At 42.9% G+C, this 72,089-nt stretch overlaps 2 protein-coding genes across 2 annotated transcripts; both read right to left on the reverse strand.

The window, feature by feature from the left end:
- Window positions 1-5,883: 5,883 nt before the first annotated feature.
- Window positions 5,884-25,621, reverse strand: LOC126990019 (DE-cadherin-like). The gene is made up of 15 exons (XM_050848596.1): window positions 25,565-25,621; window positions 24,215-24,314; window positions 23,513-23,641; window positions 23,382-23,471; window positions 18,475-18,489; window positions 17,760-17,854; window positions 17,418-17,561; window positions 15,369-15,563; window positions 12,784-12,980; window positions 11,538-11,627; window positions 11,031-11,154; window positions 10,377-10,547; window positions 8,245-8,395; window positions 6,561-6,722; window positions 5,884-6,149 (listed from the first exon to the last, which is right to left on the reverse strand). The coding sequence occupies exons 1-15, from the start codon at window positions 25,619-25,621 to the stop codon at window positions 5,953-5,955; spliced, it is 1,917 nt and encodes a 638-aa protein (XP_050704553.1). The 3' UTR covers window positions 5,884-5,952.
- A 536-nt stretch (window positions 25,622-26,157) lies between these two features.
- On the reverse strand, window positions 26,158-55,369 carry LOC126990018 (polyamine deacetylase HDAC10-like). Its single transcript, XM_050848595.1, has 7 exons — window positions 55,320-55,369; window positions 32,968-33,079; window positions 30,892-30,989; window positions 30,095-30,260; window positions 26,837-26,908; window positions 26,450-26,608; window positions 26,158-26,229 (listed from the first exon to the last, which is right to left on the reverse strand). The coding sequence occupies exons 2-4, from the start codon at window positions 33,076-33,078 to the stop codon at window positions 30,101-30,103; spliced, it is 369 nt and encodes a 122-aa protein (XP_050704552.1). The 5' UTR covers window position 33,079; window positions 55,320-55,369; the 3' UTR covers window positions 26,158-26,229; window positions 26,450-26,608; window positions 26,837-26,908; window positions 30,095-30,100.
- Between the last annotated feature and the right edge of the window lie 16,720 nt (window positions 55,370-72,089).

Below are 72,089 nucleotides of genomic sequence, written 5' to 3' on the forward strand. Positions count from 1 at the left end.
CTCTCTTTCACTCCCCTTTTCTTCCACTCCCCTTTTCTTCCATTTCCCTTTTCTTCCATTTCCCTTTTCTTCCATTCCTTCTTCCATTCCCTTCTCTTCCACTTTCCCTCTCTTCCACTTTCCCTCTCTTCCACTCCCCCTCTCCTTCTCCCCGTCATCCTCTCCCCGTTTCCCCCTTTCCCTCTCCCCGTTTCCCCCTTTCCCTCTCCCTGTCTCCCTCTTTCCCTCTCTCACCCTCCCTATCCCTCTCCCCTTTTCCTTTTCCCTCCCTCTCTCCCTCTCCGGCTCCCGGAACAATAACGCCTCATGTGGAGAGTTGGCCGGAGCGACTGTCAATAGTGAAGTTCCGCTGTTCGTCAGGGACAAGTAGTAGAGATGTTCTGGTGGACGGAGGGCGGCAGGTCGGGATCCAGCGCCGACACCTGCTGGGGTACAAAGGTCATGGTGGTGGTGGTGGATTTTGTAGTTAGGTGGTGGTGGTGGAGGTGGTGGTAGTGGTGGTGAGTTAGTGGTCAGGTGGTGGTGGTGGTGGTGAGGGTGGTGGTGGTGGGTTTGTGGTCAGGTGGTGGTGATGGTGCGATGATGAGGAAAAAAAATGAGAAGAGGGAAGAAGAGGACAGAACAAAGGAGTTGGAGAACTACACAGGTGAGGATCTAAATGGATTAATATGGGAGCTCGAGCCGCGCGCGCCCACCCACACACACACACACACACACACACACACACACACACACACGACAAATAATACCTAGCATCCTGACCCTGACGAGGATTAAAAATCAAGGAAAACTACAGGAAATTTATCAGGTAAAATAAAAAGTTTGACAATTCTCTCATGGAAGGATTTGCCAGGAAAAAAGTAGTTATAAAACAAATTAAAAGTTATCCTGTCGTATTTATTCTTCTGTTTCGTAATGTTTCCGCACCCAGACTTGAACCCATTCCGGCGCACTGGCTAATCCTACCCTGTTTATTGGTACTCCTCTAAGCCTCTGACCCGTGTTTCTGGTGGTCTTATTGCGACGCGCCTCCCCGAACGACAAAACTAAAGAAAATACAGTGACGCTGAGCCTCAGGTAAGACTAAGCCACAGAAAGATGGATTTGGGTAACTCTCCAAATTATGGCTTTGTAACCCTGGAGCAGAAACAAGGGAGAAGAGGGGAGGAGGAAGGAAGGGAGGAGGAGAAAGAGCGAGAGGACTAGAGAAACCAGGATAAAAGGAAATGGGGAAGGAAAGAAGGGAGGATGGAGGAAAGCGATGGATTGTAGATAGGGAGAGTATGTGAGGAAGTGGCAGGTCAAGGAAGGGAAGGGCACCGAGAGCAAGAGACGGATAGAAAACTGAGAGGGAAAGGGCAAGAAGGAGGGTGGGAGAGCATAAATGAAAGTGGGCAAAGAGGAGTAAAGACGTGAAGGGAATGGAATGAGGGTCAATAGAGGTGAGGAAGCGGCGGAAAGGAGGGAAGGAAGGGAAAAGGCGGTATGAATGGCAGAGGAGAGGGAAGGTAAGAAGGTGAGGGGTCGACGTCGAGCGAGATAAGCAGTGAGGGATTACGAGAAAAGTCGACCAAGAATTAGATGACAGTTTTGCTGCAGGAAGAATATGGAGTAAAGAGGAAGCACGTAACGCGAAGGAAAAATGTAATAAACACACACACATACTACTTTGTTCATTTGTCTCAGTCATTTCATTTCATCTTCCATTGATGTACATTTTCAGCTCTAGGGCTGCCTGGTACTTCATGCAATAAGCCGCTTATTATTATTATTATTATTTTAGAGAGAGAGAGAGAGAGAGAGAGAAAAAATGCTGGAGACGTGTGTGGAAAAGAAAAGGAGAAAAGTTCGCTGGAGGAAAGAATTAAAATAGACAGTGGGCTGAAGATCGTAAGTTTAATTAGAACTTGGTGTAAAAATAAACTTTTAAATATTATCTCCACCATCCACCTCGCGCCGACTAAAACAATAAGGCTTCAAAAAACGATATATAAAATCCCGCGGAAGAAAGAACAAGTCCACGCAATAATAATAAAACTTCCTCTGCTCATTAAGAGAAACCTGGCACACACCTGGCTAGCAAAAGAAGCCTAAAAATACACCAGGTCATCTAATGGAACGGAGACACATACCTGGCAACCAAAGGGATACCGAACACATGCCTGGCTATCAAAGGGAACCCGGACACATGCCTGGCTATCAAAGGGAACCCGAACACATGCCTGGCTATCAAAGGGAACCTGGACATACACCTGGCAATCATTGGGAACCTGGACACATACCTGACTATCAAAGGGGCGGGACACGCATCTGGCTATCAGAGGTAACAGACACACACCTGGCCAAGTGGGTGCGAGCAGTCAGTGTTCTCTGTGACCACGAAGGAGGTGCCTCGCTGGAACACGGGCTGAAGGTCGTTCACGTTCATCACCGCCACTACCACGTCCGTCAGGGCCAGGGCGTTGACGCCGTCATCCACCCGCACCCGCAGCGTAAACTGAGGAACAGTCACTTGCACGTTACTACCTTCTGTATGCAATGTACACATTATAATAAAATACTAAGTGAGAAGAGATCTATCCAGGCTTGTATCGACCCAGAATAACATCACAGAGCAGCAGCAATGATATATTAATCCATAACACAGCAACACACACAAACCTCACCCGAGACGCGGTCGTACAATTTTATGTGACGGTACAATGCCACGGGTGCGTCTGGGACCAGAACATGCTGACCACACAGAACACAAGCTGCTGCAGGTTTCACTGGTGTGGTTCAGGAACTTTCATCCATTCAAGATGACCATCTTGACAGGAATTTTTAATTAAAATGCTACTGTACTCTGCACACACAAAAAATCTTCAGTATGTATGCTTCTTTATGGGATTACTAGTGCCCTTTAGTAATTTGATTATGTTTGCCACCTTGATTTGATTGTCAACACTGATAATGTGGTGCTGGGTGCTCGGTGCACCAGCTGCCATCTCGCAGTGAGCGATGTGGTGTCGTGAGCAAGGATGTCGGAGATGGAAGCAAACCATGCCTGACAAGTGTTTGTGCAGAGTCGGTCTTTATGCAGCACAGACATTAACCACCAGCACCTCAGTACTTACACCGCACCACTCTAGATCGCGGCACCTCAAACGCGTTACATATAATCACAAAACCATGTACAGTACTGTGCCACCAACACTTCAATATTATGATAAGTGTTATCCCCATGGCAGTAATGGGCACACACATAGCAGTTACGGCACAAGTGCACAGTCGACAAGGCTACACACTGACTAACTGGAGCACTGGGGTCAGTGGTTCAGTGGTTCAGTTTGAGCTCGACAGAGCAGGCGAGACCACTGAAACAATTACCTAAGAGTTGTTCGCTTGTTCCTCCACTCACAAAGCTCTTGGAAGATGCGTGGTGATTTGATTATTTCATTTAGGTATCAGCTGTGTTGGTAGGCTCGATGAGTTTGGCTTGATAGGAATATTTATGCATGAAGTGTGTGCCTATATACACATACTCCGCTTGATTGCTTTCACTTTTTCTCTGTGGAAGCAGCGCTTATAAGCTTTTTTGTAAGCCCTGGAGCTGATTCCTTTACTGGAAAAAAGGTCCTCCAAAGGTTTAAGATAGACCCCGGGGGTCGATGGGGACCATCCAAGGGATCGATAAATGGCTGGGGAACAAAAGGGGAGAGAGTTCATGAAAGGTCAATCTTTCGGGGTCGAAAGCTAAGATGTATAGTACTTTCATTTATCTATAACGTCCCGACCAGCTCCTGTATACCTGTAGCCCGCCCCTTTTCCTTGTCTCACCTATCTCCGCTATCCTGGGAGAGATACACCCAAGTGTACTATTACCCTTATTATAATAATAATAATAATAATAATAATAATAATAATAATAATAATAATAATAATAATAATAAAGATAATTTATAATTATTATTATAATTATCATCATCATCATCATCATCATCATTATTATTATTATTATTATTATTATTATTATTATTATTGTCATTGCTATTATCATTATTATCATTTCTAGTATCATTATTATCAGAAGCAGTAGTAGAATCATTACTATTAAAATAGTTCGTTGTACTTTTAATCAAGTATATTAGTGTTTACTAAATTATTTTCACATAATAAAAGCATGAGGTTCGAAAAAAATATTTGGCCGTCATGGCTGCCTTCCTTCCCTCCCCGATTTATCTTTCATCCTTCTACAGTTGGTGGTGTTCCTGCATTATTGAGGCTACAAGAGCAGTAGAGTATCTCACACAATATTAATATATAATTATACGGATTTTCGCGCTCGGTGGCATTTGTTTTACTGCTCGGCTGGTACCCGACATGATGAATTGTTTATTCATTCCGATACCTTTTGTTTCTCTTGGCTGTATACTATGTTTCACAAGGACAGTACTAATGGGACTGACACAGATCAGCCACCATACACCCATAGTGCAAAGTCAGAGAATTAGAGAGCAAAACATACAGTCAAGTGCCGTAATCTAGGTGTGGATCCGTGTAGAATCACCAGGCATCTATAAAAAGCCTTCACACAATGGCACACAACAGATGTGCCCTTCTGGACACAACTTGTGGTGATCTTTATACATATTTGATTAATTGCGCGCGCTAGTGAGAGAGAGAGAGAGAGATGGGCGTCGGAGGGCCGAAAAAGGACAGATGAGAGAGAGAGATAGTGTGTGTGTGTGTGTGTGTGTGTGTGTGTGTGTGTGTGTGTGTGTGTGTTATTCACTTCTTGGTCTGCTGGGTCTCTCTCGAGACAGCCAGCCGTTCCCCTGGAAGGAACTCAGAGCTCAGTGACCGATCACACAACACACCGCGACAACAGGTCACAACTCCTCGCCTTACGTCTCGTACCTACTCACTGCTAGGTGAACAGGGCTACACGTGAAAGAAGATAAACCTAACTTATCTTCACCCGGCCGGGAATCGAACCCCAGTCCTTTCAGTGTGTGTGTGTGTGTGTGTGTGTGTGTGTGTGTGTGTGTGTGTGTGTGTGCAGTAGAATAGCAGTGTATTGGTGGGAGGGGACTCACAGACAGACAAACTCACCCACACTTACCCATTTTTTTTCTTTACAATGATACTCTATCACACACACACACACACACACACACACACACACACACACACACACACACTCAATCAATCAACTACTACGAGGATGGTGCTGAGGTAGTGACGGAGGGTGTAGTGGCGCGCCTTTACCTCGGTTCAGTCCACACCCAAAAAACGTACAACAACCATCTTCACTGTTAGCAGAAGTGTGTGGCATTTATTTCCTCTCTTTCTCGTGCATAAATATATACGCAGACTGCTTACAACACTCCAAAATCCTTCTGTTCGTTGTTAAGTGCTTTAGCAGCCAAATTAGCTTTAAGATGTAAACCTCTGCACGGGAACTGAGCGTAGATGACGTCCAAGCGCATTTTTATGTTTGTTTGTTTGTTTGGTGCGTGGTAACGTCACTGGAAAATTATCTGTATGTATCCAAATCAGAGTTTACCACGTCTTTTTTAAACTATATTCCCTCCTTATATACTCGGAATACTCATAAATGCCATGCTAACACCCGATTGAAAACGATTGGGAGAAGGGACTAATTGTGGAAATGTAGCTTTGTTTTTTTACAGACAAACCCAGCACGTAAATCGTGGCTCAGCTCCAAAAGGTCCCAAACACCCATGAATACCATAATAACATCATGAAAATAACTACCCCGTGTTTGGTATTGCTCGCGCCCTAGCTACAAAATATAAAAATCCCGAACTCTCATAAATACTTTACTGACGTCATAAAACATCAAATCCACGATCAGGGTTTGATATTTTACCCATCAGGCACCATTCAGCCAGCAGTGCAAAGACTAAAGTTACTTCACTGGTGGGACTACGGTAAACAAGGAAGTCCTCACGCCCTAGCCGCCAAGGGTACTGGGAGACTGCCTAATATAAGCTCGGCACCCCTCAAGCTAGTTATCCCTACAAGGGGACTCACGTTTCGGTCCATCACGGGGTAGTCGTAGTCCAGCGGCTTGTTCACCAGCGGGTCGATCCGGAATTTTCTCTCTTCATTTCCCTCGACGATTTTGAACGTGAAGTGATTGACTGGAAGGAAAGAAAGAAAGATATTAATAACGTCGAAAGGAAATCGTTAAATGTCCTGAATGAGCCTTTGATATTGTGCACAAGCAAGTACATATGTATGAATTATAGAGTAGACAGTTATTGTTGATTTTTTTCATACATTTTTTGCGAGAAACTCGGACCTCCATTTACCAACATATGCCATGAACTATTTCCACTCCAACACAAATCTTCTGAACCGTCTGGCCCTTAACACGCATTAGCAGACACATAACCCACACCAGGCAACAGACACGCACTACCATCTTTTTCATTATTTCACCCATACTCTCCCATTTCTTTTTAGTTTGTAGATGTCTCACTCTTCGTATCACCCTGCCCTTACAACTGCCCCTGAACTTCACACTTCCTAACCGTTAGTTGGTGCCTCACCTATGTCCTGGTCATCTACGGCCAGGCGTATCCCCGTGGGCTTGCCGGCTTCCCTGTTCTCGGGCAGCTGTACCTCGTACACCCCCTGCGAGAGGTCGAACTGGGGCGCCACGTCGTTGAGGTCCTGCACCGTGATCCAGTAGGTGGTCATGCGCTCGTGATCTGGAGGGGACGGAGCCAGACGGACGTTTATTGTATATGGTGTGAGGAGACATACAACTACGCAGTTTTATATGTATAGGATAAAGATATTTCCCGCTGCTTCCATAGATAAAGGAAACGGGGGCTGTAACTTAGTTTCAAAGGTGGTGATATAGTTCTATTGCTGCTTGTGGAGGTGGCCATGATTGTGATCCTTGTGTGTATTTGGGGGTGGGGTACTTTTTTTTGTGTGTGTGTGTAATTCACCACGGCCTGATCACGAGTTGGACTCGCTTTCGCCAGCAGGTACCCTCCCGACACGAGCAAGTGAATGCTCATTTCGTCGATCTCCGGGTACTGCCAGGACCTCACACATTACACACCCCATCCCCCTTGTTCAAGGGGGGACAGTAACCACTCCTAGTCAACGGAAAGAATCCAGCCTGCGTGTGTGTGTGTGTGTGTGTGTGTGTGTGTGTGTGTGTGTGTGTTGGTGATGGTGTTGTTGGTGACGGTGGATATTTTTATGCTACCGATGGAGAAAACTGTTTCACCACCCAGACACGATTCCAGGAAATAAGAAAAAATCAAACAATAATAACGGCTGCATGCATCCTGTATGAGCGTAGGTGTGCTGTGAAGCCTGTAGCCGCACTTACTGGTGAATGACGCACGGTGACGCGTATACTAAAGATTACTGAGTCGTACAGGTCATATCTGCCTCTCTATCAGCTTGCTCGCTGCATGATGCTGATCCACTATGGAATATTTGGGAACAAAAGTCTACGCTGTTTTTATGTAAGATTTCCCAATGAGTTGCAATCACAATTAAGTTTTTTTTTTTTTTTAAGGTGGAAGCTCATACTATTATTTTTTTTCTCAGAATTCTAAAACGTTCACAAATATGTATAAAAACCGGGATAATTTAGAGCCATGAAATTTATTATCGCTATTACCTGAAGGAGAAAAACATGTCGATCAATGCAAATCGGTAGAGAGTATCGATCCGAACGGTTACGTTATGTTACTACAGCGAGCGTCTGTCGGGCACTAGCGCGTTCAAAGGGTTTAAAAACACTTACAGATATTTATGACGCATACAGAATGCTTCGGTGCTACAGAGCATCACGCAAGGAGGCACATGTGTTTGCGGTCCAAGGAAAACAAGGACCAATTTTAAATAGAGAAAAAAAAGAAAAAAAGATCGGCATTATAATCAAACGTGTCGCGGATATAGACCTAGTTATAACTTACTGGGTAGATTAGGAAGTTCGATGCTACAGGACCACACACATAATAATAAGGAAAGCAAATTGAGACATTAAAAAAAAAGGCAAAATATATATGAATAAAAGTGTCCCTGAATCTTGGCGCCGAGGATGAGCACGGAAACTTATCTAATTAATTTTCGTTGGAAGAAACTTTCGCCTGATATTTATTATTAAAAAGTTTAGGAAAGACGCCTAAGAAGGGCTGATCCTTGAGTGTCTAGTGTGTATCTCCTACTTTTGGAATGGAAGCCTCTTACTGATCACTGACTCACCTGGCACGCCGTCGGTCACCTGGATGGGCACGCGGTACTGGCTCACCTCCTCCCGGTCCAGCGGTCCCGTCGTCCACAGCTCCCCGTTGGTCTTGAGGGTGAACTTGGTGATCACGTCGTGGGAGGCCGTGGCGTCGAACGAGTACGTGAGCTGCCGACGACAACAGAAAGAAAGAAAGAAAAAGAAAAGTGAAGTAATGGAATTCACAAAATCACGTGCCGACTTTTTTTTTATTTATTTTGTAACGAAGCAGGATTATAAGAAAAAAATACGAATATCTTAACACTCAACGCTTCTTATTTTCTTTGTTGACTTTTGTACATGAGAATTATTACAATGAAATGTGATACTGACAGTGTAAAGTCACAGGGAGGAAAAGACGGCACGAGGCAGACTTTTTTTATATTCTTTTGTAAGTGTATTACAACTTTTGCAATTTCATCATTACAAATCACCACATAAAGTTTAAACTTGTAAACCAGAGAAAAAGGAAATCACATTCAGGCGCTGACTTTTGAGAACTTTGAGATTGGGGCTTTTTATTGTCTTTTCTAAGTATTTCCATTGAGAGGCAAAGATACACTCGTCATTAGAACAGTTAGATTGAAGAGCTAGATGATGTGCGTCAGTGATAAACCACACAAAAAGTACGCAGCCAGTGAAAAACGAGTAAAACTTCAAAACGGTTTAAAATCAGGGCACACTCACGCTTCAACTGAGCAAAACACCGAGAAAAATCTAAAACAGCCACCGGTCAGGCTTTTAGATTTCTTTTTCTGCTATTTTTCTTGTCTTTTTTTGTTTTTTGCCCTTGAGTTGTTTCCTCTACGGTAAAAGAATAACGAAAAAAAACCCTGCTACGTCAAGGCTGGAAGGATGAAACATTTCCACCACGCACTGACAAATCGTTCCCATCATCAGGGTGGAGGAAGGTGGTCAGTGAATGGCCCATTATACAAGCCATCGACTAGTGGGAGACCGCAGCTGTGTCATTAGTTTCGCCACGACGAACCCCACCCCATGGACACGTATACCTCCCCTTACCTTACCTTTCCTACCTTTGACTTCCCTTCCCTGTCCTTCCCACCTTACATCCTTCCTCTCATAGATACCCAGATTTGGCAAATGAGTTTAATCCTGCCATCCATCGCGGCAGACCCAGCAATTCATCAAGACGACATGCACATACCCACACCCTTCCCTCACTCCTGCCATGGAAATGACACTAAATATGAAAGATTTAAGGTGGAGGGAAGGAAGGGGTAGGAGATGGTAAGGTGGAAGGGGAAGGAGTAGTGGCAAATAGGGTAGAAGGGCGGAGGACGGTAGAAGGTGAGGTGGAGAGGGGACGGGCATCAGCAGGTAAGGTAAGGTGAAGAAGGAAGACGTAGTAGCAGGGAAGGTGAAAAGGAAATAGCAGGTAAGGTGGATGTGGAAGTAGTGGTAGCAGGTATGGTGTGGGGAAGGAGCAGTAGTAGGTATGGCGAGGTGGAGAAGGAAGAAGTAACAGCAGGTAGGTGAGAAGTATCGGGTAAAGTAGACACGGAAAGAGGATTATGGTATAAGGAGGAAGGAGCTGGTTAGGTGGAAGGGGAAGGAGTAGTAGGAAGAAAGGTGAGGTGAAGGGAGAAAAGTAGTGGCAGGTAAGGCGAGGTGAAGGTAAAAGACGCAGCAGCAGAGCCATGGCTAGACGGCAGGGGGAATTGATCATCCTGTCTGAGCCAGGATGGGAGGAGGTGATGGACATATCAATATTAGAAAGATGATAGAGACACGAAGGGAAGGACCTGGGGTTAAGCAGAACCTGGAGGGAGGAGGAGGAAGAGGACGAGGGAGGGGTGAAGAAGGGGCGTCGAGGGAATGAGGGGTAGAAGTAGGGGTTTAAGGAGAGAAGAGGAGGAAAGCAGAGGGATTCGGAGCCGGAAGAAGGGAGACAGGCCATTTGGGAGTCTAAGTTAGTCTGTACTTCAGGAGGTGTTCACGGCGATGAGGGGAAGAGGGAGGAAGGGGGTGGAGACTGGAGGAGGCAGGGGTGGAGAGACTGGACGAGGCAGGGTGGAGAGACAGGAGGAAGCAGGGGTGGAGGGGGTGGAAGGGTTGGAGGAGGCAGAGTGTGGAGGGATTCACACACCTTCCTGTACTCTGGGGAGGCGTCCTTGTCCACGGCCTGGATGGTGGTGATGAGCGTGCTGTCCGTGTTCTCCAGCACCGCGCCGTCGAAGGGCTGCAGCAGCGGCGCGTTGTCGTTCACGTCCACAATGGTGACCAAGACCTGCTGCTCCAGGCGGGCGTTGCGCTCGTTCTGCGGCAACGCAGGGGTTAGGAGTTCTGTGATTATGGGCGAATATGATACAACGAAAAAACTCGGAAGTCACACACACAAAAAAAATATCGTTAAAGAGTGATTTAGTGATTATACGTGATTCATGGAGTTGCTTTTCTTTTAGTTTGATTGCCAATGTGTTGTGTCCCTGTAACGTACACGCATACATCCATAAATATTATACATACATGAATCTAGATAGACATACAAAGACAGGAGGAAAAGTAACCTCATCGACTAGTCTTGTCATATTGCTACCAACGACAACTACGCCGCGTCTCCGCCGTCCACTCATCACTAGCCACAGCTTGAGCTTGGACAGCTAGAGTTACTACACTACATCGGTGCCATTCACTACCTGCAGGTAAAGTCTGTAGGTCTGGACAAACTCGCAGTGGTGGGAGTATACTTGTTACTTCATATTAAGGCAACTGCTACGCCAACTCTCGGCCGGCCACTCACCACAATCTGCAGGTTGAGTTTGTAAAGCTGGACGAACTCGTAGTCGAGGGTTCGCGTGGCCACGAAGACGGTGACGCCGGCGCTGTCCCCGCAGACAGAGCTTTGCTGGTCAGGCAGCCGTCTTCTGAGGAGGAGAAGAGCGGTGACGTGGAGGGACAGATAAAAACGGAGCACGGGTAGAAAAAAACATAAAACGATTGAAATATAGGAAATTTAACTGAAAAGTATTTTGATATAGAGTATGAGGGAAAATACAAAAGAGATAAAATGGGGCACATTCATTAAATGAATAAACTTTAATATTTGAAGCACAAAAGGTAGGGTTAGTAAATTATACTCTGATAATAGGAGAGATCACATGCAACGTAGTTGGGATACCACAAAAATATTAAAATAATTATATCGTAGGGTGAATAGGTAAATAAAAATAAGCCAACTTAAAAAAAAAAATCCATTACAGAAACTGCAATAACACAGTGAAAACCCATTACGCTGGCGAGTACTCACCTGATGGCAAACGTGCCCTCGGAGTTGGTGTCCGGCGTGTCGCCGTTCACGAGAGTGAAGTAAACACTGGGAGAGTCCGCGAGGTTCGATCTAGAACAGAAAAAAAATAATAGAAAGAACAGAGGCGGGGATAAGTGCTGTGTAAGGATGAAGAGAGAGAGAGAGAGAGAGAGGGATGTGTGTGTGTGTGTGTGTGTGTGTGTGTGTGTGTGTTGTTGTTGTTGTTGTTGTTGTTGTTGTTGTTGTTGTTGTTGTTGTGTGTGTGTGTGTGTGTGTGTGTGTAAGATTACACACCAATAATAATGTTTCCAGCATCCATCACAGCATCTATTCCAGTGTTCCTTTGTCAGACAAACGTCAGACGTCACCACCAGCCCGTCATTCCCCTCTGCCTTCCCGGCGCCAGCTCTTCCTCTTTTCTTTTTAAACGCCACGAGCAGCGAGGCCAGGAAATGGTTCTGGGGATGGCGGGAAAATAACCACCCTGCCAGCCTCCGCCGCCACCATCCCCACGTGACAGGAACCAATCTGCCACGACCCGCCAGCTGATGACACATTCACTCTCTTAATGGGAATCATAACGCCCCGGCCCCCAATGGTACGGGTTGACACTCGCCTCTACACTCCCACTATCCTCGCCATATCAGTTTTGGAGTTACAGCATCTGTCAAAACGCCTGAGAGTTTTGTTTCTTCACTGTGAGTCTGTGAGATTTCAACCTATTGGCGTTCCTTCACGTCTGCGATCTTAAGAGGCACTGTAGTAGTAGGTGATGTTTGTTTTGGTTCTTGTTTTGCTTTTGTAATCACAACGGAGTCCCTTTATTGTAGCTCCGGCATTGTCCCATTGAGGGTTTTTTTCTTCTCACTTTGCCCTCACTTCAGCTACCACTTTGACCCCCTATTCGTCTGCAGTGCATGTCCCTTACTACATTCAAAGACATAATTTATTTTGAGGGCTCTGTTACTGCACCCCTCACTCACAAACACACCACCACCACCTATGTGTTCCCCCCTCCCCTTTCCTCCCCTCTCCTTCCCTTTCTCTCCCCTCCCCTACCTCTCATCTCGCACGCAACGCCACCACCCATATTTTCAGTCCTTCCCTCCCTTTTCCTTTTTTCCCCTCTCCTCCCGTACCCTACGTACCTCTTCCCTTCCATTCCCCTCACCTCTCACACAGTACCACCACCCGCATTTTCTCCCCTCCCTTACTCTCCCTTCCCCTCCCCTCCCCTGCCCCTCACCTCGCACACAGCACCACCACCTCCGTGTTCTCTGTGGTGTTCTCCGGGATGGCGGGCTGCCGGGGGTGTTGGCCGACCACAGTAGGCGGCAGCTCCCCCGAGGACACCACCTTGATCGTGACTGGCGCCGTGGACCACAGGGACGGCGTGCCTCCATCCACCGCTCGCACCCGCACGTGGAAGATCTGGGTGTTGGCCTAAGGGGGAGAGGGGGGGGGGAGTGATGAAGGAAGAAAGGGAAACTGGAAGGATGGAATGAAGAAAAATGGGAAGGATGGAAAGAAGAAAAATGGGAAGGATAGAATGAAGGAAAATGGGAAGGATGGAGAGAAGAAAAATGGGAAGGATGGAATGAAGGAAAATGGGAAGGATGGAATGAAGAAAAATGGGAAGGATGGAATGAAGGAAAATGGGAAGGATGGAATTTAGAATCATGGGAAGGATGGAATGAATGAAAATGGGAAGGATGGAATGAAGGAAAATGGGAAGGATGGAATGAAGGAAAATGGGAAGGATGGAATGAAGGAAAATGGGAAGGATGGAATGAAGGAAAATGGGAAGGATGGAATGAAGGAAAATGGGAAGGATGGAATGAAGGAAAATGGGAAGGATGGAGAGAAGGAAAATGGGAAGGATGGAATGAAGGAAAATGGGAAGGATGGAATGAAGAAAAATGGGAAGGATGGAATGAAGGAAAATGGGAAGGATGGAATGAAGAAAAATGGGAAGGATGGAAAGAAGAAAAATGGGAAGGATGGAATGAAGAAAAATGGGAAGGATGGAATGAAGGAAAATGGGAAGGATGGAATGAAGGAAAATGGGAAGGATGGAATGAAGAAAAATAGGAAGGATGGAATGAAGAGGAAAATGGGAAGGATGGAATGAAGGAAAAATGGGAAGGATGGAAAGAAGAAAAATGGGAAGGATGGAAGAAGAAAAATGGGAAGGATGGAAGAAGAAAAAATGGGAAGGATGGAATGAAGGAAAATGGGAAGGATGGAGAAAGAAACAAACGAGGAAGGGAAAAAAATGGGAAGGATGATGAAAGAAGAAAATGGGAAGGATGGGATGGATGGAAAGAATAAAACATAGAAAGGATGGAATGAAGGAAATGTGAAAGAAGACACAAAGGAAAGAAAAGCTGAAGGATGAATGGAAGATGGAAGGATGGAAGAGAGGAAAATGTGAAGGAAGGAGAGAAGAAGAGAGGAAATAAGACAGAAAAAGAAAGACGAAAAACAAACAAATAAAGAGAAGCAAGAAGTAAGAAAAAAAAAAGAAGAAAAAAGTTAGGAAGCAAGGAAGGATCAGGAAAAAAGAAGAAATAAAGAGGCAGAGAAGAAAGGAAGGAAAAGAAAGAAAAAACAGGAAACAAGGAAGTAGACGAAGAGAAGAAAACAAAATAGAAAAGCTAGGAATCAAGGAAAGAGACGAGGAGGATGAAAAGGAAGGACGAGAAGAAAAAGGAAGCAATCAAGGAAGACGAAGAGGAAGAAATCAAGGAGCCGAGAAGAAAGAAAACAGGAAAAGAGAAGCAAGCAATCAAGGAAGCAGACGAAGAGGAAGAAATCAAGGATGGAAAGAAAACAGGAAAAGAGAAGCAAGCAATCAAGGAAAGACGAAGAGGAAGAAATCAAGGAGCCGAGAAGAAAGAAAACAGGAAAAGAGAAGCAAGCAATCAAGGAAACAGGCGAAGAGGAAGAAATCAAGGAGCCGAGAAGAAAGAAAACAGGAAAAGAGAAGCAAGCAATCAAGGAAGCAGACGAAGAGGAAGAAATCAAGGAGCCGAGAAGAAAGAAAACAGGAAAAGAGAAGCAAGCAATCAAGGAACCAGACGAAGAGGAAGAAATCAAGGAGCCGAGAAGAGAGAAAACAAGAATCAAGGAATCAAGGAACCAGACGAAGAGAATGAACACAAAAATAGAGAAATATTAAAAAAAAAATCAAAATATGCATCAGAAAATTTAATGTGCGTGACCTTTGAGTCGGTCCAGATGCCACTCCGTAACCTTCGAAATTCCAATATGATTATTAGCACACTAAGAGTCGCTCTTTTCACGACCTTTGCCTGAAATTCTCATTGATTCCGTTCATCTCTCTCTCTCTCTCTCTCTCTCTCTCTCTCTCTGTATCTGTCTTTCTCTTTCTTTTTCTATCTATGTATTCGTATCTGTCTATCAATTTATCAATATTTATTGCTTGCCAATCATTACAACGAAACTAAATATCTATCTATCTTTTTCCCTATCATGTTACTTTCATTCTATCAATGTGTCTGCCAACTGCCAATACATTCTCTGCATGTAACTAGTTATGCATTATTCTGTATCTCTACTCGTCACATTATCTATTAAAAACAAGTACCATACCAATGTGACTTGATATAAAACCACAAGCCCTATACACAACACTTCCTTCCATAACACTCCTCTTCTTCCCTCCTTTTCACCCTTTCCTCTGCCCTCTCCCTTCTTCCATCCATCATCCTCTCCTTCTCTCTTCACCTCCGTTCTCAGGCCGCCTCCCATGAACCGTCACCCTTATCTCCCTCCTCCCTCTTCGTCCGCCGCCCTTGCAGTACTCACCATAGTCGGTTGAAGAGGTCGCTTTAGGGTGAGAACGCCTGTCAGAGGCTCTAGGTAGAAGAACTCCAGGTGGTTCGGGTGCCCCTCAAGGTGGTAATTGATTCTTGCATTCTCACCTGTGTCCCGGTCAGAGGCGGAGACCCTGAGCACCGGGGTGGCCGGGTTGTGGTCTGTGGCCAGCGTCTGCTCGTACCGCTGTTGTGGGAAGGAACATGTTGTGAAGGGGGTGACCCAGGCAAGCCGAGCGCTTAAATCACTGCACCACGCGAGAGTTGTGTGTAATTCACCATTATCTGATCACGCGATAAACCCGCGATCGCCAGCCTATACCCTCCACGAATGAGCATGGAGGTCACAAGATCTCTGGGTAGGCTACTGCCAAAATCACACAAACACAAACACACACACACACACACACACACACACACACATATCGCGCGCCGGTATGTGTGTGTGTGTGTGTGTGTGTGTGTGTTTGATCACAGCAAAATTATTTATGCAACCTTTCATCAGCGTTCTTTTTCTCAGTATTCCTCCAGCTGTTCTGTGTTGATGGATATATCTGTATAATGCGGTTTTGTCCACAAAATACACAGAATATCAGCCTCAAGCCATCCACAACTACAGGTGATTCAGTAAACTTTGAGTCGCACAAAACATGAGTAGCAAGAGGACTAAAGAACGTTAAAAAAAATAAAAAATAAATAAAAAAAAACGAATAGTTCTCCCTCACCTCCACAGGTACTTCCTTTGGACGACCTCGCTAGTATTTGAGTCGGATCGAGATGACCTGGTGACCTTCAGACTCAGTAGCAATAAATCACTATCTAAATCAATCAGGCACAATATCCCTCTGGGGCTATACATATATAGTACTTCTTCTTTAAGAGATTGCGACCCTCCTACCACCTTTGACTCCCACTCCATAAAAACAGCATTCGACTAAATTATTCCCGATCCAATACTTCAGCGAGGGTTTAATTTTACAATCCATCGTGTGTGTGTGTGTGTGTGTGTGTGTGTGTGTGTGTGTGTGTGTGTGTGTTTTAGCCCTTTTCGAAATACTTACAAATTCTGAGTCAGTGCATCCATCAAGTCTTAATTAAATCTCACCTCTGTGTTAATCTCCAGAGACAATCAAGATATAACTAAACTATAAGGCACTTCAAACTACGCCCATTCCCCCATTATAAGTTATGCAGCTCGGACAAAAGCAGCACGTGTTCCCGGGGCCAAAAACTTCATCTTAACGACCCCGCAAGAAGGCCCGTCTAACCAACTTTCGCGAAGTCGCACTAAGATATGTGGGCCATCCATCTCCCTCGATCAAATGCGACGTGTCTGGGCGATGCCTTCACGACGGCCCACCTTTCCTCTTGCTCGTAATTTTCCTGGTGGCCAACTTTTCATCCTCTGCTATAAATGAATTGTCTCGTATTTACTAAACCATAAATTAATCCTTCCATGTTTTATGTCTCATCTGTGTTCAAAGACTCATGCAAGTTCCCAATTATTATTACTGTATTTTTGTCCTCTTTGTTTGGTCGTTGCAGTTTTCAAAGATTTATTCTCGCCTTTCTATCTTTTACTCTCAACAAACATAAACTAATCGGCGTCGGCAGTGTCATTCAAGATCCTCCCCTTACTATATTTTTGTCTTCTACGCAGGATCGTTGTAGTTTTCAGTTTTATCCTTTTGTCTTAATTGATAACTTTTACTCTCAACAAACAGAAGCCTACCTATGCACGTGTACTTTAATGTCCTCCCGTTCCTTTATTTTGGTCCTTTTCGTCGGGTTGTTGCAGTTTTCAGTTTTAGTTTTTCGTCTTTGTACCTTTTACTCTTCAACAAAAAGTCGTCTATCCCTGCGAGTGTGCTTTTTAAGGTCCTCCCGTTGCTATATATTTATCCTTTTTGTAAGGTTGTTGTAGATTATAGTTTTACCCTTTCGTCTTCATACCCTTTACTCTCAGCAAACAGAAGCCTACCCCTACAGGCACCGTCCTTCAAGCTCCTCCCGCAGCCGCCCCAGGAAGCCGTCAACTCACCGGCAGGTCAAACACGGGCGGGTTGTCGTTAACGTCCTCCACCACGACCCTGAAGGAACACGACGTCTGGCGGGGCTGCAAGCCACTGTCCTTCGCGATGACCGTCAGGAAGAACTCTTTGTCCTCGCCGTCACGGTCCAGGCGCTGGCGGGCACGAGGTAAAGGAAGATGAAGGTGAGGAGAAGGGAAAATATGAAACTCCAAGAATGATGACATATTGCAAAGGATATTCACCTTCTCTCTCTCTCTCTCTCTCTCTCTCTCTCTCTCTCTCTCTCTCTCTCTATATATATATATATATATATATATATATATATATATATATTTATCGCTCTATTTTACCAGGAGGACGGGGCTGCCAGCCGTCACGTTCTCCGTCACGTGGATGTCGTCGTAGGACTGGCAGCCGGGGAACACGGGGCGGTGGGCGTTGTCGTCTGGGTGGTGGAGAGGGGGGGGGAGGGGGGTATATTATTACCATTTTTTTACCATTATTGTTATCGTTGTTATTTGTAATGCTGCCAGCGGTGTCGAACATGACTCAGAAATGTAGTTGTTAATATTGAAACATTCCAACATCATCCCTCTAAAATGATTTGTTTAAGCTCAAGCCATTTCATGCATAAACTTAGTATCTCGTTAAGCAACTCCAAATTTCTCAACTTTCAGCACTTACTGCGGCTCATAATGTGATCTATAAAGTTTAGTGGCCATCAGTGTCTCGAAAACTAATTTGTCCATTAACTACGCAGACCCGGGCCTCTAAAACTTTATTTCCTCACCTTAAGCGAAAGACAACATTAAAAATCTCTTCACGTAACATTCTTCAACCTCGGCTTTTAAAAATAATTCCGTCAGGAAACTTCAATTAATAACCTTTCTCGCCCGTGGCCTGAACTGTATCAGACAAACCCTTTCCAATTTTAGTGTAAGTTCTTTCAAATATTCTCCTTTACACACACACACACACACACACACAAAAAAAAAAAAATAAAAAATATGCACCGCGTTGCATTTATTAATCCAGCAACGCACGGCATGACTTAATTATTCATACCTGAGACGAGGCGAGCTGCGGCAGCGTGGGAAGGAAGAGCTGAGATTAGTGATGCATGGAAACAGCAGAACGGAAGGGCAAGGCTTCCTGTGTATATTCAGCCAAGAAAGTCAATCATATCCCCCAACCTGAAGTAACATGAGAACTGTCTAAACTGTAGGAAACCGACCTCAAACATTTTATGACATTTACAGTTAGCATCGTATAACAACTCCTCTTTTCTTTCGCTCATTCTCTTGTGTACAGTAGGTGGCCGACAATTTTGGGGGGTAACTGCACGTCTTTCACTTACAAACACAAAACACAGGTACACATCTTTCACTTCAATGTATGTCCATAATATTAAGTAACAAAAAATAAGGTATAAAGGGATGAAATCTAGAATGTTATAATAAGGAATCCATGTTTGTATTAAAAAAGAGAAGATTATGTAAGTTTTTTTTTTTTAATAACAATAAGAGATAAAGCCTGTATGGGTTCGCAAAAAGAAGTGTCTCTTTTCAGAATAATAGTTAAATGATGCTCTCGGCATCTACTCCTTTCCTAACATAAAATGGGATTGATCTCTGTCCCAGTCCACAACATCAGATCCTTTGTCAGAATGCTAATGGTGTACACAGTAGCAACTTTTTTCGGGTCACGTAACAAAAGATTGATAGAACAGTGTGCGTGTCTCCCATTGCAATACACGCACGATGGTTGGTCATATATATATATATATATATATATATATATATATATATATATATATATATATATATATATATATATATATATATATATATATATATATATATATATATATATATATATATATATATATATATATATATATATATATATATATATATATATATATATATATATATATATATATATATATATATATATATATATATATATATATATATATATATATATATATATATATATATATATATATATATATATATATATATATATATATATATATATATATATATATATATATATATATATATATATATATATATATATATATATATATATATGGCACGGTTCCGCTAACCACTAATTAGCGACGCTAACTTTTTCGTTAACTGACTAACGGATTCGCTAACTTTGGAAACAGTCAGCGGACCAATTAGCTTCCGGTGAATGTAGTTCCTCCTCTGATAATTTTAAATCCACTAGAAAATTCAGACAGGTTTTGTTTATTTGTGTACACCTTTATCATCATCTGAATTTGGCATGCTATACACTTCTGGAAAGCTCTATGTCTACGCTACAACATATTGAAAATTTAGATCACAAGGTCTGTTTTTAATGGTTTTAGAGCCAAAATACTAAACCGAAGCTAAATCCATATAAAAAAGTTAGCGGTTAGCGATTAGCATTAGCTTGCACTAATTTCTTTGTCAGTTAAGTGCTTTAGCGTAAGAGAAGCTAACTTTTTAGTTAGTGGATTACCAGTTAGCGAAGCTAACTTTTCGGTTAGCGGTGCCCACCACTGTAAAATATATATATATATATATATATATATATATATATATATATATATAGATATATATATATATATATATATATATATATATATATATATATATATATATATATATATATATATATATATATATATATATATATATATATATATATATATATATATATATATATATATATATATATATATATATATATATATATATATATATATATATATATATATATATATATATATATATATATATATATATATATATATATATATATATATATATATATATATATATATATATATATATATATATATATATATATATATATATATATATATATATATATATATATATATATATATATATATATATATATATATATATATATATATATATATATATATATATATATATATATATACATGTTGGCCCCCCTCCAATACAGTATATCATGGATGGGTGCACACTCCACGTACCTTTTATTTTGAACAAAGACATTCGGTTCAACAGCCGAGTGTTATTACCACAAAACTTGATCCCTCTGAATGTACAGAAAATTGATTTTTTTTTTTTTTTTTATGATTTGCACGGATTTTCATGCTAGGTGGCATTCGTGTTGTTGCACACCTAGTGCTCGCCCTGTTTAAGTTCTGTCACTTTTCTCTTTAATTTTACAGTATTCTGTTTTTTAAATGGACAGTTGTAAAGAAAGTGTATGGAAATATCCGCATACATAAGAACATAAGAACGTAAGGAGTCTGCAAGAGACCGGTTGGCCTAAACAAGGCAGCTCCTGTAATCCTAACCCCACCTTAACTCACTATCCATAACTTTATCTAACCTCTTCTTGAATGTAGCTATGGTATTGGCACCCACAACATGGCTCCCAAGTCTGTTCCATTCATCTACCACTCTACTGGTGAACCAATTCTTGCCTATGTCTTTGCTGAATCTGAATTTGTCTAATTTAAAACCATTGCTACGTGTCCTATCTGGCTCATTTACTGTCAAAATCTTATTGACATCTTCTTTATTGAAGCCCTTCATCCATTTATAAACTTCTATCAAGTCTCCTCACAACCTTCCCCTTTCTAGCGAGTGTAGATTTAAATGCTTGTCTATCTTCATAAGGCAAGTTTCTCACCCCTTGTATCATCTTTGTCATCCTCCTCTGTACAGATTCTAACATTTTGATATCCATTCTATAGTAGGGGGACCAGAACTGAACTGCATAATCGAGATGAGGTCTAACTAGTGCTAAGTAAAGTCTTAGGATGACTTCAGCTCTCCTATTGCTTACGATCCTTGAGATGAAACCCAGTACTCTGTTCGCCCGATTTTTAGCCTGAATGCATTGGGCCCTAGGACGGAGGTCATCGCTCACTAGGACTCCTAAGTCTCTCTCACACCCAGACCTGCTTAGAGGAGTGTCATTTAAGAATTAATTGTGTGAGGGGTTACTCCTACCTACACTCAGAATGCTACATTTCCCGACATTGAATTCCATCTGCCACATCCCTGCCCAATCATATAGTCTGTCAAGCTCATCCTGGAGAACGGTAGTGTCCCTGTCTGATTGGATTACTCTACCGATCTTGGTATCATCTGCAAACTTACTGACATCACTACTAATTCCTGTGTCCAAGTCATTGATGTAAATAATAAAAAGCAGAGGACCCAGCACCGACCCCTGTGGGACTCCACTCGTAACAGTGCCCCATTCAGATTTCCTACCATTGATTTGCACTCTCTGCTTCCTACCACTAAGCCACGCCCTGATCCAGTTCAAAACTTTCCCATCTACACCGTGAGCCTGCAATTTTAGTAATAGCCGGTGATGAGGGACTTTGTCGAATGCTTTACTGAAATCTAGATATAATATGTCATAGTTTTCATCTCGGTCAACCGCCTCGATTACTTTAGTGTAGAAGGACAACAGGTTAGTAAGGCAAGACCTACCCTTTGTGAACCCATGTTGTGAATCATGAATTAAATTATGCTTTTCTAGATGGTCCTGAATGCTCCCGGCTATAATTGACTCTAACATCTTTCCCACAACTGATGTTAAGCTAATTGGGCGATAGTTTGAGGTGGCTGACTTGTCTCCCTTTTTGAAAATCTGCGTCACATTAGCTACTTTCCATTGATTGGGCACATACCCAGAATTTACCGACATCTTAAAGATATCGGCAAGAGGGCCACTAAGGACTTCCTTGCACTCTTTCAGAACCCTTGGGAATACTTCGTCTGGGCCCGGCGATTTGTTTTTCTTCAACCTACCAATCTCATTCTGGACTACTTGCCTAGTGATGATCACATCCCTCAACTTGTCGTTCTCGTCACCCTCATATACCTGAACTCTCTCCGGAATGGTTGTTAGATTTTCCTGCGTGAAAACTGAGAGGAAATAGTCATTCATCATTTGGCTCATATCTTCTCCATTCTCAACGAGCTCGCCCGTGTTTGTTTTCAACGGTCCAATTCTGTCCCTTGTTTTCGTCCTGTACAATTTGAAGAAGCCTTTGGGATCGCTCTTGGCCTCGTTGGCTACCCTAATCTCATAATTTCTTTTTGCTAGGCGGGTGTTCTTCCTCACCGACCTGGCTAGCTCAACATACCTACCCCTGAGGTGGATCTCTCTGTTCTTTATTTTCCTATAAATTCCTCTCCTCAAGCCTATTTTATGCTTGAGTCTGCGGGTCATCCATTTGGGGTCGTTATTTTCCTTCCTACATGCTTGGTAACGGATATGCTGTCTCTGACCCTCTGCAATTTCTCTAACTAAATTATTGTAGGTCATTTCTACTTGGTTCCCCTGTCTTTCCGGTTCCAGCCCTGAGATCTGGCCCTCATCCAGCCCTAAGGTTTCCCAATTTACCTCCTCAAGGTGTCTTCTGAGCCCCTCATAATCAGCTCTTCTAAAGTCGGGCACCAACACAGGGTTGAGTTCATGGGTCACCGCCCAGTCTAATTTAAACCTAATTTCCTTGTGATCACTGCCACCTAATTCTCCCCCAACTGAAGAAATGTTTTGAGAGATCTAACTAATACATGTCCAATATATAGTTCTGGAAATGAGGCAGCTTTCTAAACTATGTACTGACAACACTACCAGGCACAGAACACACCAGCAAGACATGAGGGATAACTTTCACCAGTCCTGCCCCTTAACCCCTTGACTGGATTTCTTACAAGAAGACCTCACCAAGCTACAGCAATGGAACAAAAAATGTCTGCTACAATTCACTGAAGAAAAATGTAAAGTCCTGCACCTTGGGAGGGGATATCCAGCACAGCAATACCACATGGGAAACACTCCACTATCACCACAGAGGCAGAGAAAGACCTGGGAGTGTATGTTACCAGGCTACCAGTGAAGGCCAAATCCATGCCAATTGCAGTGGTCGGATTAAAGACCCCCACACTCACCTTGAAGCAGAGCGCCAGCCAGTAGCGGCTGTGGGTACGGATGACCCCATTGGTGGTCTGCACGGCACTCTTGTTGGGCACCAGCTGGGGCTCAAGGGGGGGCAGCAGATCCCCCAGCAAGGCCTTGGCACACAGCGTCATGCAGTAGCTGATGGTGGTGAGGTTGAAGCCGCCCTCCAGTGCCAGAACTATGCGGCCCTCGGCCAGGCCAGACAGAAGGGCCATCATATGTCCAAAGCAATCGGGACTCACGCGGTAACCTGGGAGTGTGTGTGAGGCTGTTACTTTAGGTATGAGATGCATGAAGGAAGGAATGGGGGTGAGGAAGAGAAAGGGAGTCCTTTAATATGGAAGGCAATGGTTAGGGTGTGTTACTTTAGGTATGAGATGCATGAAGGGAGGAATGGGGGTGAGGAAGAGGAAGGGAGTTCTTCACTATGGAATGCAATGGTCTGAGATGACAATACACCAGGATACAATATAAGGAGACTACAAAATGCTTCATTGCATACACATGGCAGCCCCTGAAGATGAGTTATTAAGGCAGATAAAAATAAATAAATAAAAAAAGCAAAAAGAACAATACAGAAATTTTGGATAAGAAAGAACACTAAAGGAATAAAGAGAGGAAAACAAGAAACCCAAACAGTGAAGGAGTGCACCAGGGAGTGCTGTTATGAAGCCAAAACTCCCGACCATGAACTGAAAATATAATTATGGAGAGAGAACTGAACTGAACTGAACAGATAGTGACAGAAAAAGAGAAAGAGGCAGCAGCAGGTAGTCATACAGATAGTGACACCATCCACCAACCTCCAAGTGGGTCCCCGCACCAACATCAAGGCTGGCAGTGACCAGGACCAGCTGTGGGTTGAACTGGTAGGCCACGGGCAGCACCACCTGAGTGAGAGCCTCTGCGTCACCCATGCCACTCTGAAACAACACAAGAAAAACACTGTGGCTTTAGTAAACACGACTTCTTCCTCCTGAACTGTGGCTGGGAGGAAGGACACTGGACGATGAAATACCAGAGCTGAGGACCATAACTGATTCTTGCATTGGGAGCTTGGATAGCAGGGTGAACCTTCATGTGCTGGACAGGGTTGTGGGAATCATAACAGAAAAAGAAAAAAGTGTCAGGTAATTGTGACTGGATGAAAATGCAATACTTCAGCACCAGTGTAGGGAGAAAAATACTCAGAGGACTTAGTACTCGAGGGTCAATTTTCTGATTTGTAGCTGGGAGGAAAGACACAGGATGGCAAAATAGCTGAATCAAGGGTTTAGCTGTTACATATATATATATATATATATATATATATATATATATATATATATATATATATATATATATATATATATATATATATATCTCTCTCTCTCTCACTCTCTCTCTCTCTCTCTCTCTCTCTCTCTCCTCGCCACTCCTCTTCTCTTCTCTCTTCTCTTCTCTCTTCTCTCTCTCTCTCTCTCTCTCTCTCTCTGTGTGTGTGTGTGTGTGTGTGTGTGTGTGTGTTGCATCACACCTCAGAATGTGGTGCATTGTGCCGCCAGCCGCAGGCTTACTAAAAATCGGCTCAATCTTATCATCAACACCATCAATTGCGTGTAAGAACTCATTGCAGTCTAAGATGGTCTCCTTTATTTTTTCCTTGGTCTCTTCTTCATCCCTCCCTCTTCCTTCTCCTCCTCCTCCTCAGCCATTATTATTGGTCCATTGCAGTACAAAGGCATTTCCTAATGTTCCCAACCTCTCTCACATCGCCTTCACTCCCTTCCTTCCCTTAACTCTCCTTCACTCCCCTACTTCCCTTCCCTTTCTTTGCTTCCTCTCTCTCTCTCCCTCTCCCTTCCTCCCTGCTTCCTTTTCTTTCCCTCTCAAACCCCCCCCCTCTCTCTCTCTCTCTCTCTCTCTCTCTCTCTCTCTCTCTCTCTCTCCCTCTTCCTCTTTCCCTTTCCTTTCCTTCCCTCCCTCCCTTCCATTTTTTCCTTTCTCCTCTTCCTTCCCTCTCCCTCTCCCTCTTTCTCCCCCTCCCTCCTTCCCTTCCTTCTCCTACTCCCTTCGTACCTTCCCTCCTCAGCTGCAGCAGTTTCTCACCAATTCTCTCCCTGAGCTGCTGTGTCTGTGGTGTCAGGAGCTGCATGGTGTCTCTGGTCTGGAGGCGTTAGGGCCGGACACCCACCAGGCCTTGGAAGGAGAGGCTCAGGGTGAAGGTGCTGGGGTCAGCCTCGCCCCGCATCTCCTATTGGCATAAGGACCCTGGTACTGGATGCAGCGCCAGTGTGCCCGCTGGACGTACACCAGGCTCAGCAGTGTCTCCTGAAGGTTGGGGAGGACAGGGAAGGGAGAGGAAGGTCAATGTTGAGAAAAAGAGCAGGTTCACTATAGGAAAAAGACATTGTTTCTGAGATCCAAGAAAGGCCATCAAAGAAAAATAAAACAATGCTACAGGCCTAAACAGCTTCCTCTTAATGAGCAGACATGGATAGGGAAAATAAAATAGACAGCGACAGTAAAGTAAGGAGAATAATAATAAAAAAGAGGGACAAAAACAATATTAAAACAAAACAGTTCAATAAATCCTGCATCAGAGATAAGGCAGACAGAGAGATAGATAAATGGATATAGACAGACTGAGATAGATAGATAGATAAAGACAGATATAAGCAGAGATAGATAGACAGGCATAGAGATGGACAGATTGATACAGAAAGATATAGACAGACAGACAGCTATCAGGCACCTTGGTGATGGCTGCAGGGGGCATCTATCTGTGGCAGTGGTGGCCCAGCAAGGCACTGAGGGTGTGGGCGGCACTCTTGGCCTGCACGGCAGGCAGCTCCCACCCTGCACACACAACAGGGATTGCTTATTACCATTACTATTATTATTATTATTATTATTGTTATTACTACTATTATTATTATCAATATTACTATCATCCTGCTATGTAATAATAATTGTCTGAGCTATTTTTTAGATTTCTGTGCAATATTCTTTTTTCAAGTTTTCAGTGATGTCAATTTTTTTTTCCCAATTGAATTCTATAGGGAGGTAGAATGCATACCAGTGTGTGGATGTGTGGTGCTCAGTTCCTGCCACAATGTTTGGGTGAGGTCAGACTGGTCACCTCCAGCACCAGCGCCACCTTGCCCCGCGCCAGGGCCATCAGCTGGGAGGTGAGGTGTGCGTACAGGCCTGGCCACACCTCCAGCACCAGCACCACCTTGCCCCATGCCAGGGCCATCAGCTGGGAGGTGAGGTGTGTGTACAGGCCTGGCCACACCTCCAGCACCAGCACCACCTTGCCCCATGCCAGGGCCATCAGCTGGGAGGTGAGGTGTGTGTACAGGCCTGGCCACACCTCCAGCACCAGCACCACCTTGCCCCATGCCAGGGCCATCAGCTGGGAGGTGAGGTGTGCGTACAGGCCTGGCCACACCTCCAGCACCACCTTGCCCCACGCCAGGGCCATCAGCTGGGAGGTGAGGTGTGTGTACAGGCCTGGCCACACCTCCATCTCACCCTGAAACACCAGATGGTAAAATAAAGTATAATAAATATACTGTATTATTATTATTATTATTATTATTATTGTGTTTGGCTTCCCTGTTGAGAGTGGTCCATAATGGGAGGTTTGTGATATAGTTGAGTAAAATAAAATATACATATACCATCTATTATTATTATTATTATTATTATTACTATTATTATTATTATCATCATTATTATGAGGTTTGACTTCCCTGCTGGAGTGATTCACACTGGCAAGTGTCTGGATGAGGAGACAGAGCTGAGAACATCCATGAATTTATAAAAGTAAGTACAGTTGTATGAAAGCAGATATGGAGGCAGGTTAACACAAGCTTAGTTAAAATCCTGTATACTATGACTAAGTAAATGCAAACAGAAAACAGACAAACAGACAAGCAGGCAGACACACACACACACACACACAGATCCCCACAGATACATTGTGACCTAAAATGACCTTGGAAATAGAGAAAATTGAGTTCAAGCTAAAAAATATTCATGAATTTAAAGTTAAACTTTATAAACTGAAATTTGGAGACAGAACCAGTGTAAAGCATCCTGTATATTACTAGGTAAATACACACACACACACACACACATACAACCTCCACCCTAACGGACATACACAAGAGCCCACAAGTGTAGCTCAATTCCAATATATCACAACTATAGTCTGCTCACTTAATTCTGACCCAAGCTGACAACATAAACCTAAGCGTGGTCATAAGCACAGTGCAGATTAGCAGAAAGTGCTGCGTGAGATAAACACAAACAGAGGTTAGAGAAAGAAAACTTGGAAGCCATAGCAGTAGCCAGTCAGCGCTCAGCTTGCAAACACACTTAGGTTTATGTTGTCAGCTTGGGTCTGACTTAAGAGAACAGACTTTAGTAAGGCTTTAGGCCAAGAGAGAGAGAGACTGAGAGAGCAGGACTTGCCTTTTCATCCCCCACTGCCGAGTCATACCCAGCAGACACAACACTATAACTAACTCAGGACCAAACTAGAAGAGAAAATAGTCGTGCTTAGGGTTCAAACGGCACACCAGGTTCAGTCTAGCCTCCTCTGATCATATGCTGAGGTTTGTGCATAGGTGTGTGTGTGTGTGTGTGTGTGTGTGCTCTGAGGGACAGTAGAGTGCTTGCAGCTATGAAAGGTTGGCAGGACAAGAAAAGACCATCCAATGCATTTTCTCAGACCACTTCACAACCATTCAACTCTGAGGTCAGTAATATAAGACATTTTCGTTTCTCACATCAACTAGGTATTTCTAAAGGTCAAAGAGGGGACCAGTCGGGTTCTAAGGAGTATTTCTTTAGGTTCAAGTGTCATGCCCCGAGATTTTGATTTTATCTTTCCTACGACTCAATAATCCCACACGTCCTCTGTGTGTATTGAAACACAAGGGAAATTAATCAAGGCAAGGAAAGGGTATTCACTGGGTGCCTGGGATTGAACCCGCGACCAGCGTGACGGCTTACTGAGTCGGCCAAAGAGGTACCTCACTGGCCAAGTGGGTTATGGGAGGCTCCCTCATCAGGCCTAGTCGCCGCACTACACAAGGAACAGAAGGGCCAAACTACCACCAGGGTCATAAAACTACTCCAGGAAATGCCCACAACTCCTACGAAAGCCTTGTCAAATATGTGAGCTTGGGCGGCGAAATGTCTAGTACTACGGCCCTGAGACTCAGGTTATAAACATTATGAGTAAATAGAAAAAGAGTAAATGAATATATTAAAAAATCATCAGACATGCTAAGAGTTGCTCCTGTAAAAGTGTGCAGAGCTGAGTGGCAAGAAGAGAGTGTCACTTTCAGAGAGAGAGTGTCTTGATACTTCCCTCCTGAAAGTGTTCAAGTCATAGGCAGGAGGAAATACACACAAAGGTCTTGAGGCTGTTCCAGAGGAGGAGATGAAAGAATGGAGATGCCAGAAACTCTTGCATAAGAGATTTGGATAGCACGAAGCCATGTGGTGAAGGGACTGAGGAAGCTGCATTGGTTGGACATGGTGTATGGTAGCATCAGACAGCCTGGCAGCAGCATGCAACTCAGCACCTGACCTCAGAGGCTACACATCAACACACACAACTGGCTCTGACCTCAGGACACCCCAGGGCAGCCTTATAGCCAGCCCACACTATCACCAACTCAGGACTGAACTGTGGAGGCAAAGCTTGCTGAGATAATACCTATTACACTAATGACTTCAGGTATTGAAAAAAATATATCACTAACAGATGTATGGTTGAGGACAAAAATGTTATATGATCACCAACTCAGGACTGAACTGTGGAGGGCAAAGTTTCATCATCATCATCATTTTGTTTAGCGTCCATTTTCACAATTCATGAGCGGCTGGACGGTTTATGGCTGGTAAATCAAGACATTTTCAGTTTTTGGTACAAAGTTTGGTGAGAGAATAACACTGATAATATAATACTAATGACTTCAGGTATTGAAAAAAAATATTACACCATCATATGTACAGTTGAGGACAAAAATATTACACAATCACCAACTCAGGACTGAGCTGTAAAGGGCAAAGACCGGCGAGATATCAACATTACTTACACTAATGACTTGACGTATTGAAAGAAATTATGCACCATCACTCTCAGATGTACAAAACTGTCTGAACACTGTTGTGGTGCCCTCAGCTCTCCTGCTCTTCATTTAAGACACCACTGCGTGTGTGGGGGTTCACAAGAAAACAAAACTAAAAACCATAATAAAAAAAATAACCGCGAAACCACTTCGCGGTGTGGAATGGAGTCTAAAGACAATCAAGAAAACGTTAAATTACTCTGACAACCCTACTCTCTCCTCGTGTCTGTGTTAATGGAGAGAAAAAAAAAAAAAGAATTTTGGTAGCGTGTTAAGTATGACACGAAGGAGGAGGAAGTAAGGGTGACTCCTACAAGTGATTAACGTGGAATATGGGGAAGTAATGTCATTATCTCATCATTTTTTGTGTATGTACCAGTGGCCAGTAATGCTTCTCTCTCTGTTTCTTTCTTCTTTCTCTCTCTGCTTCTCCTCTTTCCTTCCATTCCCTTTCCTTCCCTTCCCTTCCTTTCCCTTTCTTTTCCTATCCCTTTCCTTTGTTTTCCATCCCTCCCTTCCCTTCCCTTCTCTCCTTTCCATTCTTTCCTCTTCCCTCCCCCCTCCCCTCCTACCTCATCTCAGGCCTGCTGTGTGGCCTGTCCGTGGTGCACATCCCAGTCCACTACGAGGGTGCGGCTGAGGCGGTGTGTGTTGAGGGCGTGTCGGGCAGCCAGCGCCACGCTGTTGACGAGGCAGTAGCTGCAGAACTCACTCTCCATGGCGTGGTGGCCGGGCGGTCTGCAGGATGGAATTACAGAGGTGTGTGTTACAGTCTTGATGTCAAACAGTAAATGAAGATGATGATAATGTGTCTTCCTCTCCTCTCCTCTCCTTCCCTTCTCTTCTCTTCCTTTCCCTTCCCTTCTCTTCCCTTGTTAGATGCATGGAGGCCAAGTACAAGGCTGAGTGAGAGTGAGGAGACTGAGGTGGTTTGGGCACATGAAGAGGAGGGAGGAGGGTGAGGCATTAAGGAGAGCTGTCTGGGGGGTCTGAGGCACAAAGAGAAAACTTGCTGCCAGCTCTTGTTGGGTGTGAAGGAGCTGAGTACAGGGCTGAAAGTAAGGAGACTGAGGTGGTTTAAACATGTGAAGAGGAGGGAGGAGGGTGAGGCATTGGGGACAGCTGTTGGGGTGGAAATTCCAGGCTGCCACCCACCAGACAGACCAAGGAGAGCATGGAGGCAGTGTGTTGAAAAGGACTTGGCAACACTGGCCACTGAAGAGGCTGAGGCAAGGGACAGAAATAGGTGGAAGTATATCACTGACTGCCGACAAGAGACATGCAAAGTCTACCCACAGTGGTGCTAACATTAATGACAGCAGACTTTTACCCACGTTCCCAGGTGGAGGTGAAGGACTAACACACACACCTGACAATAGCAAAGCTGTTCTGAAGTCTCCCGGCAGCCACAGCGTCCACCAGGTCCAGTGTGCTCCCCGCCGCTAGCAAGGCACTCTCATATGTGGCCTAGGGAGAGAGAGAGAGACTTATTAGCAGAACAGGAGCAGCTGTTGTGTGAGGCCTGACCCTGTTGTTGCATAGTGTATAGGGACTTTGTTATGGTGGATGAGCCCTGTTTCAATATAAGGTGATTAGAGTAACAGGGGTGACCAAATCAGTTAAGGCAGTGTTCTGTTGTAGTAGTTTTAGTAGTGTACAGGAATGATGAATGAAGAAAGGGATGAAGAAAAGAAGGAAAGAGAGAGTAAGATTGAGAGGCAAGGAAGAAAAGAAGGAAAAAGAAAGATTGGGAAGAAGAAAAGTGGGAGAGAAAGAAAAGGAAGGAGGGAAAGGAGAGAAAGAAAGGAAGGGAACAAAGAAAAGAAAGAGAAAGAAAGGAAGGGAAGCAGAAAAGGAGAAAGAAAGACAAAGGGAAGGAAGGAATGCAGGAAAAAAGAAATGACGGAAGAATCAAATAAAAAAAGAAAGGAGTGATGAATGAATGAAGGAACCACAGAACACACACACACACACACACACACACACACAGACCAGGAAACAAGGACTCACTGGATGGAAGAGTATGGAAACAGAGCATGCAGCAAGGTCCTCCAGCTTGTTGGCGTAGTAGTAGTAGTAGTAGTAGTAGTAGTAGTAGTAGTAGTAGTAGTATAATTATTATTTTTATTATTATTGAGATTTATGAGATGGCAACAAGGTAAAATAAAACAATGCTCTAGACCCAAAGTTCCCTTAATGAGCAGACATGGATAGGGAATACAAGAGAGACAGTGACAGCAAAGTGAGGGAGAGAATAAAAAGAAAAGAAAAAGGGGCGACCAAAAACAATACCCAAGGTTCACTTCAGGAGCCCAATCAGGTTGCAAATGATATATAGCTCCTAAGAAACACGTATCATTTACCTTCCCTGGCAAAATGTGAAAGCTGAAAAATTTCCTTCCTTTCTTCCCTCCTCCCTTCCATTCTTTATTTTTTCCCTCTTCCCTTTCTTTCTTTCTTCCTCCCTTCCTTCCATTTCCCTGAAATCTACCTAACCTCCATTCAATCACCAATATGACCAATGGAGAGGAACAAACTCTCTCTCTCTCTCTCTCTCTCTCTCTCTCTCTCTCTCTCTCTTATTCTTCATATTCTCATCATCCCTCTCCCTCAATCTATAATCTCTCTCTCTCTCTCTCTCTCTCTCTCTCTCTCTCTCTCTCTCTCTCTCTCTCTCATTTCTATGTAAAAAATCTCTCTCTCTCTCTCTCTCTCTTGCACACATCAGATATGTAAAATGATTATCCCTTGCCAGTGTGTGTGTATTTACCTAGTTGTAGTTTTACAGGGCCTGGGCTTACGCTCGTGTGGTCCCATCTCTGTATCTGTATTTTTTTTTTTTTTTTTTTGTGTGTGTGTGTGTGTGTGTGTGTGTTGGGGTCCTAATCTGTCAATCAGATTGTATCTTACTGACAAAATGTGTGTCAAATGTAGCAATTTTAATACGGAATGCCACGTAAACTGTACTGCATTGTAGGGATCTTGCTTTTCCTCTCCCTCAAGTCTGTACATCTAATGCCACCTAGTAATGAAGGGGAAAAACTCACACTAAGCTGCACACAACTTTCTACTCTGTCTCATTCCTGTGCTATACAAATCCCTTATGCAGGAGTAAACCACCGTCTGCATTCCTTTATCCCTTTCGCTGGTACACTCTGGAACAAAAAAGCTTCCTTTGTCTGTGTTTCCTCCTGCCTATGACTTGAACTCTTTCATGAGGGGAATATCAAGACACCTCTCCACCTGTAACTGACTCTCTCCAGACCACTCACTTCTATCTACTTTTACAAGAGCAATGCATAATGGGCTTTTTTTTCCCCTTGTGCTGCTTCATTTAATGGAAAAAGGAAAAAGAAAAAAAAAGAGCTTCTCCCTCCCTTGGCCTCTGCCTTTTCCTGACCTACTAACAAAGACCAGAGCTGCCCAGCCTCAACCTCTGCCTCACCTGCTTCCCCAGACTTGCCATCGGTTGCTGCTGCTGCCGCGCCCCCAGCAGGAGGCTGACTTCACGGGGATTCCTGGCTGACGTCTTCCTCTGGGGCTTGTCTTCCGTCATCCTGCAACACAAAAGTTCACCTTCATCAACTGGATAATATATATTTCAGTGGCAATATTTGCCCAAGGTTTTTGATATGGGGTGATTTTCAATAATTTTAAATGTAGAAATTCAAATGTCACAAAACAGAACCTTGTGGACACATTATTGTGGGATAAATGCCTAACAGATAGGTAATGACCAATATCTATAACCATTGCAAAGTGGATCACAGGGATTTATCAAAAATTACCCCGTGTGCTGCCACTCCATGTTTTCTAGGGGGAATACAAACCCATCAGAGCCTGACATGATAACCAATATCTATACCCTTGCAAAGCATATCAAGAATTTATCAAAACTAATGTAATAACCAGCATTGCAACCAAGAAAGGACCTTGCATAAGTACTAGTTTAGTTGTGCAAGTGTAACTATTAATTTTGCACTTGTGCACTGGCATGAGTGCAATATTACACAAGACTGAGCACTGCACAGCTGATACTCACTGAAAAACAACACTGCAAGTCATTGCACAGCGCCCCACCACTAAACTTAACAGATCTATTCAAATTTAACATCACCTGCTGGTGGGGCTTTGTCCCCGTCAACCCTTCCTTAGTGTAATATATCCAAATCTGACACAGCACCTCCTTAGGGGGGCATTACCTTTGTTCCCCCTTCACCCCTGGCGTGTGTCATGCAACACCCACTCAACAGGAACAGCAGGCACCCATTTAACTGTTTCTGCAGGGAATAGTTATGTAAAAAGCTGAGCAGCAGTACAAGGCACCTCAGTAAGGTGCCCAGCAGCCCCGCGGGGCAGCGGGTGTGATACTGGAGGAACACCAAAGGCCGGGGGGCGACTTGGCCATGCCGGTCACACACTCCATCATTACCTTCCCCTCGTGGGATCAGCTTCACCTAGGCTTAGGAATGCCCCGCTAGGCCTTGTTCAGGCTGTCATGGTGGTGAGTGTCTGGCAGGAGGCTGTGGGTGTGTGGCGGTGAGTCTGCCCGCCCGACCCTGCACGGAGATCACACACACACACACACACACATACACACACACACACACACGAACAACCACACTGCCTGTCGTGTGTCCTCGCCAGGCCACACACGGCACACAGTGGACACTAATGGTCCCCGCGTGCCCCAGGTGTGCAATCACGCGGCGGTGCTGGCGTCGTTGACGGTCGTCCCTCCCCGCGGCGCGGCCGCAGAGTCGCTGCTGCTAGTGTTTGTGTTTTTTCAACGGGACGCCAATCTGCGACACCTGCTCATATTCCTTTTCCTCGTTTCTGAGTAGTATGAGGATGAAACTGTTTTGCTCCTATTATTTATTTGTTGTTGATTTGTGTCATCACTTTTTGTGGATAAAGGATTCGCACCAACCACCGGCTCAGGGACCAACGGGACGAAGGTGAGCACCGAGGCAACGCGCAGAACAATTATATACGCCCCAAACTTTACCTTGCCTTCCACACACACACACACACACACACGCCACTCCGGTAGCTCAGTAGTTAAGCTCTGCTCTGCCACGCTCCGGCGTGACAGGCGAAGGTTCTAGCCGCGACAGGTCGGGATTTTCCCGGTGACAAGGAGCGGTTACTGTCCTCCTTGGACACGGGGGATGGGGCGTGTGGTGTGTGAAGGCCCCGACAGTACCCAGAGATTGCTCTAATCGGGAGGGTACTTACTGGTGATGACGAGTCCAGCTCGTGATCAGGCCGTGGTGAACTATACACACACACACACACACACACACACTTTGAATAATGAAAAAAAAAATGAAATATTTATCTTAAACGTGAATTAAGGGTCATCAAAGGAGGAAGGAAATTATATTTATATTCATAACATCATAACAGCTAGGGCTTGAAAACTTAGTAGACTGATTGTGCCCTCCCCTTGACAGGATTTACATAGATTTACATAGAAAATCAGACCACACAGACCCCATGGTCCAGACTAGGTGGTCTGTCCTTAAACCCAAGTGATTTTACATTAATCAGATGGCTCCAAAACGTTGCTTTTCTACTCTAGTTAATATTAAGTTGAAGGAAGTGACGGTCGAGCTTGTTTTTAAAGGAGTCAATCGTGTTACACTGGACCACTGATGGTGGGAGCTTATTCCATTCTCGCACTACAACGTTGGTGAAGAAAAATTTGGTGCAGTCTGAATTTACTTGTCTACATTTGAGTTTTGTGCCATTGTTCCTAGTTCGCAAAGTGTCATCGATCATAAACAATTTTGTTCTGTCTACATTCGTGAAACCATTAAGTATTTTAAAACATTCAATCAGTTTTCCTCGGAGGCGACGTTTCTCAAGAGAGAACATGTTAAGGGTGGAAAGCCTTTCTTCGTAGGATTTGTTGCGCAAGGAAGGGATCATTTTTGTTGCTCGACGCTGAACATCTTCTAGTTTAGCAATGTCCTTTGCATGGTGGGGAGACCAAAACTGTACCGCATATTCCAAGTGGGGTCTGACTAAGCTATTGTAGAGCGGAAGTATTACATCTTTATTCTTGAATAAAAAGTTTCTTTTAATGAAGCCCAACATTCTGTTCGCTTTATTTGCTGCATCGATGCATTGATGTGAGAATTTGAGGTTTGACGCGATTTTAATCCCCAGGTCCTTAACGCATTGAACGCTTGTGAGTTTAACGCCGAGCATAGACTTCACAACTAGTTGACGGGAAATCTCTTCAGTCTTGGCGCGCTGGCTTCGCGTAAGGGGCCGATTGTTATGGCGACTTTCGCTGCGACAACTCAAACACACTCTGCGTTCTTACTCCGAATTTAAGTGGAAACAGGACGAAATCTTCAAGTTTTAGTGCATACAAGCAGGCAGGAGTGTCTCTAGAGTGATTTGGTCGAGGATTCAAGGTAACTTATATAAAATAGCACCATGCGTGCACTTTGAAAACGTTGTGTAAAAAATGGCAAATTTGCGTAACTTTAGGTTGAAATCTTTACGTAAAATGAATGATAACTGTAGGATAGTGAAGTCCACAGTTTTACGTATTAGGAAACAAGAAATGTACGTTTAGTTAGTGCCTACATGGCAACTCAGCTCAGTTCCCGCGTCGCCTAACTCGCCTTAGGCACGCAGTCAGCTGGGCACTTCCCCTCTGTAAAGGATTATCGCTGTCCTGCCTCTGTTTACTCTCCAAGTAAAGGACCTACAGTAATTCATCGTCTCTGTACCCTTCCCCACAACTGCAAGGATCCAGAGGACGATACAAGAAGACACAGCGTGCAGAACTTCATGGTGAGCAACAGGTTGGCCCAGCGCCTGCTTTTGCTGAAGCTCGTCGGGTTCTTCCCCGGGGACGTGCAGGCCGACCTGGACCGGGCCAAGGCAGAGGAGAAGGAGGACGACGAGGTGATCTTGGCCCAGCTTGCCAGGGAGCTGGCCGACGACCAGCCGGACCCGCCGACGGACGAGTTGCTCCTCGCCGCGGTCGGCAACTACGCCGGCTACCTGGCCAGGAAGGTCCAGGCCAACTCCTCTGTGGCCGAGTGCTGCAAGCAGGAGCTTGCCCAGCAGGAGGAGATGAAGATTACCGTGGAGCTCGAGGGGCGACCCGCCCTCTGTGATGTTCGACGCCCTGGTCGAGCTGGTCGACAGGGGAGAGCTGGAGACAGGCCGGGCGGTCCTGAAGCGGCCATCTCTCCCAATGGCCCACATGGCGTCCTTCGGGATGTCGCTGTGGGACTCCCTGATGTGCAGGGAGGACAAGAAGGAGCGCAGGTTGAGGTTCCTCTCCCTTGCCATGCGCCACAGGGACGGTATCAGGCACCTCCTGGAGTTCCTGGCGGCCTCAGACCCGACCTTGCAGGGGTACAGGTGCCAGGAGGGGCACAACCTGGCCAACACCATCTTGCCGCACATCAGCAGGTCCCTCTTCAACTGTTTCGGTGCTAATTTCTCCAAGGACGTGACCTCAGAAGCGAGGAAGAACAAGGCCTTGAAGCAGCCGACCGGCAGGAAGAGGAGCAGTATCGAGGAGGGCAGGAAGGAGACGGCGAGGAACAGGGACGTGTACAAGTCCAGGAAACTGACCGGGGCCCACAAGTCATAGGCCAAAAGGCTAAAGTGATTGTTCAGGGACGAGGGCCAGATAGCCGGCAAGACGTGCTGCGGCAATAGTGACATCGGAATTCAACCAAAATAAGTTGTGATTGTATATAGAAAAATGAATATTTTGCTTTTGTTGAGTAAAATTAAGATGTTTCTGCATGCTTTCCTCAAGTATTAAGTTTCTAATGTGAAAATTAAGTGATTTATTAGATGTTAAAAACTTACGTAAAAATTGCACTAAATAAAAAAAAATAAGTAGCTATTTCGGGCAAAAACTTATAAGATATGCTAAATATTGCTATTGATTCTGAAAATATAAGTGATTATCTCTGCATTTGGTGATGTTTGTGCATCTAGCGTAAAATCTGAGGATTTTATAGCCTTTTTAAGTTTTGTTATACTTATATAAAAAACAATTAATCGGGATTTTATTAGGGAACGACTTTGAATTTTTTGATACCGCTGCTCATGGAGACTCATATATGCCTAAGGGAGGTGCCTGTTTTAGTTTCAGGTCGCTAGCTGCTTTGGTTTTGAAAATATTTAAATTTTAAATTTTTGAAAATCGGCCCCCTGCGAATCGGCCCCGCGCCCCGTTTCCCGTCAAGAGATTGTGAAGTCTATGCGCCGAGTATTTCGTAATCGAACTTCTTATTTTTTGTTCCAACTTGAAGGACCTGGCACTTGTCTACGTTAAAGGGCATCTCCCATTTATCCGACCAAGCTGAAATTTTGTGCAAATCCTCTTGGAGGCTTTGCCTGTCTCCGTCAGTGAGAACCGAGTTACCAATCTTTGTGTCGTCTGCAAATTTACTAATGCGATTATTGAGTCCAACCTCCACGTCGTTGATGTAAATAATGAAGAGCACTGGGCCAAGAACCGAGCCCTGAGGGACGCCACTAGTGACCGGCGCCCACTCTGAGTTAAATCCGTCAATCACAACTCTTTGTTGTCTGTTGCTCAACCAATTCGCGATCCATTGGCTTACTTGACCGTCAATGCCTATTTGCTTTAATTTATAAAGTAATTTATGATGTGGGACTTTATCAAACGCTTTCTGGAAATCAAGATAGACTACGTCCACTGATTTGGTTACGTCATAAATTGAGAAGAGATCGTTATAAAAGGTCAGTAGGTTTGACAGGCAGGATCTTTTGTTACGGAAGCCATGTTGTGAATCTCCAATTAATGAGTGGCTTTCGAGGTAACTCACAATTTTGTCTCTAATTATGCTCTCGAGTAGCTTACCTACAATTGAAGTTAGACTAATGGGTCGGTAGTTACCTGGTATTTTTTTGTCTCCTTTCTTAAAAATCGGTGTCACGTTAGCCTTTTTCCAATCCGAAGGGACGATGCGTTGTCGCAAGGACATATTGAATACATTAGTGAGGGAGGAGAGTATTTCGCTCTTTGTTTCTTTAAGCAGTGTAGGATATACTTTGTCGGGTCCGGGACTTTTATTTGTTTTAAGTGAATGGAGAGCTTTAAGGACTTCATCGGTTGTTATTTCAAAATTAGGCAATGCATGCTCGAGATTTACAATAGTACTGGTGTTGGTGGTAGCGAGAGGAAAACTGTTAGTATTAAACACCTAGGAAAAGTAATTGGTTAAGAGGTTTGCAATGTGTTGGCTGTCAGTCACTAGTGCACCGTCGCTGTTTGTTAAAGGTCCAATACCACTTTTGATCGCCTTTCTGTTGTTTATGTAACTGAAGAAAGATTTCGGATTATTTTTACAGTTGGCTGCAATATTTTCTTCATATCTACGCTTTGCCTGACCTACTAGTCTTTTTACTCGTCGCCTGGCATCATTATAAAGTCTAATGTTTTCGGGCGTGCTTTGTTCTTTCTTTAACCTGTAAAACAATTTTCTTTCATTGACTGATTATTTAATTTCGCTATTAAACCACGGTGGGCTTTTATTAGTGTTAATTCGCTTCTCGCACAAGGGGAAGAATGTGTTCTGCTGAGTGAGTAAGTGATTTTTAAAGCTTAGCCAGGCTTCATCTACGTTGCCGTCATCTGATAGTTGTATTTCTGTTAGTTTTTGTCGGATTTCTAGTTAGTTAGTTAGCTCTTTTGAAATTGGGCACCTTTACTTTATTTTCAGTCACTGATGATTGAGCTCTAATGTCGACGCGCACTAATTTATGATCGCAAGAACCGAGGTGTTCTCCTACCGTGACACTACTGACTAGGTTATCTTGGGTCGTTATAACAAGGTCGAGTATATTATTTTGTCGAGTTGGCTCAGAAACCATTTGGCTTAGATAATTTTCTTCTAGAAACTCGATCATTCTATGTGACTCGCCTTCTGTACCTGACAGTGTCGCCCAGTCGATATGGGGGAGGTTAAAGTCTCCTAATATCAGTGAGTCGTTGTTATTAAGTGACTGCCTTAAGACGCTGTACATTTCAAGGTCGTCATCGAGTGATTGCCCGGGAGGTCTGTAGGTGACAGATATATTAAAATTGACTTTTGCATTGTTTACTCGCACGCACAAATGTTCAACGTTACTGTTTCCCGGTGTTTTGTCAGTGGGTTGCAAATAGCTTTTGACATAAAGGGCGACGCCACCGCCTCTACGGTTTACACGATCTTTGTTGAAGAGTCTGTAGCCATCTATGTTGTATTCGGAACTTAAATCAATATTTGTGGTGTCGATAAATGTTTCGGTTATAGCAATTATGTCAAAATTTTCTGTTAGAGCAAGACATCTCAGTTCATCAAATTTGTTTCTTAGGCTACGCGCATTGAAACTAAGGATTTTTAAGTTATCTAGAGGCTTGGTTATAGAGGTGGTGGTACTTGCGGGATCACGGTTACGGGTTTGTTGCGATGCACGGCGTTTATTTACACGGGCGGGGTGGAGGGACGTGGCTGTGACTCGTTTTTTGCTCGGATGACACGTACTGCGTCGTTGAGAAGCCTTCCGAATCTGGCTGCCCCGATGGGAGAAAGGTGCAATCCGTCCCTGTGGAAGAGCTCACTTTGTCCATAGAAACTGTCCCATGCGCTGAAGAACTCCACGTCAAGCTCCCTACAAAGAGTCTGTAAGCGGTTGTTTAGGCTGAAAGCCTTACTGAAAAAGTCGCTCTCCGCCCAAGTCCGTGGTAGAACTCCTGAAATCAAAATGTTAGGGGATTTAGACTTATACTGCTGGATGAGCCTACGGTACTTCTCCAGGAGTTCCTCAGACCGGGTCTTGGTGACGTCGTTCGTACCTGTGTGAATAACAAACAGTGAATCATTAGTAGCCTGGGGGGAGATCTCCTCAAGAGCAGCAGTTATGTCGTCGATCCCAGCACCAGGATAGCAATAGTTCCGTCTTCGACGAGGAACTCTGCCGCAGAACTCAACGACCTGCTGGCGAATCATGGAGTCACCCACCAGGAAGGTGCTCTCCTGCTCGTCCTCCTCCTCCAGAATGGCAAACCTGTTGAAGCAATGAACAGGATAAATCGCTTGTCTGGCTGGTTTGGTTTGGTGTGTGTGTGTGTGTGTGTGTGTGTGTGTGTGTGTGTGTGTGTGTTGTGCGCTTTTGAAACTGACCAAGGTTATCAGAAAAATGGAGGAAAGGAGAGAGAGAGAGAGAGAGAGAGAGAGAGAGAGAGAGAGAGAGAGAGAGAGAGAGAGATTTACATAGATTTACATAGAAAATCAGACCACACAGACCCCATGGTCCAGACTTGGTGGTCTGTCCTTAAACCTAAGTGATTTTACATTAATCAGAAGACTCCAAAACGTTGCATTTCTACTCTAGTTGATATTAAGTTGAAGGAAGTGACGGTCGAGCTTATTTTTGAAGGAGTCAATCGTGTTACACTGGACCACTGACGGTGGAAGCTTATTCCATTCTCGCACTACAACGTTGGTGAAGAAAAATTTGGTGCAGTCTGAATTTACTTGTCTACATCTGAGTTTTACGCCATTGTTCCTCGTGCGCAAAGTGTCATCGATCATAAACAATGTTGATCTGTCTACATTCGTGAAACCATTAAGTATTTTAAAACATTCGATCAGTTTTCCTCAGGCGACGTTTCTCAAGAGAACATGTTAAGGGTAGAAAGCCTTTCTTCGTAGGATTTGTTGCGCAAGGAAGGGATCATTTTCGTTGCCCGACGCTGAACACCTTCTAATTTAGCAATATCCTTTGCATGGTGGGGAGACCAAAACTGTACCGCATATTCCAAGTGGGGTCTGACTAAACTGTTGTAGAGCGGGGGTATTACATCTTTATTCTTGAATACAAAGTTTCTTTTAATGAAGCCCAACATTCTGTTCGCTTTATTTGCTGCATCGATGCATTGCTGTGAGAATTTGAGGTTTGACGCGATTTTGACCCCAAGTCTTTGACGCATTGAACGCTTTTGAGTTTAACGCCGCGCATTTCGTATTCGAACTTCTTATTCCTCGTTCCAACTTGAAGGACCTGGCACTTGTCTACGTTAAAGGGCATCTCCCATCTATCCGACCAAGCTGAAATTTTGTGCAAATCCTCTTGGAGGCTTTGCCTGTCTTCGTCAGTGAGAACCGAGTTGCCAATCTTTGTGTCGTCTGCAAATTTACTAATGCGGTTATTGAGTCCAACATCCACGTCGTTGATGTAAATAATGAAGAGCACTGGGCCAAGGACCGAGCCCTGAGGGACGCCACTAGTGACAGGCGCCCACTCTGAGTTAAATCCGTCGATCACTACTCTTTGTTGTCTGTTGCTCAACCAATTCGCGATCCATTGGTTTACTTGACCGTCAATACCTATTTGCTTTAATTTGTAAAGTAATTTATGATGCGGGACTTTATCAAACGCTTTCTGGAAATCAAGATAGACTACGTCCAGTGATTTGGTTACGTCATAAACAGTGAAGAGGTCGTTATAAAGGTTAATAGGTTTGATAGGCAGGATCTTTTGTTTCGGAAGCCATGTTGTGAGTCCCCAATCAATGAGTGGCTTTCAAGGTAATTCACAATTTTGTCTCTAATTATGCCCTCAAGTAGCTTACCTACAACCGAAGTTAGACTAATGGGCCTGTAATTACCTGGTACTGTACTCCTTTCTTGAAAATCGGTGTCACGTTAGCCTTTTTCCAATCTGAAGGGACGATGCCTTGTCGCAAGGACATATTGAATACGGTTGTGAGGGAGGAGAGTATTTCGCTCTTTGTTTCTTTCAGCAGAGTTGGATATACTTTGTCAGGTCCAGGACTTTTATTTGTTTTAAGTGAATGGAGAGCTTTAAGGACTTCATCGGTTGTTATTTCAAAATTAGGCAATGCATGCTCGAGATTTACAATAGTACTGGTGTTGGTGGTAGCGAGAGGAAGACTGTTAGTATTAAACACCGAGGAAAAGTAATTGCTTAAGAGGTTTGCAATGTGTTGGCTGTCAGTCACTAGTGCACCGTCGCTGTTTGTTAAAGGTCCAATACCACTTTTGATCGCCTTTCTGTTGTTTATGTAACTGAAGAAAGATTTCGGATTATTTTTACAGTTGGCTGCAATATTTTCTTCGTATCTACGCTTTGCCTGACCTACTAGTCTTTTTACTCGTCGCCTGGCATCATTATAAAGTCTAATGTTTTCGGGCGTGCTTTGTTCTTTCTTTAACCTGTAAAACAATTTTCTCTCATTGACTGATTGTTTAATTTCGCTATTAAACCACGGTGGGCTTTTATTAGTGTTAATTCGCTTCTCGCACAAGGGGACGAATGTGTTCTGCTGAGTGAGTAAGTGATTTTTAAGGCTTAGCCAGGCTTCCTCTACGTTGCCGTCATCTGATAGTTGTATTTCTGTTAGTTTTTGTCGGATTTCTAGTTAGTTAGTTAGCTCTTTTGAAATTGGGCACCTTTACTTTATTTTCAGTCACTGATGATTGAGCTTTAATGTCGACGCGCACTAATTTATGATCGCAAGAACCGAGGTGTTCTCCTACCGTGACACTAGTGACTAGGTTATCTTGGGTTGTTATAACAAGGTCGAGTATATTATTTTGTCGAGTTGGCTCAGAAACCATTTGGCTTAGATAATTTTCTTCTAGAAATTCGATCATTCTATGTGACTCGCCTTCTGTACCTGACAGTGTCGCCCAGTCGATATGGGGGAGGTTAAAGTCTTCTAATATCAGTGAGTCGCTGTTATTAAGTGACTGCCTTAAGACGCTGTACATTTCAAGGTCGTCATCGAGTGATTGCCCGGGAGGTCTGTAGGTGACAGATATATTTAAGTTGACTTTTGCAATGTTTACTCGCACGCACAAATGTTCAACGTTACTGTTTCCCAGTGTTTTGTCAGTGGGTTGCAAATAGCTTTTGACATAAAGGGCGACGCCACCGCCTCTACGGTTTACACGATCTTTGTTGAAGAGTCTGTAGCCATCTATGTTGTATTCGGAACTTAAATCAGTATTTGTGGTGTCGATAAATGTTTCGGTTATAGCAATTATGTCAAAATTTTCTGTTAAAGCAAGACATCTCAGTTCATCAAATTTGTTTCTTAGGCTACGCGCATTGAAACTAAGGATTTTTAAGTTATCTAGAGGCTTGGTAATAGAGGTGGTGGTACTTGCGGGATCACGGTTACGGGTTTGTTGTGATGCACGGCGTCTATTTACACGGGCGGGGTGGAGGGACGTGGCCGTGACTCGTTTTTTGTTCGGATGACACGCACTGCTTCGTTGAGGAGCCTTCCGAGTCTGGCTGCCCCGATGGGAGAGAGAGAGAGAGAGAGAGAGAGAGAGAGAGAGAGAGAGAGAGAGAGAGAGAGAGAGAGAGAGAGAGAGAGAGAGAGAGAGAGAGAGAGAGAATTCCTTAAGAAAAAAAGGAATGAAAGAAAAAGAGGAAGAGAAAGAAGGAAATAAATAGAAGAAGGCAGGAAGGAAGGAAACAAAGAGGAGAGAAAGAAGGAAATAAATAGAAGAAGGCAGGAAGGAAGGAAACAAAGAGGAGAGAAAGAAAAAGATTGAAAAGAAGGAATATAGGTAGAGAGGAAAAAAAAATGGGAAGAAAGGAAAAATGAAGAAAAAAACGAAAGGAAAATATGAAGGAAACAGAAGAAAACTGGCGTTGTTGAGTTTTGTCTTCTTGACAAAACAAAAAAAGAAAATATTATTACGATGAGTTGAACTGTGAAGATGTTATAAAAATATTTATAACATGTTTTAATTATGCTCGCTGTTTTCAACAGTTGTTCATTGACTACATAAATATATTATTACGTTCCGTAGAAAAATCTCTCGTGAACACTATAGTGTGATCAGAATGCAGATAAAGCTCCACATATTGAAAACAGTTATTTATAGCAACATGTCACTCGCCGCAGCCATCACTCGGCGTGTGGAGACAGAGTGAAGTTAGACACTAAACAACTGCTGACTAGAAAGTTATGTTGTATGTATTGATGATGAAGAAACTGATGATGAATGTATGTAACATGCCATTATCTCCTGAGTAAATCATAAGTGATAGAGTAAGATATATGCAGGAGTAGGCTAAGGCTATTAATACATAACATGCTACTTAAAATACTATATACATCCTTATCCTTACTCGTTTTTATTTTGTATTTGACATTACGTATTTTGCTATGATGATGAATCTTATGGTGAAATTGCGACTTTGTTTTTCCTTCTTTGAACATAGATAAGGACACACTAAGTATGGATATATATATATATATATATATATATATATATATATATATATATATATATATATATATATATATATATATATATATATATATATATATATATATATATATTATTTTAAGTAACGTGTTATGTAGCAATAACTTTAGCCTACTCCTGTATATATCTTCCTCTCTTCCTTATGATTTACTCAGGAGATAATGGCATGTTACATACATTCATCGCCAGTTTCTTCATCATCAATACATACAACATAACTTTCTAATCAGCAGTTGTTTAGTGTCTAACTTCACTCTGCCCCCACACGCAGAGTGTCACTCGCGCCGTGATGGTTGCGGCGAGTGACATGTTGCTATAAATAACTCTGTGTTTTCAATATGTGGAGCTTTATCTGCATTCTGATCACACTATAGTGTTCACGAGAGATTTTCCTACATAACATAATAATATATTTATGCAGTCAATGAACAACTGTTGAAAACAGCGAGCATAATTAAAACATGTTATAAATATTTTTTTAACATCTTCACAGTTCAACTCATCGTAATGCCATTTTTTTGTTGTTGTTTTGTCAAGTTTTTACAAAACATTTTGATTCTACAGTCACTTCTGAGTCTGATGGTGTCAACCAAAACTGGCTATCTCGTATATGAGGTGAGCTATGGCATATAATAAAGAAACATGTCTCACTCGAGCATGCAAGATGTGGTCCGACATGAGTCTTAGCGAGAGAGCGGTGCAGCCAATCAGCTGCAACCTTACCAACCTGCCTAGGCGCCATGAATCTAGTTTAAGTGAACAAGGTATAGTGTGTGTGTGTGTGTGTGTGTGTGTGTGTGTGTGTGTGTTAACACAATAAAGAGAGCAGAACGGCGAGTAACGGAATCAGGGCCCCCTCCACCCCCAGATAATTGGTTTACACTAATTTATCTCCATATGCTCAAGTTTACTTCAAGCAGGTAACGGAAAGGAAGCAAAGTGCCTTTGCATTGATGGTAGTGTGTCAGCCACGTGTCCCATGACAAATATATCAAGGCTCATGGCGTTCAGGAGGCAGCGTCCCTCCCTGCAGGCAAGGGTCAGGCGATGAAGGGATATGTAGGTAATAAAAAGACTTCCCCAACTGCTGCCGATAATGTTTTACAGCGATAAGTATTGTTAAGGTTAAATCCATCCATCACAGCAGCAACACTCAAAGAGAAGCACCCAGACTTGTTTGAAGTCTCTCAGTACCATTACAACGACTGGTGACCAAATTATGGCAAAGTATAAGGGCGTTATGGTGGGTTGGGGATACCTGTTGATGTAGACACAATTAAACTGTCTCTTGTTTACTTTTCCTGAGCTCGTTCGCCGCTGGCTCCCTGCTGGCTGTTAGAGGAAGGTGTGCAGGTCTTACGCAAATGTGTATGGCTGTAAAACAGAAATACAAAAGAGGGAGTGTGCTAGCGTTTGAAAAGCACGGCGAAAACAGGGCTAAAAATGGTGTCCAAATCCTAGGTTGTCGGGACTCTCTCTATCAAGGGACTCTACTCCCGCCTAGAGTCCCTTGAAAGAGAGAGTCCCGACCAAAGAGACTCCTTGGTCCCGACATAGGCGGGCTGCTGGGCGCCATTATTGGCCCTTCGAGCACCACGCCGACTTTGAACAGAAGTATTGAAAACATAATTTTACCTATTTTGGAAGCGGATTCGGCTGGTTTTTTTTTAATGTAACAATGCCTTGCTGCCTAGCCATCGGGTGTAGCAACATGCCACAGAGGAGATACAAAGTGTATAAATTAACTGCAAGGCCGCTAAGAAGACAGAGGTGTGCTAACAGTCAGTCGTCTTGGGAGGAAACCATCGGTTATGACAGCAGACACACTTACACACTGCCATTGTGTGTGTCTTGCTGTCATAACCGCCCTCCCTTTGTACTGTCTATGGAAACCATTGTGAGAGAGACACAGCTACAAGGACTGAAACAATCGTTCACCTCAGGTCCAGACATAGAAGCTAATGAGGGAAGCTGTGACCCTTATAGCCAAAATTATTGGGTGTGATCTCTCCCACAGGGCTCTAGCTGTTATAACAGACTCACACTGGATATTTCACAGTCTAATAGACTTGACATGTTACAAGAGTTTAGATGAACAGAAGCTAGCTTTTGCTGAGCCATACCTGTCCTGGTAAAACTCTAGAATCACACCCAGCTCCCTCTAAAAGTTAACACATTATTTGTTTGGATTGTTTTTGCTAATCATCACTCTGGTAACCGTTTCCATTATTATTACTCGTTTATGAGATTTTAAATAAATTAAATAAATTGGGAAATATTATTATTTCAGCGGTGATAGGTTAGGTTGCTATTTGCTCATGTGAAGTGTCTTCAGCTAGAAACTCCTCTAGGTTGGGTTATAAGTCCATCTTTATTTAATAGCCTAATGTATAAGGTTGTACAGTCTTCATTTTCATTGGTGCCAATGTCATTATAATATGTTGAAGACATTTTCCTATAATATTCCTAGCTAAACCTATTTTGACCCTCAAGCAAAATTAAACACGTTTACATGGCCTTAGTATTTTATTGTAGTATTTTTCAATCAAGAATAAGTGTTTCAATTAAATTAAATTAAATTAAATGTTATTGAACTCATTGATAACTTATTTTCACAATACCTTGGAATCGCACAGAAAATTTATTACAGCAACTAGGCTACATCCTAGTGTGTGTGTGTGTGTGTGTGTGTGTGTGTGTGTGTGTTAACACAAGAGCCCCCTCCACCCTCACATAAGTAGTTTACACTAATTTTCTCTCCATATGCTAAAGTTTTCTGCAAGCAGGTAACGGAAAGGAAGCAAAGTGCCTTTGCATTGATGGAGCTTGGGTAGTGTGTCAGCCACGTGGCCCATGACAAGTATATCAAGGAGGCAGCGTCCCTCCCTGCAGGCAAGGGTCAGGCGATGAAGGGATATGTAGGTGTTGCTGATAATGTTTTGCAGCGATAAGTATTGTTAAGGAGGTGTTCTGTTTGACAAAGTGTCACTAATATGTCTGCTACCGGTGCGGTTCCTCCTACAGGTATTAATTATCGTTTTCTCAGCCTTTTCTTTCATCTGTAAGTGCGGTCTTTCTGTGTAGGGATTTATTATTAGTCTCTCTCTCTCTCTCTCTCTCTCTCTCTCTCTCTCTCTCTCTCTCTCTCTCTCTCTCTCTCTCTCTCTCTCTCTCTCTCTCTCTCTCTCTCAATTATATTTTATGGTTAAGGGCCTTTTCCACTTACCAAGTTAACCCATATATGCCTGCTACCTGTGCTGCCCGTCCTACAGGTACTAATGATTTTTTTCTTGGCTCCTGTTCCGGTTCATGAAGTACGGTGTCTCTATGTAGGAATTTAGGTATTAGCTTTCACTCACAGATACTCACAGAAGATTCCCTGGAAGAGGCCTTAAGTGGCCTGTGGCTCCAGTTCAGCAGCCTGAACACTGTGTGGGCTGCGCGTGGTGACTATTTGTGCTCTATATGAAAATTTTTGTTCTTGATTTTTCCAAAATTTATCGAGTTTTGCCTCAAAACTCTCTACTGAGTCAGCGTTCACTACCCACTCTGGCAAACTGTTCCAGGTATTAACCACCCGGTTGGGGAATGAAAACTTCCGAACATTCAGCCTAGCTCTTGGTTTAAAGATTTTCTTAGAGTTTCCCCGTGTGGTGCTATCTTCCCTTAAATCAAAAAGTCCCTCTGTACAATCTATATCATATTTCCTGGTTACAATTTTAAAAGTTTCACCTCCCTATCAATTGTATTTTTTGGTTAAGTTTTCCCTTAGCGCTCCCTCCCACCGTATAGGTATTAATTATTGTTTTCTTAGCCTTTTCTTTTATCTCATAAGTACGGTATCGGTGTAGAAATTTAGTATTAGGTTCCTTCTCTTCGTCAATTATATTAATTTTGGTTAAGGGCCTTTTCCGCTTAAGATATTGCCTCTAATACATCTGCTACCTGTGCTGTCCCTCCTACACTATCATTTATCGTATTCTTATCTCCTGCTGTATCTGAAGTCCGCTCTCTTTGAAGGAATGTAGTATTAACTTCCTTCTTATCAATTGTATGTTTTCGTTAAGGTTCCTCTAATATTTCTACTAATTGTGTGCTTCTTTAACTTCACATGTTCTCATAATGTTTGCCTTGCCTTCTCTTTTACTTGATTTCTTAGCTCCTGCTCTGTATGAAGTCCGCGTTTTTGTGTAGGAATTTGGTATTAGGTTCCCTCTCCCTATCAATTATGTTTCTTTGGTTTAGGAGCTTTTCCGTTTAACAAATTATCCCTAATGCTATACCTGCGCTTTCTCTCACAGATATTACTTACGGTTTTCATTTTGTATGATTTGATTCACTGTGTATTGACAGCAAAGGTTATGTAAATTTGCACCTGAATAACTGATCTCCTGTTGGTTATCTTTTCTTTCTTTTATATTCACCAAGAAGGGAGACTTGCTTTATCTTTTCTATTTATTTTTTATTACAGCAAAGGAAACAGCTCAAGGGCAAAATCAAAGGTAACAGTAATGAAAAAAAGCCCGCTAATCACTGCTCCTATAAAAAAAAATTCAGACGAGTGGTCGAAAGAGAGGTCAATTTCGGAAGGAGAGGTGTCCTGATACTCTCCTCATGAAAGAGTTCAAGTCGTAGGCAGGAGGAAGTACAGAAGAAGTAAGATTGTTCCAGAGTTTACCTGCGTGAGGGATGAAAGAGTGAAGATGCTGGTTAACTCTTGCGTAAGGAATTTGGACAGTAAAGGGATGAGCTTGAGTGATAGTTTGGCAAGGCTTACACACCCACACACACATTTGGTAAGGCTTTCGCAGAGGTTGTGTTAGTACTTCCATTCGTAATATCATGGGCCTTGTGATAGTTTGGCAAGGCTTACACACCCACACACACACTTGGTAAGGCTTTCGCAGAGGTTGTGTTAGTACTTCCATTCGTAATATCATGGGCCTAGTGATAGTTTGGCAAGGCTTCTGCACCATGCACGTGGAAAACACTCATGAGAACCAGCTTATCTCCGTTGTGGCCTTGGGAGATAATTGTTAGAGCCGAAAGCTTCTGGGAATACGAACCTTACAGGCAGGAATGATGATGCTTGACGAGTATTTGCCTTTTGCTTCCATGCATGCAGCTTCGGCTTATCGGGTTCCTTAGTCTTCCTTCCCTTCCCTCGCTCGCTAGCCAATAGTTATTTTTTTTCGACGTTTTATTTTTAATAATATTTTTACGTCTCTTTTCTTTTTTTTTCTTTTTTTATGTAGCTATACTTCTTTTCTTTCTTTCCTTCTTCCTCTGCGACTTTCTTCCTTTCCATATAACTTTCTTTCCTTTTATTCTTTTTTTTTCGTTTTCTTACTTTTTTTTGTGGGGGGGGGGGGGGTATTTCGTTGGGGATATACCCCAATGGAGGAAGGCGGAACATGCCGCGCAACCCCCCAGACGGGGGAGGCCCAACAACGGGGCTGAGGGTGTCGGAAAGAGCCCACCTTTCCACCCCCATGGTAGCTGATAGGTCGCGAACCCATACACACCAGGCACCCTGCCGAAGCGCAAGGCCGAGACGCTACCACGGGACCACGGGAGCCCGCCTTCTTACTTCCTTTTCTGTAGTTTTCTTTTTGTATTTAAAAGGAAGTATATCATTATTATTATTATTATTATTATTATTATTATTATTATTATTATTATTATTATTATTATTATTATTATTATTATTATTATTATTAGAGAGAGAGAGAGAGAGATGGCAGCCAAATACACAGGTCATCCTTTACTCTCGCCATTCATTTCGTTTTCTTTCATGCCTTATTGAAAGGCAGACCACGTTAAAATTATCACCCATCCTTATTAAACATATATATATATTGAAAAATTCATAAGAAAATAACAATATTAACATGACATTTTACAATGAAAAACTCAAGAAAATGAATACTGTTCAATAGATACATACAATAGACCAGACGGTTAGTCTTAATAATAACTACCATGAAATGATGTGATCTTACTTGATGACAAGAGGAACAGAATGAAGAGGGTGCATCTCTGTCACTCAGGCCCTAGCATAGTATAGGCTCTGTGTGAATAGGCAGGGCAGCCTAGCAATAGTGCGGTAGTATGGGCAGGTGTTCTGAGCCTTGAGATTCCCTCACTGTGGCTAAGTAGTTGGTATATAAGATAGGTTTGGGTTTTCCTTCAAAACATAAATCCATCCATAAACATTCATTAATTCATAGATTATTTGAATACTATATAAAAGTACAATATTCTTAGTTTTGGAAAATCAAAAATCCCCCTGAGTGACCCAGCTCTGGCCTCATACACACCCCTTGTGTTCCTCTCCTCCTCTTCCCCTTGTGTTCCTCTCCTCCTCTTCCTCTTGTGTTCCTCTCCTCCTCTTCCCCTTGTGTTTCTCTCCTCCTCTTCCCCTTGTGTTCCTCTCCTCCTCTTCCCCTTGTGTTCCTCTCCTCCTCTTCCCCTTGTGTTTCTCTCCTCTTCCAGGGGTTGCTCAATCACTGTTTCTGTGAATTGATAAATATCACATTAATAAATATGCAGATTAATTAATGCAACTGAAAAAGGACATGATCAATCTGTGAAGGCATGTCTAATGAAGAGTGAACATAACAAACTTTCCTCATATAATACCGAAGCACACAAGTTTACAGATATACCCCGGTAGGTAGAGTCAGCTTTTGGGTAGCGTGATACTTGCCCATGGAGCCAGAGTTACCTGGGACGGGCTATACAATTAATTCAGTCTCACTGAGTTTGACGTTGATGCGACACAAAGTCGTATCAGCAAAACCCCATGATTCTGCGGATGAACTTATTACCAAAAGTGTCAACATTTCCTGTCTCACAGGAAAGGTTTGCAGTTAAAGTCTGACTGAAAAACTACAAAAGATGATTGAAGGTAGAATCAGTTAACACTGATGCTTTTTAGATAGAAAAGAGTGTCTAGATCATCTCTTACTTTTTATGTTGCTACCTATTGCGCCGGTAGGCACCTTCCCGGTGGGGCCTGATGGTCGGCCCAAGGCTTCTTCCAGGTGGAGCCTGATGGTCAGCCCAGCCCGTTCTGGTGCAGGCGAGTGTTTGTAGTGGTGCCATCTTGCATTGGCTCATGCTGCTCCCCGGAACTCGTTCTTGATTCGCTTGGACGGCTTCCTTTAGAGTCCGGGTTGATGGGTGGTCTTCAGGACAGCATGTGGGTAGTTTTAAGCCACTCGGCGGTGACTGAAAAATCCGAGGTGGTAGCGTGGGGATTCGAACCCGCGTCATCCATCATGCGGTGAATGTGGGCCGCTAGAAGTTCAGTCACCGCCTACCCTATTACATAGACGGTCACTATTCTTCCCCTAAACATATCAACAGTGGTGTTCCACAGGGCTCTGTCCTATCACCCACTCTCTTCCTGTTATTCATCAATGATCTTCTTTCCATAATAAACTGTCCTGTCCACTCATACGCCGACGACTCCACTCTGCATTATTCAACTTCTTAAAATAGAAGACCCTCTCTACAGGAAGTACACGACTCCAGACTGGAGGCTGCAGAACGTTTAACCTCAGACCTTGCTGTCATTTCCGATTGGGGCAGAAGGAACCTTATGTCCTTCAATGCCTCAAAAACTCAATTTCTCCACCTATCAACTCGACACAATCTTCCAAACACCTATCCCCTATTCTTCGACAACACTCAGCTATCACCATCTTCAACACTAAACATCCTCGGTCTATCCTTAACTTAAAATCTCAACTGGAAACTTCACATCTCCTCTCTCGCTAAATCAGCTTCCTTGAGGTTAGGCGTTCTGTATCGTCTCCGCCAGTTCTTCTCCCCTGCGCAGTTGCTATCCATATACAGGGGCCTTGTCAGCCCTCGTATGGAGTATACATCTCACGTGTGGGGGGGCTCCACTCACACAGCTCTTCTGGGCAGAGTGGAGTCTGAGGCTCTTCGTCTCATCAGCTCTCCTCCTCCTACTCTATTCTTCTACCTCTTAAATTCTGTCGCGATGTTGCCTCTCTTTCTATCTTCTATCGATATGTCCACGCTGACTGCTCTTCTGAACTTGATAAGTGCATGCCTCCCCCCCTCCCGCGGCCCCGCTGCACACGAATTTCTACTCATGTTCATCCCTATATTGTCCAAACCCCTTATGCAAGAGTTAACCAGCATCTTCACTCTTTCATCACTCACGCTGGTAAACTCTGGAACAATCTTCCTTCATCTGTATTTCCTCCTGCCTATGACTTGAACTCTTTCAAGAGAAGGGTGTCAGGACACCTTTCCTCCCGAAATTGACCTCTCTTTCGGCCACCTCTTATGATTCTTTTTTTAGGAGCAGCGAGTAGCGGGCTTTTTTTTATTATTGTTTCCTTTTTTGTGTGTGCCCTTGAGCTGCCTCCTTTGTTGTAAAAAAAATATATATATTTATTACATAAAATTAATAAAAATATATGTAGCGCTTATGGACCTTGAAAAAACATTTAAGTTAGCCTCTGTGGTGCAGTAGTTAATATGCCTAGCTACAAATCCATAGGCATTGGTTTGAATTCCTGTTTGGGGCAGTCAGTGTGTAGCTCACCCAGCTGTTCATCCTCCCTCTGGGGCTGGTCAGTAAATGGGTACCTGGGGAAAGTAAACTGTGGTAACCCGGATGTCATTCTGGCCTATGTCCCAGGGTATTGGGCTCCCTTCCCTCCCTTTCTGCCTATTGCGCCAGAAGATTTTTCTTGGTGGGACCTGATGGTCAGTCCCAGCCCATTGTGACGCAGGCACTTAAGATACACCAAAATGGAATTTCACGAGTTTCTCCCATGGGTAAATTTAAATTAAATGCAGTCTCAGTCAATTGACTCCTGCCAACCATCCCTCTCTCACTCTTGTGTGTGTGTGTGTGTGTGTGTGTGTGTGTGTGTGTGTGTGTGTGTGTGTGTGTGTGTGTGTGTGTGTATATATATATATATATATATATATATATATATATATATATATATATATATATATATATATATATATATATATATATATATATATATATATATATATATATATATATATATATATATATATATATATATATATATATATATATATATATATATATATATATATATATATATATATATATCCCAGCGTGATCAGATACCAGTGACTAATATTATACAACTTTAGCCAACAGTATTGTATCTGGGCTGTATTGAATTGTATAACGGTCACTATAACCCATACTTGTGGTATATAACAGGTCACTAAAGGGTATTTTCACACTTGTATGGTTTTCTAATAGGTTTGAAGGCTAGTAGAGGACATATATGACAGCACAAAGGTACTTCAGAAGGTAAGAAGTAAAACATGGGTGTTTTAATATAGTAACCAATCTAAACAAAAATTATGTTATTTAATGCTGCCAAGAAAATATTGTATCATACATGCGCCACTATTTCTCGAAGCAGGCAGTAATTTACCGAGTTAATACACTATTATTGTAGTTTGGGTCAAACAAGACTCATTCCTTTCTCCCTATACCCCCCGCACAAGGCCAAGAGAAGGAAATTTAATTACATAACCGAGTTTCAAAATGTATTTACAGGATTTTTAGGTCTATAGGTAATGGAACTCCGTGAACACATTGATTTTGGGATAGGCTTGATCTATTCATAGATTCACCTCATAGGCAGCTGGTTGTCCATTACAATATTGTTCCCTGGATTTACTTGGTTTACTTGGTTATCTGTATTTTTCCACCATAATGGCTCCTACTACACCACCTTCTACATAGAAAAAGATGAGGCATACCACAATCACTGTTGCTAAGAAATAGATATTAAAGCGCGCGGAGAAGGATACGAGGGTGACGATGCACTTAATGCTCAAGTACGTACAATGTTGGCCAGTCTACCGTCGTATGATTGCGAAGAAAAATCCACAGAATTGCAGCTATATACAGTTGGTGAACAGTCAATGAAGGGTGTTGTACATAAAAAAAACTCTTAAACTGTCACAGTTGGGCAAAGTGTGGAATATGTCATTGTTTTGTGGCAAACGAGCTGTGGGCAAGCAATTATGTGAGGATATGGAGATTAACACTGATGTAAAGTTTTTGGATTGCTGACTTATAACTTTGAGGAGTGTCACGGAAAAAGGGAAGTGGATGTGGCAGGGAAGAAATGTTCTGCCAACACGGGTGCTGCACAAGAGTACACTGTCCTATTTTCTCAGTTTGTTAAGGAGAATAAGCCACTCCATGCCGGGCCAGAACATTATGAGGCCCCTTCCTAGTAATGCAGAAAATCTGCTAATCCAGAGGGTTCGTAACCCCCTGCATTACGGTTTAAAGGACTTTTGACAGGAGCTGCCTTGTATAGGCCAACCGGCCTCTTGCAGTCTCCTTAAGTTCTTATGTTCTTACTAAACTGTAACAACTACATTGAATAATAATTCCTTGAGATAAAAACCCATAGCATAGAAAAAGTAAACTTACCTTGTTACAAAACTCCCGCCCTTGGTTAGAAATAAGGCGCTTTGGTGCTCCCAGTCTGGAAACGAAAAGAAAAAAAAATCAAATTAGACATTGCATTTATGGATATAAATACACCTCTATTAACTTCAAAAAGAAATGTAATCCATAGTTGTTCATGCATTTTAAGTGAAATATTAAATAGAAGAATAACAGACTAGGTAAATAAGAGTACATAAATGAAATAATATATAATGGCTGGAGAAGGTAGGAAGACACCTACCGAACGGGCGCAAGCCACTCCCGGTGAGGTATATATGGGAAGTGAGGAGGGTGCTGAAGCCCTTCAAAGACCCTTCCCATTACCTCACTAACCGTTTCCCTATTGTCTCATCAACACCAGAGAGTAGTTCAGCATGCTCTCTAAAAACAGATCCTCTTTTATCCACACCACACTACATTCACACAACACACACACCTTTTCCCAAAATTAAAAATTAAAAATGGCGTTCAACAACAGTGCCTCGGAGTCCCCGCCTGGGGTGGGGGGACCACAAATTCCCCCAGGGAGGACTCCCCTTTTGGCTGCCGACCTGAGAGGTGTCTTCGTTCTAATTTTCATTCTGTAGAACACCATCTCTCCTCCTCTAAACCTCACCTTCTCTTCCTCACCGAAACACAGGTTTCTGAGGCTACTGACAGAAACCTCTACTCTGTTCCCTCCTACTATCTCTATCCTAAATTTCAATCCAAAGCTGGATGTTGCCCTTACGTGCGCAACGACATCATTTATTCTCTTGCCCACGACCTTGACTCTTCTGAATTTTCTACCATCTGGCTACGACTTCATTGTCATTCTATTACTAAATACATCTGTGCTGTTTATCTCTCACCTAACTCTACTAACTATGTGAAATTCTTTGATTATTTGAGCTCTAAAGTGGAGCACATCTTGACCCACTCTCCCTTCGCTGAAATCTCCATCTTGAGAGATTACTATGTTCACCACCAGCTTTGGCTTTCATCCTCTTTCACTGACCAGCCTGGTGAGCAAGCCTACAATTTTGCTCTCCTCAACGGTTTAGAGCAGTTGGTTCAGCACCCTACACGTATCCCCGACCGTCTTGGAGACCGGCCCAACATACTAGACCTCTTCCTTACTTCTATCCCTTGTGCTTACTCTGTCAAACTATTCTTTCCGTTGGGCTCCTCCGATCACAACCTTATTTCTGTATCCTGTCCTATTGCTCCTGTTCATCCTCTGGACCCACCAAAGAAGCGATGCTTCTGGCATTTTGCTTCAGCTCGGTGGGACGACCTGAGGATGTACTTTTCCGATTTCCCGTAAAATGATTATTGCCTCCAGGAGAGGACCCCTCTGTGTGTGCCCAGCGCATCACAGAGGTGATTGTCTCTGGAATGCAGGCATACATTCCAAGTTATTACTCTACTCCTCATGCTAAAAAAGCCTTGGTCTAATCTTGCTTGTTCTCGTGCTATTAAAGATAGAGAGGCAGCTCACAAAAGGTACCAGAGCATTCGCACTCCTACTAACCATGATCTTTATATTTCTGCCCGGAATCGTGCCAAATTTATTATCCGAATTACCAAAAACTCCTTCATCAATAGAAAATGTCAAAACCTTGCTTTCTCTAAATCATCCCGTGACTTCTGGCATCTACCCAAAAATATCTCCTCCAATTTCACTTTTTCATCTTTCCCTTCTCTCTTTAACCCTGAAGGCTGCACCGCCGTCTCATCTATCTCTAAGGCTGAACTCTGTAACAACTCCACTTTGGACGACTCTGGGCATATTCCTCCTACGCATCCACCCTCTGACACATTCATGCCTGTTACTATGATTCTTAAAAATTATGTTTTCTATGCCCTCTCTGGTCTCATCTCTCAAAAGGCTTATGGACCTGATGGAATGCCACCTATTATCCTTAAAAACTGTGCTTCCGTGCTGACACCCTGCCTGGTCAAACTCTTTCGTCTCTGCCTATCAATATCTACCTTTCCTTCCTGCTGGAAGTACGCCTTTGTACAACTTGTGCCTAAGAAGGGTGACCGTTCCAATCACTCAAACTACTGCCCAATTGCTTTACTTTCTTGTCTATCTAAAGCTTTTGAATTAATCCTTAACCGGAAGATTCAAAAGCACCTTTCCACTTCTAACCTTCTATCTGATCACCACTATGGGTTCCGTAAGAGGCGTTCTACTGGGGATCTTCTTGCTCTCTTAACTGACTCTTGGTCATCCTCTCTTACCCGTTTCGGTGAAACTTTCTCTGTTGCGCTAGACATATCGAAAGCCTCCGATAGAGTCTGGCAAAAGTCTTTGCTTTCTAAACTGTTCACTGTTCTTCCCCTAAACCTATTAAGGCTGATTCACGCAACACCAGCACGTTTACGGCGCGTGACTGTACCTGAACGGGGCCGTAAGTGACCGCCACCGGCATGTGTATTCACACTACACCAGCACGTAAACGGCCCGGACCTGCACGGGATCGTCATGGACCGGCACCACTGTGCTTACACCGTCTCTAACGGTCTCTTTCTCAGCAATGCGATCCTGTCCCTCAGCCCGGACACATCTCAGCTGTGCTAACCATGTTCGAGAATATTAGTGACAATGACTTGGCAGTGATAGCACTTCTTATGCAATTCATGTCCTCTCTTTATCCATACCACACTACATTCACACAACATATACACCTTTTCCCAAAATTAAAATTTCAAAATGGCGCACCTACACCAAGCCTCGGAGTCCCCGCCTGGGGGGGGGGGGGGGGGGCACAAATTCCCCCAGGGAGGAATCCCCTTTTGGCTGCCGACCCGAGAGGTGTCTTGATAACTCCTCGAACCTCTTTCTTCTCAATTTCTGCAACATTTGCGGTCTTCGCTCTAATTTTCATTCTGTGGAACATCATCTCTCCTCCTCTAAACCTCACCTTCTCTTCCTTACCGAAACACAGGTTTTTGAGGCTACTGACAGCAATCTCTACTCTGTTCCATCCTACTATCTCTATCCTAAATTTCAGTCCAAAGCTGGATGTTGCGCCTACGAGCGCAACGACATCACTTGCTCTCGTGCCCACGACCTTGACTCTTCTGAATTCTCCACCATCTGGCTAAGACTTCATTGTCATTCTATTACAAAATACATCTGTGATGTTTATCTCTCACCTAACTCTACCAACTATGTAAAATTCTTTGACTATTTGAATTCTAAAGTGGAGCACATCTTGACCCACTCTCCCTTCGCTGAAAGCTCCATCCTAGGAGATTTCAATGTTCACCACCAGCTTTGGCTTTCATCCTCTTTCACTGACCATCCTGGTGAGCAAGCCTACAACTTTGCTATCCTCAACGACCTAGAGCAGTTGGTCCAGCACCCTACACGTATTCCCGACCGTCTTGGAGACCGGCCCAACATTCTAGACCTCTTCCTTACCTCAAACCCTTCTGCTTATTATGTCAAACTGTTCTCTCCGATGGGCTCCTCCGATCACAATCTTATTTCTGCATCCTGTCCTATCGCTCCTGTACACCCTCTGGACCCACCGAACAGGCGATGCTTCTGGCATTTTGCTTCAGCTCGGTGGGACGACCTGAGGATGTACTTTTCCGATTTCCCGTGGAATGATTATTGCTTCCAGGATAGAGACCCCTCTGTGTGTGCTCAGCGCATCACAGAGGTGATTGTCTCTGGAATGGAGGCATACATTCCTCGTTCTTTCTCTACTCCTCACGCTATAAAGCCTTGGTTTAATCACGCTTGTTCTCGTGCTGTCAATGATAGAGAGGTAGCTCACAAAAGGTACCAGAGCCTTCAAACTAATGCTAATTATGAACTTTACATTTCTGCCCGATATCGTGCCAAATCTATTCTACGACTAACCAAAAAATCTTTCATTAATAGAAAATGCCAAAACCTTGCTTTCTCTAACTCTTCCCGTGACTTCTGGCATCTAGCCAAAAACATCTCCTCCAACTTCACTTCTTCATCTTTCCCTCCACTCCTAAGTCCTGACGGCAACACTGCCGTCTCATCTATCTCTAAGGCTGAACTCTTCTCTCAAACTTTTTCTAAAAACTCCACTCTGGACGATTCTGGGCATATTCCTCCTACTCATCCCCCCTCTGACTCCTTTATGCCTGTTATAAAGATTCTTCAAAATGATGTTTTCTATGCCCTCTCTGGCCTCAATCCTCAGAAGGCTTATGGACCTGATGGTGCCTCCTATTGTCCTTAAAACTGTGCCTCCGTGCTGTCACCCTGCCTGGTCAAACTCTTTCGCCTCTGCCTGTCAACATCTACCTTTCCTTCTTGCTGGAAGTATGCCTTCACACAGCCTGTGCCTAGAAGGGTGACCGCTCAATCCTCAAACTACCGTCCTATAGCTTTACTTTCTTGTCTATCTAAAGCTTTTGAATCAATCCTTAACCGGAAGATTCAAAAGCACCTTTCCACTTCTGACCTTCTATCTGATCGCCAGTATGGGTTCCGCAAGGGGCGTTCTACGGGTGATCTCCTAGCCTTCTTAACTGACTCCTGGTCATCCTCTCTTAGCCGTTTCGGTGAGACTTATGCTATTGCGCTGGACATATCAAAAGCTTTTGATAGGGTCTGGCACAAATCTTTGCTTTCCAAACTACCCTCCTACGGTTTCTATCCTTCTCTCTGTACCTTTATCTCCAGTTTCCTTTCTGACCGTTCTATTTCTGCCGTGGTAGACGGTCACTGTTCTTCCCCTAAACAGTGGTGTTCCACAGGGTATCTGTCCTATCTCCCACTCTCTTTCTGTTGTTCATTGATGATCTTCTTTCCAAAACGAACTGTCCTATCCATTCCTACGCCGATGATTCCACTCTGCATTACTCAACTTCTTTTAATAGAAGACCCACCCAACAGGAACTTAACGACTCAAGGCTGGAGGCTGCAGAACGCTTAGCCTCAGACCTTACTATTATTTCCGATTGGGGCAAGAAGAACCTGGTGTCCTTCAACGCCTCAAAAACACAGTTTCTCCACCTATCCACTCGACACAATCTTCCAAACAACTATCCCCTATTCTTTGACAACACCCAGCTATCACCTTCCTCAACACTATACATCCTCGTTCTATCCTTAACTCAAAATATCAACTGGAAACTTCATATCTCATCTCTTACTAAATCAGCTTCCTCGAGGCTTGGCGTTCTGTACCGTCACCGCCAGTTCTTCTCCCCTGCACAGTTGCTGTCCATATACAGGGCCTTGTCCGCCCTCGTATGGAGTATGCATCTCATGTGTGGGGGGGCTCCACTCACACAGCTCTTCTGGACAGAGTGGAGGCTAAGGCTCTTCGTCTCATCAGCTCTCCTCCTCATACTGATAGTCTTCTACCTCTTAAATTCCGCCGCAATGTTGCCTCTCTTTCTATCTTCTATCGATATTTCCACGCTGACTGCTCTTCTGAACTTGCTAACTGCATGCCTCCCCCCCTCCCGCGGCCCCGCTGCACTCGACTTTCTACTCATGCTCATCCTATACTGTCCAACCCCTTATGCAAGTTAACCAGCATATTCACTCTTTCATCCCTCACGCTGGTAAACTCAGGAACAATCTTCCTTCATCTGTATTTCCTCCTGCCTACGACTTGAACTCTTTCAAGAGGAGGGTATCAGGACATCTCTCCTCCCGTATTTGATCTTCCTTTCGGCCACCTCTTTTGTTTCTTTTTTAGGAGCAGCGAGTAGCGGTCTTTTTTTTATTATTGTTTTCTTTTTTTGTGTGCCCTTGAGCTGGCTCCTTTGTTGTAAAAAAAAAAAAATGTCCAATTTTGGCCCAGATATTTTTTTTTTTTTTTTTTTTTACAGCTATGGAGACAGTGCAAACAGTAAAAAAATAAAAGGCCACTTGCCTGCTCCAGAACAAAAGAGTTAAGGTAGTGTTCGAAATCAGAGGTCAATTTCGGGAGGAGGATCTGAAAGTTCAGCGTGATTTACCAGCGTGATGAAATTCATAGGGCCAAATATGAGACATAGTATAATGTGCAGCGGGCATCCCATCGAAATATCGATAGAAATAGAAAACAACATAACGGCAGAACTGAGCATACTCCATACGAGGGCGGACAGGGCCCTGTAAATGGACAGCAGCTGTGCGGGGAAAGAACTTGGCGGAGCTGATTTAGTAGCCCAGAGGTGAAGCTGATTTAGTGAAGAATGAATGTGAGGTAACCTCCGTCAGGTGATACAGGAATGAAGAGATGTTTGAAGTGAGGAAACTGAGTAGCCTGAAAGAGAGGCTCCAATCATGAACGGTACAGAAGGAGACCAGAAACCTGCCAGGAGAGTGGGAATTTGAAAAATTTTGTGATCCACAGCACGTGAAGAAAGCCAAAGAAGATGAAAAGTCAGAATTCTAGTAAAGCTGTGAAGTTACGAATGTTCTATAGTCTTTATGAGACATGTCATATAGGCAGACCTGTTTTTCCACCGGTGAAATTAATTTATCTCCATCCTTACACCGTACGAGAGCGAGATGTCAACTGTACATGGCTTGGAGAATGTGGGTGTAGTCAGAGGAATGCTTGTTGTGGGAGCCAGATCAGGTCACAGGTCAGGTACACAAGTCAGGTCACAACTCAAGTGCAAGGACCACTACTGACCACATCTCACATCTGTTTATCCTCAGTAACGCACATCTGGGCCCGTATCCTCGACAACTATTAATACTAAACTTGGTATTAACTTTCGACTTTGGTATTAACTTCACTCTCAAAGTGTATCCTCAACAACTATTATCCTAATACCTACTCTTAACTTTGGTATTAACTTGAGAGTGCTGGCGAGGACTTCTAAACATTATTAAGATAATAGTGAGTCCCAGAGCCAGACCCAGACCCATATCAACATGGCCACCGGACTTCCTCGTCAAGCCCGCCTCCGCAATTTAGAGTTTGATAGGGCGCTTTGGAACTGTATAACGATGGTGAACTTGTCAAGACATACATATTAGACCGTGCAGGAATGGAGTATGTGACTGATTTGGTGAGAAGAGAGCTACAAGATCCAGTTCAAAGGGAGCATTCCCTCACCCCGGGGTTGAAAGTGATTTTGACTTAAAGGTACTTGGCTACAGGAAAAATGCTGCAGTGTTCAAGTGATGAGTTAGGGGGTAAGCCAGAGTAGTGTAAGCAGGGTGATTGTTGAAAATCTGGCCGCCCTCAGTGCCCCGTAGGTAGTCGGGAAGTTTATCCAGTCTCCCCTTGATAGGGTGGAGATCCGTGTAGAGCAATCAGAATTCTACCAACTTGCCGGTGTTGTGGGAGTGATAGACTGTACCCATGTGAAAATAATGGCACCAAAGGAAAACGATGTAGTTTATGTCAACAGAAAAAAAAAATAAACATAGCTTGAACATACAATTAGTGTTTGATGCCTTTATTATTGATTAAAATGTGAAATATTCGAGTTAAGGAAAACAAAACATGGGAAAAAAAACTTTTATTTGTAGCAGAAAGGTACACACATGCAAATGAAAAAGATGACATTAAAATTGCATTAAAATATCATTTAGAATATGATTTATAATTATTGCTGCCGGTTATTCATATTAAGATAATGGTGGTAAGAAAGCTTGTTAGAGACGTCTGCCAGTGTGAGGGAGGAGGAACGAAAGGTCGAGGTGACCACATTGCGAGCATCATGACTTATGAGTGAAGTAAAACGAGGTTACTTGGTTTCTGTTTACAACTTTATTTTGAATTCAGTGTATACTTTTCTGGAGTATTGTGTTTTCTGAGTGAATTGGTGACCAATCTGTTGCTATTTGTGTCTTGCTTGAAGATATTCATCATTGGATTCAAAGCTATGGTATTAATGTGCAATAGTCATCATAACAAAATACGTAGTAATTAATTATATATGTAAACCTATTTATTTTCATGAGATCATGGTATGACCACTGAAAAACATAGCTTTTTTATCTTGACTCCATTACAAATTCAGTATATAATTACTCTATTAGTGGAATCTAGTTTTCAGCATCTTTTATTATTATGCCAATATTCTAAGCACTCAGCTTGCAAACATGCTTAGGTTTATGTTGTCAGTTTGGGTCGGACTTATGTGAACACTTTTACCAAGTGACCTAAGATTACTCAATGCTCATAAAGCTATGGTATTAACGTGCAATGGTCATCATACCAAAAATACGTAGTAATTAATTATATATGTCAACCTAATTATTTTCATGAGATCATGGTATGACCGCTGAAACATAGCTTTTTTATCTTAGCTCCATTACAAATTCAGTATATAATTATTCATATATTCAATAAAGTAGTGGAATCAGTTTTCAGCAGCTTTTATTATTATGCCAATATTCTAAATACTCAGCTTGCAAACACCTTAGGTTTATGTTGTCAGCTTGGGTCGGACTTAGGTGAACACTTTACCAAGTGACCTAAGATTACTCAATGCTACCATATAGGTATACTACATCTTTGATTGTGAGCTCATCAGAGAGCACTGGAGAGCAGCATGAGTCTAATTAGGTGCTAATGAATATCCTGCCTGCATCACAGACTACATAAAATACAAATATGATCAGTGCCTAAAAGGTGTTATAAGCTAATGATGGTAAATATATATATATATATATATATATATATATATATATATATATATATATATATATATATATATATATATATATATATATATATATATATATATATATATATATAAATATGTGTCCCTCCCACTTTTGAAGGCCAAATGACGCCCCTGATTGTAACAACGCATCTTGTAACACCCATGACTGGGTGCCGGTGCAAATCTCCTCATTTAACACCGAGAAATTAATCTAGGCTCTAGGGAACTCGGAAAAATCCAAGTTAGAGAGTGCTAGCTTTGGAGATTGAACCAGTGACCTTCGACATATAAAGCCATGTCTGTCAGTCGAGCCAATAAGGGTAAAGGTAAAGTTGGGGCATACGCTGTAGCAGCGCGTGGCCTCGGTGCTCATCTCCGTAACATTGGGCCTTGAGCCTGTGGTGGGAGGGAGCCCATTACCCCGGGACACAGGGCCAGTGTGACATCCGGGCTACCACAGTTTCCCCAGGTAGTCATTTATCGACCAGCCCGAGAGGGAGGATGATCAGCTGGGTGAGCTGCACGCCGACTGCCCAGGGCGGGATTCGAACCCGGGCCCGCGTAGAAGCCAGGCATGGTGACCACTAGACCACGGAGGCGTATTGGAGCCCAATCTCAAGTGAACCCACTCACAATGGCACACCATTTTTTTTCCGGTAAATTTTGTGCTTTGAATGAATTTGCTAACAATTTCTGCCGAAAAACAGCAGAGATTATTTTTCACCCCTTCCACCCTAACCTCCTCAGTAATAAAAAAAAAAAGTGACAAAATCATAGCCTTAAGGCAGTAATATTCAGCCCCAGCATCAAAAAATTATACTGCTGCCCTATGAAAGTCATCTCTTAACTCCGATGAAGTAGGTGGTGACTGTGGTGGAGCAGCTTCATTGTCATCCCTTGCAGTGGCAGGTGCCATTGGGCCAGCAGATGATGAAGCAGTGGCTGGTGTCATCGGGCCAGCAGATGATGAAGCAGTGGCTGGTGTCATAGGGCCAGCAGATGATGAAGCAGTGGCAGGTGTCATTGGGCCACCAGATGATGAAGCAGTGGCTGGTGTCATAGGGCCAGCAGATATTGAAGCAGTTACTGTTGCCGGAGCAGCTAATGGTATCTTTTCCACAAGCAATGAACAATGTGCTGGGATGGTCTCTAGCAATACTGATAAAGTGTGTATCCACAAAGAATATGAATTTAAGGGTAATTAATAAGTTTTTTTGCCAAAAACATACAGGCCAGTCAATATTTCACTGCTGCTTGACTGTTGCTGCTGCTGTCCTATCCCTAGCACATCATGTCAATGCTGAATGGCTCTGGTACCCCTTCAAATACATGAGACGAGCAGCCTATGATGTCATACACCAGTTTATCTACCACAGTTAATGTCATAGTTATATAGGCAGGCGCCTGCGTATCTGTGGTGCCACACGTGTGGGGCACTCAGGTGCTGGGGGAAATGTCATTGTTATGAAGGGGCAGGGGTAAACCAGTGTATGCTGTGAGGCCTTGGTGTGGAAGTTCCCTGTCTGAACTGTGCAGCTAATCCCCCATACAGTGAGGGCCTTTTTTACTCCCTCAGGGGCTGTGCAGCTGCGAGAGTGGTGTACATGAGTGTGAGTGTGTGAGTAAGTGTGTGCCTGTCTTTGCTAAAACCCTTCACTGTGGGAAGAAAAACAAGTTATTTAGATAGATTGATAGTCATTGACAGATGAACATTAAAAAAAAATCTATATCAAATATGCAGTTCACTGCTATGAATTTATTAACTTTAAGCTGAAATAAAGGCATTGTGGCCAGTATAGCTGCATTCTGTGAGCACATAAAAAAACTAACTAATATAAGTTTTACATTTAAAGACATAACAACTAAAAAAAATTACCAGTCTGCCGCTGCTCATTCTTGCACTTGGCAATGCAAGGCTTTGATTTTTGTTGTACGTTGTACAACGCCTATCACAGTCATCCTGCGTACGGGGTCCACTCCCAGGGAAGGCGCTGTCGGGGTATAAATGTGAAGCAAGTTTCTTAATCGTTTCACTATGGCATGCTTTTTATTTCCCATACCTTCTCCAATAACATTTAATACATGCTGTGATGGAAAGCTAAATCAGTACCAATATTTTATTTACATGCATCATAAGACATTAACTTTTTAGTTGTTATGAACATGGCCATAAATACTACTTTTCATTACCTACTTTTCTAAAATGCTTTTCTCTAAGTAGGAGGATATTACACAATACAGCTATACAAAAAAAATGAAAGCATTAATCTTAATTCCATTCTTTTGAGTACTTCTAACCTAACATTATATCACCAGAAACTGTTTGACCAATGCTATCAAAATAATATTTTAATCTTACTTTACCATTCTCATCAAATCTACCTATTCCAATATAGTCTTAACATAAAATATTTGTAAAAGTGTTGAGAGCCTGGCATGCCCAACCCACCCACCCCAAAAAAATCTAAATAAGGAATAAATAAAATAACAGGTAAATATGACTTTACTCTCTTATACTAACCCCCTTTCCACCCTAACAAACTTGGGGTCCTACCATGTTAGGTTAGGACGTGTTTGGTAGGACATGTTTAGCAGGAGTTGGTTTAGTTATGTTAGATTGTTGAGGAGTGGGGTTGCAACAGAAATGGTCATGATGATGCTATTCACATGGAGCAGTAGGAAAAAGTATGTCCTGTTTGGAAACTCTGTGGTTGTGTTTGTATACAAAAATACCCATTTGACGAGGTTAGGTTAGTTTGCAAGTTACTTGAATCATGGATATGTGAATATGTAACAAAAAAAATAAAAGCGTTAACCTTAATTTCATTATCTTGAGTACATTCCAATCTAACATTATATCACCATAATCTGTTTGGCCAATGCTATAGATATACTATTTTAATCTTACTTTACCGTTCTCACGAAACCTACCTATTCCCATATAGTCTTGACATAAAGTACTTGTAAAAGTGTCCATAGTCTGGCATGCCTAGCATCCCCCCCCAATAAAAATAAATAATAAACAAATAAAAATAAATATAAGAATAAAAAAGGGCAAATATGCCTTAACTATCTATAACCCTCTTCCCCCAACAAACTTGGCATGTTAAGTTAGGATGTGTTCGGTAGGACGGGGCATGTTTGGCACTTGGGGACCTACCATGTTATGTTAGGATGTGTCAGGTAGGACAGGTTTAGCAGGAGTTGGTTTAGTTATGTTAGATTGTTGAGGGAGTGGGGGTTGCAGCAGAAATGGTCATGATGATGCTATTCACGTGAAGCAGTAGGAAAAAGTATGCTCTGTTTGGAAACTCTGTGGTTGTGTTTGTATACAAAAATACCCATTTGACGAGGTTAGGTTAGTTTGCAAGTTACTTGAATCATGAATATGTGAATATGTAACAAAAAAATAAAAGCATTAACCTTAATTTCATTATCTTGAGTACATTCCAATCTAACATTATATCACCATAATCTGTTTGACCAATGCTATAAATATACTATTTTAATCTTACTTTACCATTCTCACAAAACCCACCCATTCCCATATAGTCTTGACATAAAGTACTTGTAAAAGTGTCCATAGTCTGGCATGCCTAGCATCGCCCCCCCCAATAAAAAAATAAATAAAAATAAATAAATAAATAAATAAACAATGAAAACAGGGCAAATATGCCTTAACTATCTATACCAACCCCCTCTTCCCCCCCAACAAACTTGGCATGTTAAGTTAGGATGTGTTCGGTAGGACAGGGCAGGTTTGACATGGTTAGGTTTAGTTATGTTAGGTTGTTGAGGGAGAGGGGGTTGTGGCAGAAATGGTCATAATGAAACTATTCAGATAGAGAATGAAAAGGTATGTTCTGTTTGGAAGGTCAGTGGTTGTGTTATTATGCAAAAAATACCCAATTGATTAGGTTAGGTTAGTTTGTAAGCTTATTGAACCATGAATATGTGATTACCAACCTTGTTACAGCTTCTGCCACTTCAGTCCACGCTCTCTTCTTATCCTCAGGGGTGATACTCTTCCCATAACACCCTCTGATTATACGTATTTTTTCTTGAATTTGATGTAAGAAGACCGTTTCATCTGGCGACCAATTAAACTTACTCCTTTTCTGCGCTGGTTTTCCGGCCCATAGATGTGCTCATTGGGGCAGATGACGTGGTTATGGTGCGGTAATTTCAGCAGAGCAAGTCGTGACGCAGGAGGAAATACGGGTGATGACGAGTGACAGAGTAAAGCAGCCTTTGAGGCTGCTTTATCTCTACAAAACTCAGTATTTTCTTGTGTTTGCCATTTATTATGTTTCTGTTGTACATTTATACATCTTTTCTTTATTTTTCTTTTGAAATATACTTAATTCATGTCGGATGTTTACGTTTTGCACGGAGGCGTCCTTAAACGAGCCTGCCATAAAGAAGAAGAAGAAGAAGATAATAGTAGCCGAGGATTTGCTAATACTTACACTCAAAGTTGACGAGGATAGCTTTTACTCTTAATAATTTGAAACTATTAACTTTGATAGTAACTTTAGAGTAAAGTTAATAGCTCTCGAGGATACGGGCCCAGGGGAGTCAGAGGAAGGAGTAGCGCAGCATGTAGTTTTCCCTTGGGTGCAGAATTGAGCACTAGGTTGAGAAGATTGACGACTTAGTCGTCACTACCTCAGAGGAGACAGTTTTTTGCCTATCAAAACAAACAATGTAGTGAAAGGTAGGTCAGCAGGAGATTGTAGACAAGAGCAGGAAGTTGGCCAAGCTGAGGACAGCAGGCGTTCCAAGTTGTGTGTGTGGTTTGCTTCCTTGGCACGATGTTAGGGGTTCCTCATTCTCAGTAGAATGCTGGGGGATTAATGAACATGTCAGGGATTTGTGTAGTCGAGGAGTCATGTTTGTGGACGTCTGGGATCACTTTATTCATGACAGGAGCTTGTTTGCTAACGATGGATGCACTCTAAATTGTGTAGGCAAGGCGTCGCTGGGTAGAGTGTTAGATGAGGAAGTTTTTTGTCAGAGTTGAAGTGCAGGTCAAGTGCAGTGGGAACAGGGTGCGGAAACTTCCGGCTTGGGTGGGAGGAGTCATCACCCAGACGGTGAAGTCCGCGGAGGTGTAGTGGAGTGTCAGGTCACAGGTGAGGGAGGGAGTAAAGGTGTGTAGGTGCTGGAGAGGATGTTAGGTCACTTCAGGACCCACAGGTCAGGGTCAGTTAAGGTGAGGAGAGGTAGTAGAGGTGTGTAGTGCTGAGGGAGGACGTCAGGGTCACCAGGACCCACAGGGGATACTGGAGGTAGCGGGTGCAGATCAACAGCCACAGGTGGTTGGTAAGGCGAGGCAGTTGTAGATAGTCAGGTCTGACGCAATATTCCAGTGAAACGACAGCCGATATGGCGCATTAATTTCGGCGAATAAACTAAACATCTTTGTAAATGCCCGTAGCATTATTCAAAAAGCGTAGCCACTTGATAATACATAATTGCTGAAAAATCCGACTTCATTTTTGATCACGTGAAACATGGACTGAATACGTGCGACAAGCATCAGTTAAGTGGAGTACATTACCGGCTGCAATGCGTTTACAAGTGTCGTCGACACAAAATTGGATGGAAGTGTAATATATGAGAAGTAATTTAAAAGTCATTCAGCTTAACACAACCAGGCAGAGGCTTATGATCGGTTGTATGTACGTTGACGATCAATAATGAAAATATGTTCTGGGCGCACTACCGGCCTCCTAAATCAAATGAAGACATTGATGCAACCCTACGCAGAGATAAAATAAAGTTATCAGAAATGGTACGCAATAATATGCGGTGATTCTGGTTTAACCCTCCGTTTGACCATTGGTCTGCCCTCTATGACAGAGAAGGATCTAGATTACTAAACTTTGCGCAAGACACATTTCTTTATCAACAGCAAAACGCTGACACGCGGAAACAACTTTTGATTTAGTTCACGACCGATAGCCACCTTTGTAGTTGCCTGTGAGGTTGGCGGTTATTTGCAAGCGCGAAATACAACATAATCAGATGTGTTTTAAATATTGACACAAAAGCACGAGAAAACTCACTTTAATACCTAACTATAGTAAAGTTGAATTTTACGAACCTAAAAGAGAATTGGCATCAGTAAATGGTATCACGACCAATACCGTCAGCGTTCAAGAAATGTATAACGTTTTACTGCAGAATCTCAGCGAGCGTAAATAAATTCATCCCACTTAAGCTACATGAAGGACTGAGAACCATAAGCTGCTGTGAATGACTAATTTCCACAGAAAAGCATTGTCGAAAAAAAGAAAACTGTATAAAATAGCAAACTGTCACACAATTATAGGGGACCTGCACACTATATCTATATCAAGAGAGAGTGAAAGGAAAATCAGGGAAAACAGGAAACGCGAGATGAGATGAAAATATCATTGAGGCTAAGAAAAATCCCAGGTCATTTTTCAATTACATAAGAACAAAAAACTGTTGAAATAATATCGGCCCATTTTTTAGAAAATGGCGACACGATTAGCGATGATAAAAGCATGGCGTTTGGTCCTAAATTCAACCTTTAGTAGCGTATTCACAAAAGAGAACATGACATTGATTCCCGCCTCGAGAAATATTTTCAAGTTCGAAGAGCATAAGTTTGTTGACCGAAATTGATATCAGTGAAGTGCGTGCGTACTGAAAAAAAAATCCAAATAAATCTCCGGCCCCGACACAATTCTATCTCCCTCGCGTTAAGATAATGTAGTCAACAGCCAGACCACACTCATAACGTTAATCAATGTCATTAGCATTGCGCAAGCGTGCCCTTTGAGGAAAGTCAATATTACCCTGACTTTAAAAAAGGAGGATAAAACATGCCAGTTATTATCGTCATATCAGCCTACGTCTGTCCAATTAAATCACTCGAAAAATAATTTAGGATAAAGTGATCACTTTCTCGAAACAAAATGATTTGATAACTGATAATCAGTACAGGTTTCGTAGGTGAACCGATCTGCCTTTACTCAACTTAGTAAATTTCTTCAACGTTTATTCAAGTTGGGGCGCCCGAGTTCCCATATGACGTAATTCTACCTAGTCTTTCAGAAAGCGTCTGACAAAGTTCCTCACGTTAGGCTTATTTCAAACCGCGTTCCCACGGTATTAGTGACCATCTAAGCGCGCGTGGATTCGCGACTGGCTCAAAGGACAAGAGAACAGCGTGTAGTTCTTTCATGTTGAAAGCGTCCGATTGCCAACCCATAACCAGTGGCGTGCCCCAAGGTCCGGTCCTGGGCCAACACTAATTCATAATTTACACATGAACGATTTAGAGACTGATATCCTGTCAGGCAAGCCACCCGCCGACGACACCAAATTAGGAGGTAATGGTAATGAACAAGAAAAGTTGGTGAGAATATTCAATCAGACTTATTAAGAGACCAGCGCTGGACTGGAGCTGAAAATGCAAATGTGTTTCAACGATAAATGTAAAAGTAAATGATAGGTGAAAGAATCCTTAAACTTTAAATATCAGATTCACATGAGCTCAGCGAAATAAAACAAGAAAAAGTTTTGGTGTCATTATCAGGAATCACCAAAATAAGGATCACCTATGGCGAGTAAAAAAGCTAATATGATGTTAGAATTAAATCTCAAGAAACTTTGATTGTAAACTGTTAATCTAGAAAAGATATGAAGCGACGAGTGCCAACCAAACAAATTCCAGCGCCCCTAACTTGCCGTAAAGCGTTTATATATGTTTTCTTAAAAACGAAGAGTAAGAGAGATTCAACTGAAGTGTTCAAAATCCTTGATTCGGAAAACATTAACCTAAATAGTCTATTTCAGAGAGACACCAACATAATAACACACAGCAACGGTACAGTTAAAGGGCAACGATGCAACAGATATAAAAGGTCATTGAGTCGTCGATCATCAATATACTTCCACCGTTAGTAGTTAGCGCAGCCAGAGTATAAATATTTCAGTCTTCATATTGACAAGTACTCAGGATACAAGATTTACTGACCTTTCTCGTATGTTTCAGGCAGACTGCAGCACGATAAATAACCCAGTTACGCGCTTTTTTCCCCCAGCTTATTACAATTAGCGTAATGCTAACAACAGAATAAAGAAAAATCAATGTACGCAACATTCATT

This window comes from Eriocheir sinensis, unplaced genomic scaffold, assembly GCF_024679095.1.
Source record: "Eriocheir sinensis breed Jianghai 21 unplaced genomic scaffold, ASM2467909v1 Scaffold1415, whole genome shotgun sequence".
Classification (NCBI taxonomy): Eukaryota; Metazoa; Arthropoda; class Malacostraca; order Decapoda; family Varunidae; genus Eriocheir; species Eriocheir sinensis.

Coding starts and splice junctions, on each gene's coding strand:
- LOC126990019 (XM_050848596.1), bottom strand. CDS start 25,621: ATGCGGGGCGAGGCTGACCCCAGCACCTTCACCCTGAGCCTCTCCTTC. Junction 12,981..15,368: donor GACCTCTTCAACCGACTATG/GTGAGTACTGCA, acceptor TCTCCCCCTTAG/GCCAACACCCAGATCTTCCA. Junction 6,723..8,244: donor GGTGACCGACGGCGTGCCAG/GTGAGTCAGTGA, acceptor CGTCCCCTCCAG/ATCACGAGCGCATGACCACC.
- LOC126990018 (XM_050848595.1), bottom strand. CDS start 33,078: ATGACGGAAGACAAGCCCCAGAGGAAGACGTCAGCCAGGAATCCCCGT. Junction 30,990..32,967: donor TGGCAAGTCTGGGGAAGCAG/GTGAGGCAGAGG, acceptor CTCTCTCCCTAG/GCCACATATGAGAGTGCCTT. Junction 30,261..30,891: donor AACAGCTTTGCTATTGTCAG/GTGTGTGTGTTA, acceptor TCCATCCTGCAG/ACCGCCCGGCCACCACGCCA.